General features: G+C 46.6%; 3 protein-coding genes and 2 long non-coding RNA genes across 8 annotated transcripts; all 5 read right to left on the reverse strand.

Moving 5' to 3' along the window:
• Positions 1 to 22,259: 22,259 nt before the first annotated feature.
• LOC120656234 lies at positions 22,260 to 28,162 on the reverse strand. 3 transcript variants are annotated; one of them, XR_005667846.1, is made up of 3 exons: positions 27,974 to 28,162; positions 27,631 to 27,857; positions 22,260 to 27,542 (listed from the first exon to the last, which is right to left on the reverse strand). It is a non-coding gene; the product is annotated as an uncharacterized LOC120656234 (long non-coding RNA). The 3 variants fall into 3 exon arrangements; XR_005667844.1 differs by having other exon boundaries at positions 27,631 to 27,884; positions 27,974 to 28,153; XR_005667845.1 differs by having other exon boundaries at positions 22,260 to 26,385; positions 27,631 to 27,884; positions 27,974 to 28,149.
• A 379-nt stretch (positions 28,163 to 28,541) lies between these two features.
• On the reverse strand, positions 28,542 to 33,463 carry LOC120656235. Of its 2 annotated transcripts, XR_005667848.1 has the most exons (4): positions 32,859 to 33,461; positions 31,249 to 31,371; positions 29,620 to 29,701; positions 28,545 to 28,794 (listed from the first exon to the last, which is right to left on the reverse strand). It is a non-coding gene; the product is annotated as an uncharacterized LOC120656235 (long non-coding RNA). The 2 variants fall into 2 exon arrangements; XR_005667847.1 differs by having other exon boundaries at positions 28,542 to 29,701; positions 32,859 to 33,463.
• Positions 33,464 to 39,278: 5,815 nt separating this feature from the next.
• Positions 39,279 to 41,350, reverse strand: LOC120656237 (zealexin A1 synthase-like). Its single transcript, XM_039934274.1, has 2 exons — positions 40,424 to 41,350; positions 39,279 to 40,342 (listed from the first exon to the last, which is right to left on the reverse strand). Exons 1-2 carry the CDS (start codon positions 41,321 to 41,323, stop codon positions 39,713 to 39,715), a joined length of 1,530 nt encoding a protein of 509 aa, XP_039790208.1. The 5' UTR covers positions 41,324 to 41,350; the 3' UTR covers positions 39,279 to 39,712.
• A 25,393-nt stretch (positions 41,351 to 66,743) lies between these two features.
• On the reverse strand, positions 66,744 to 67,908 carry LOC120656238. The gene is made up of 2 exons (XM_039934275.1): positions 67,586 to 67,908; positions 66,744 to 67,460 (listed from the first exon to the last, which is right to left on the reverse strand). The coding sequence occupies exons 1-2, from the start codon at positions 67,589 to 67,591 to the stop codon at positions 66,963 to 66,965; spliced, it is 504 nt and encodes a 167-aa protein (XP_039790209.1). The 5' UTR covers positions 67,592 to 67,908; the 3' UTR covers positions 66,744 to 66,962.
• Positions 67,909 to 70,202: 2,294 nt separating this feature from the next.
• On the reverse strand, positions 70,203 to 71,203 carry LOC120656239 (disease resistance protein Piks-1-like). The gene is made up of 2 exons (XM_039934276.1): positions 70,964 to 71,203; positions 70,203 to 70,814 (listed from the first exon to the last, which is right to left on the reverse strand). The coding sequence occupies exons 1-2, from the start codon at positions 70,967 to 70,969 to the stop codon at positions 70,404 to 70,406; spliced, it is 417 nt and encodes a 138-aa protein (XP_039790210.1). The 5' UTR covers positions 70,970 to 71,203; the 3' UTR covers positions 70,203 to 70,403.
• Positions 71,204 to 71,612: the final 409 nt, after the last annotated feature.

Below are 71,612 nucleotides of genomic sequence, written 5' to 3' on the forward strand. Positions count from 1 at the left end.
GCTTCCTCTGATAGTTTGTATTGTTTGAACTCCTCCCAGTATGGTTTAACCTGGGGAAGATCATCCCAGTTCGGCTCCTTATCCTTCTTGATGTAATTGGTGTACAACTTCTTCTTGAAAGTTGCAAAGGCAAGGGCCATCTTTCTCAAGGCACATTTCTTCACAAGTTCTTGGTCAAATCCTTCAGAAAGAGTGAACATATCCTTGAGTTCTGCCCATAGCATTTCCTTCTGATGTGCAGGCACGACGTGTTGCTGTTCTTCGGGTTTGGTCATTTTCCATAGTCTTGTGGTGATCGGAATTCTTGCCCGAACAATAACCCCACATTGGTTGACAAATTTTGTGCTAGTAGCCCTCTGGAGCACTTGGACAGCCCTCTGCGTCCACTTCTGTGACGACCTGTCTTCCCTCCATTTTCTTGGTTGGCCGGCGTCTCCCTTTTGACTGGCTCAACGAAGTCGATGCGGAGGTCGACTAAATTACAGAAAAGATATGTTAATCGCAAAACAAATCTACCGAAGTCACAATGCATATAGTTTTAAGATTCGTACTGGAACATGCTGCTGTTGATTGGGCGGTGGCACAAAGTCATTATCTTCTTCATCGGCATCTCCAGATATATTTAGGAACGAATCAGCTGTCCGAGCATCTTCTTCAGCGATTGGCTGGGTGGTGTTGGCCCTCGTATCTTCGTTTATTGCATCCAACATGTATTGCCCGGCGGCCTGCTCATCACCGAAGGGGTCCATCCTTAACTGAAACCATAAAAATGTGTTAGAGTATGTGTCCATCCTTAAATGAAGCAGGAGAATTCAATTCTTTGAACGAATATGCGTGTTTGAGAGAGATAGTGTGTGTGTGTATGTTAGATGGACAGAGAAAGAGAGAGAGAGTTAGTGAGTGTGTGTGTGTTAGTGTGAGTGTGTGTGTGTGTCTCGAGGGTCGATACTTTATACAATTGTGTTAGAGTGTGTTAGAGAGAGAGAGTGTGTGTGTGTGTTAGAGTGTATTAGACTGTGTGTGTGAGTGTGTGTGTGTGAGTGAGTGAGTGAGTGTGTACAAGTGTGAGTGAGTGTGTGTGTGTTAGTGAGTGAGTGTGTACAAGTGTGAGTGAGTGTGTGTGTGTGTGTGTGTGTTAGTAAGTGAGTGAGCAAGAGACCGAGCGTGTGTTTGCGTGTTAGCGCAATTTTGCGAGCTCGATCAGTAATATAAATGACACATTTGAATTAAGAATGAAGAATACATGTAATTAAAGCCTTTGGATGATATAATTAAATAATAAATACATGAGAGATACAAACACTTTATATATAAATACATGATTAAATACTTGATTAAATACATGATGAAATAAAGTCTTTGAATGACATAATTAAATAATAAATATATGATACATACAAGTCTTTATCTAATATATAATAAAGAAAACACTATATCCATAATTGAATTCTAAAAATATTTCTATAATCCAATTCAAGTTAATATATCTAATAATACAAACACTTTATAAATTTTGGTTAATATATCTAATTCTCACAAATTCTCATGAATTCTCTCTAATTCTTTACTGATTCTAGTGCATGCAATAAAAGTTGTAGATCTAGTTATAAGGAACCCATAACAGTTGAGTTTGCATTTTTCTGATTTTTCTACGATTTATTATCGATTTTACATTTTTATGTTTTTTGAAACAAAAAAAAGAAAACGAGACTTTGCAGTTAGGCCCCTAGAAAGAAATACAGTTCACGGTTAGGCCCCTGGCCGGAGACAGAGCAGGGGATGCGGCTCTGGCGGCCGGAATCCAGTGAGGAGGCTCGCCGGCGGCATGCGGCCCGTGGGTGAATCGCTAGAGGAGACCTAGGTCTACCTAGAGAGGGTCTTCGCGCATGCGGAGGTGGCCTGTGGAAGCGGATCCGCGGGTGCAGGCAGTCGGTGGCGAGGTCGAGCGGCGGTGGCAGTGCTCCGGTGACGGGCTCGGGCGGAGAGTGTGCCGGGGAGGTTTGCCTCGACCTGGTGAAGCTCTTTGGGGGGTCGTCTTGCACGGATTCGGCGCGGATGAAGGAGTTCACCGCACGGGTCTCGACGGCGGCGTTCGCGGCGGCGGCGAGCGGCATTCCCAGCGAGCTCCGAGCGACCTGCATGGGGAAAAGCGGTGTGTGAGCTTGAGGGAGGGAAGGCGAAGCTTGATAGGGGGTTGTCGTGGTCTGGGGGTGATCGGGGATGGGTGCTCCGCGGCAGGGTGGTGCTCGGCGGTGGCAATGGCGATGGCAGGCGGCGTTCCAGGGCGCAGGGAGGAGAGTGGGGGCTCGGATTGGGGTGGAATGGAGAGGGGAGGGGCCGGAACGTGTGCTGCGGAAGCGAAAGGTGGAGGAGAAGGGTTGGTAGGGGTTGGCCATGGCGGCGATGGGCGGTGTTCTGGGCGTAGGGGTTTGGGGGCTCGGCTCTGGGTGAAAGAAAGGATTGGAGGGGATGTACCTGTCGAGGCGACCGGGGAGAGCCGGACCGAGGTGGCGGCGCGAAGGGGAGGGGGTGCCGGCGTCGAAGCGGAGGCGGCGGCGGCGCACCAAGACGGGTCGGGCGGGGGTGGCCAGGCGTCCAGGCAGCGGCGTCGCGGCAGAAAGAGGTCCAAGCGTCGAGGCGGCGGCGGTGGACGATCGGGGGCGTCGAGAGGGCCGGCAGTGGAAGGAACAAGTGAGGAAGAAGGAAACAGGGCAGGAACTTATATATCCCAAAGGCCTTAGGTACCGGTTGGTAAGTCCAACTGGTGCCTAATAGGGCCTAAGGCACTGGTTTGTAACTCACCCGGTACCTAATGTAACCCATAGACATCGGGTGATAAGTCCACCCGGTACCTTAAGCCTACAACGGGCGGGAATTGAAAAGTGTCTAAGGCACCGGTTAGAAATAAAAAACCGGTGCCTAAGGCTTCTGAAATATTTGTACTTTAAGCCTTTTGCCGCCAGTGAGATCGATAACACCGTGTAACGCAGTGGTAACCCTAACTATTCTAATCGCCGAGGCCCGGGTTCGACTCCCGCGCGCCCGTTTTTTCGCCAAGTATTTGGTACCGGTTGTAGTTTTCAACCGGTACCAATAGGTTATTTACAAAATCAAATAATTGAATAGTAAATCATTTAATTGCATAATAAATCATTTTAATTGCATAATAAATCATTTAAATGCCTAATATATCTAATAATTGCATAATAAATCATTAAAGTGTATAATAAATCAGGTAATTGCATAATAAATCATTAAAGTGCATAATAAATCGGGTAAATGCATAATAAATCATTAAAGTGCCTAATAAATCTTATAATTGCATAATAAATCATTTAAATGCATATTAAATCTGATTATTGACTAATAAATTAGGTCATTGCATAATAAATCTGATAATGTTCACGGAAAATATTACAAGACATAATCATTCAACTAAGGGAATATTAACGATGTTCGCTTTACAATCGTCCCTTCATTATGATCATGACGTGCGTACGGAGCCTCCTCTTCGGCTAAAAGAATACTTGTGTCAACCTCCACTGCGAACGGAGTCATATCTTCAACCTTATTGTATTCTTCTTCATCTGTGACATCGTCGACTCCCACAATTTTTTTTCCTGCCAGAACAATATGACGCTTTGCCTCATCTCCGGCACCTACAAAACTTGATTTATTCCTGGACTTGTCCTTTCTCGGTTTGCTAGGACGAATGTCCTGCACATAGAAAACTTGAGTGACATCTTTAGCTAGGACGAATGGTTCGTCTCAATAGCCAAGCTTTTTGAGGTCTACTGTTGTCATTCCGTACTCGTCGATATCGACACCTTTTCCTGTGAGTTTAACCAATTGACAACGAAATAGAGGTATCTTCAACGGCCCATAGTCGAGTTCCCAGATCTCTTCAATGTAACCAAAATATGAGTTCGTTTGGCCACTAGAGTCGGTGGCATCTATACGGACACCACTATTTTGATTGGTGCTCTTGTTATCTTGGGCTCTTGTATAAAATGTGTAACCATTAATTTCATATCCTTGGTACATCAGGATTGAATTTGCCGGACCCCTGGCCAGCCAAGCTAGCTGCTCATGAATTTGATCGTTGGCCATGACTTCCTTCTGCAACCAGGTGACGAATGTATCGTTATGATGTTTTGTAATCCATGTCTCAGACTTCAAAGGGTATATGCATCGCACAATTTGCATGTGCTCCTCCATGTATGGAGCCACCAAGGCTGATTGTTGCAGAACTGTGAGATGTGCTTTACTCAACGTGGCATGATCTGTGGCATTTACTGATTTTCTTCCAAGTGTGCCCTTTCCAATCAGCCGCCCCTCATGACGTGATACTGAAATCCCAATTGAGCAGAGTTCTTCCACATAGTCAACACAAAATTCAATGACCTCCTCTGTGACGTAACCCTTCGCAATGCTTCCTTCTAGACGAGCCCGATTACGAACGTATTTCTTTAGGACTGCAAAGTATTGTTCAAAAGGGAACATATTATGAAGGAAAACAGGACCGAGAATACCAATCTCTTTGACCAGGTGAACTAGAAGATGCGTCATAATATTGAAGAATGATGGAGGAAATATCATTTCAAGACTGACTAAACTTTGGACAACATCCTCTTGTAGCCTGCTTAAACTCAATGGATCGATTGCCTTCTGAGAAATTGTGTTGAGAAATGCGCATAGCTTTATGATTGTTGCTCGAACATTAGCTGGTATAATACTTCTAAGTGCAACTGGAATCAATTGCGTCATCAACACGTGACAGTCATGGGACTTTATGTGTGTGAATTTCTTCTCTTTCAAGTTCAGTAGCCTCTTTATATTCGAAGAGTAGCCTGATGAGACCTTGATACTGTTCAAACAGTCGAACATACTTTGCTTCTCTTCCTTACTAAGAGTGTAGCACGCAGGACCTAGTTAATGACGTCCTTTATCCCTTTTTTCTGGATGTAGGGTGGCCCGTTGTTTCATACGTTGAAGATCTTGCCGCGCTTCCAATGTATCCTTTGGCTTACCGTAGACACCAAGGAATCCTAGAAGGTTCACACAAAAATTTTTTGTTAGGTGCATCACATCAATTGTGTGGCGGACGTCTAAGAATTCCCAATAAGGTAACTCCCAAAAAATACTCTTCTTCTTCCACATAGGTGCACGTCCGTCATCACTCTGCACTGATCTACTGTTGGGTCCTTTTCCGAATACTACTTTTATATCTTTGACCATTTCAAACACCATTTTCCCACAATGGTGCCTAGGCTTGGTACGATGATCTGCCTTTCCATCGTAGTGAGCATGCCTCCTCCTTAATGGGTGCTTGATCGGAAGAAATCGACGATGACCCATATACACGATCTTCCTACAGTGCTTGAGGTACATGCTGTCGGTTTCTTCTAAACAATGGGTGCATACCCTATAACCCTTATTGGATTGTCCGGAGAGGTTACTTAGTGCTGGCCAATCGTTGGGGGTTACGAAAAGTAATGCACGCAGGTTAAAATGATCCTCTGTGTGCGCATCCCACATACGAACACTCTCATCTTTCCACAACAATAGAAGATCCTCAATCAGTGGTTTCAGATACACATCTATATCGTTACCGGGTTGCTTCGGGCCGGGGATAAGCACGGGCATCATAATGAATTTCCGCTTCATACACAACCAGGGAGGAAGGTTGTATATACAGAGTGTCACAGGCCAAGTACTATGGCCACTGCTCTGCTCACCCAAAAGGATTCATGCCATCCGTACTTAAGCCGAACCTTATATTCCTCGCATTATTTGCAAATGTTGGGAATGTTCTGTCCACTTTTCTCCACTGCGACCCATCAGCGGGGTGTCTCAACATATTGTCTTGTTTACGTTCTTCTTTATGCCATCGCATCAATTTAGCATTCGTTTTGTTCATGAACAAATGTTTCAGACGTGGTATTAGAGGAAAATACCACATCACCTTGGCAGGCACCCTCTTCTTGACATGCATCTCCTCAACGTCGCCTGGATCATCTCGAGGGATCTTATACCGGCATGCGTTGCATACTGGGCATGAATCCAAATTTTCATACTCACCTCGATATAGGATGCAGTCATTAGGACAAGCATGTATCTTCTGTGCCTCTAATCCTAAAGGACAAACAACTTTTTTTGCCTCGTATGTTGTCTCCGGCAAGGTGTTACCCTCAGGGAGTAAGTTTTTTTATAAATTTCAGCAACTCCTTGAATCCCTTGTCAGACAAACCATTTGATGCCTTCCATTGCAATAATTCCAATGTGATACCCAACTTCTTTTGGTCTTGTTTGCAATCAGGGTACAACAATGTTCTGTAGTCCTCCAACATACGCTTCAGATCTCTCGATTCCTTTTCTGTTTCGCAACCTTCCTCAGCTTCGCGCAGCATCTTACCAAGATCATCTTCTACAATGTATCCTTCAGTATCTTCTTCAGGCTCACCCATTGCAGTGTCATTGAAAAAGGAATTATAATTGGCTGCAAAGTCAGGAATCATGTCCTCTTCTTCTACATTATTATCCAGCACAATTCCTCTTTCGCCATGCTTGGTCCAAACATAGTAGTTCGGCATGAAACCACTATTGAACAAGTGACTATGGATGGTTCTTGATGATGAGTAATCATTCTCATTCTTACAGAATTTGCATGGACAACGAACGAAACCGCCATACTTGTATTTCTCGGCCACTTCTATGAATTCATGCACGCCATCCATGAACTCCTTTGAACGCCGGTCGGCCATGTACATCCATTGCCGACTCATTTGGGTCCACAATACATTTATATACATCATTGTACTGTACAAATAGTTCATTCATACTATCAATTTATAACAATATATTTATATAATTGATAATGCATATAACTATAATAAATAGATACTATTCACTTATCAAATAAATTGAAAAAACATATAAATACAATAATTTGATAGTATTCAAATATCAAATAAATTGATAACGTATATAACTACAATCAGATGCTACAAATAAAAATAATTATCACATATATAAACTAAATCAAGTAATAACTGTTTCTAAAAATTAATTGCTAAGTTATAAAGAAAAATAACTAACTTTTTTTTCAAAAAAGCAAAAATTCGCCTCCCCTCACCCCACTCAGCTGCCATGAATAGTGAGTTCACGGCAGCTTGAGAGGGGGAGGGGCTGGGGTATTTATAGGCTCGGGCTAAAGGCACCGGTTGATTTCAATGACCCGGTGCTAAAATTAATTGAATAGCACCGGGTCAAGGAACTAACCGGTGCCTTAGGCCCGAGCTCCTGGCAGCTGCCACGTTTCATTATCATAGGAACCGGTTATTCCTATAAACCGGTGCCTTTAGCGCAGTCTTCATTTGGTACCGGGTGGTGGTTCTGACCGATTCCTATGGTGACGCATTGGAACCGGTTGGTACCACCACCCGGTGCCAATTTCCCTCCACTAGATCGTCGATGGCCAAAGGTACCAGCTGCTGTTGCAGCCGGTACCGATGGGTACCATCGGTACCGGCTGTAACAGTAGCTGGTACCTTTGGCCAGGATCGATGGCCCAGACGACCTCCGCCCTAAGTGCCAATGTCCGGTCACCATCTGTCGCCACACACATACGCATTAGGCAAGTGGCCACAGCGTTGAGGACAAGGTGCCACGGTTACCAAACCTGGGTCTTGGGATGCAGACGATCGAGTGCAGCCGTGCTTCAGCTGATGCAAAGCGTGCCGCTTGACGCTGTGGCGGGACAAGGGCCGGCGTCGAGTCTCCCGTCTCTCCGATTAGCATGCAACGGCTGTTTGCGCGACGAATGCAGGTGGTTGCTCTTTCGTTCGTCTCACCGTCCTTGCCTGCATGCTATGCACATATGCCTTTGTGTGATCCATGTCCCATAATTCCGCCATGTCTTGCACACGTGTGTGCAAGATTGATACGTGAAGGATGTACACACAATACATAAGAAGATAGAAGGGCGCTACATAGAAACCTCAAAGATACAAAATAACATTGTCAAAGATTCCACTATGCATCGAAGATTCAACAGCTCAAATATCTTCGGTGGCTATGTTGATGCTCTCAAGTTCAACAAGGTTATCTCATTGTCCTCCTTTTTATGCCTTGCTATATAAATTTCAATAAACAATTACAAATCAAGTAGTTTTTTTCCAAAAACGTCACGTAATACAGACCAGAACCAATTGCTGCACACAACACATATGGAATTAATGCCCAAATATTAGGATACCTACATCTTTCTACTACTGATCTAATGCAAAATTCAATCGAAAGTCATTGTCGTTACATCTATTTTGAACATGCAACATGCATTTGAAATTACTGGTCCGTTGGGCGCGAGGAAGGGCGGAGGAGGGGGCTCCGCGGCAGCCTAGGGGGCGGCGGCGGCCATGGTGGGCGGCGGCGGCCGTTCCCGGGCAAAGGGGCACACGGCTCGGCTCTCGAGCTCAGGAGGGGAGAAGGAGAGGGTGAAGACGTCTCTGAGCTCGCGGGAAAGGTCTAGGCCGTCCAGGGCGAGAGAAGGGGCGAGGCGTGGTCGGCCGGCTCGGCACAACGTCGCCGTGGTGCTTCGGCGGCCATCCTCGGCGTGTGCGCAGGGGGCGGCACCACGTGGCGAGGCCGAGTGGATTGGGGGGCGGTTTGGGAGAGCCCGGTGGCGAGCTGCACCAACGCAGCGACGCGTTGAGACGCTGGTGCAAAGAGCGGCGACGGCGCATGGCTCGGCCGGCGCAGAACAGGGGAGGGAGAGAGGAAAGAGAGAGTAGAGAGAGAAAGAGATTTTTCTGATTCAAATTTGAATTTTTCTCAAAATTTTCAATTAACACTCGAAAAGTTTTGAATACGAAAGCTTTTCCAATTTTCAAACCCTACCACTTTTATTTCAGGCTTATTTTCATTTGGGGCTCAGTTCAAAAGTTTAAATTTGAAATCCCGACAAAAGTACATTATTAGCCGATTCGAGTTTGAATTCAAATTTTCTTCAACTTTTGTATGGAAAATTAAAAATATTTGAACATGAAAGTTGTTCCACATTGAAAATGCTACAACTTTGGTTTTGGGCAAAATTTCGTTTGAGCTATATTTAAGAAATTATTTTCAAAACAGATTGGTTTGAAATTTGAAAGATAGTTTAAATCTTTGAATACTACGGTTCAAATGACCTGTCATTTTATGTTCAAAACTTTATTTTCTCTCTTTGACTTCAACAAGACTTTGGTTTAACATGACTTTAATGAGAAGCCTATTCAATGTCATATGTATACTTGCATTGGATTAAAAATTATTTAAGGTTTCTGATCTATGCACGTATACACATACACATATGTAAGAATACATGATTTCGAAACTTACTGACAATTATGCATGATGTTGTAATCATGACGTATACACATATTTCAGGTGTTGTAATCACCTAGGGTGTCACACGGACCCTGCTCGGATTAGTTATTTATGTTTTGAGTCTTGTTGTTGTTGTTTTTGAACCATCTGTTTTAGTGTTCGTTGTTGTTAAATTAACTAGCAAGTTAGCCCGCGCAAATAGCACGGGTAGCTAGTATTTTTTAAACTTTTTTATTTCTCTTAAAATTAATATTGTTTGATTACTCATTTATATTTTTATATTATTAGTCTTGAACAATATGTATTGTTTCTCTAACTTTACTTTTTAATTTTTTTATTATAATCTAGATATATATACAAACCACACATATAAAATATTGCATGAATCTATCTAAAGCATATAACCTGTTACAATTTGAAAAAGACAGAGTATTACATAGATTCTTATAAATATGTAACCACCGAAGCAGTATGTTTTGGTCCTTAAAATTTTTAATATACTTCTTCTATTTTCTCTTTAATAGCAAAATTAGCAATTCTACCATTAATTTTTCAAAAAATTTGGATTCAGACAAAGGCAAAGTGGATTATAATTTGGAATGTGAGAGTATTAAACAACCTTGAAAATCATATGGTTGCCCCACTTAGTCCACATGTTGTTTCCTTATCAGATTATCTAATCTACGTCCCAAAATTTAAGGGTTCTGGATCTCTTTTTTTTTCGGTCCACGTTCATATATATGGTGACGAATTTAGACACATATACAAGTACATACTTAGTATGAGCTATGTTACGTGGTTGTAAAGTTTTTCATTCCTCGGCGATTACTTATGCTCGTTGATATAAGAAACAGGTTTAATAAAATATATTTAAATCACTGCACCACGTTTTTCTTTGCAAGGATAAAGACCTGCATTCTTTAATGTTATTGGTATTTTCTGTTTTCTGTTCTAGGACAAAAAAGCATAGCTTTCGTATTCTATTACACTAGTCCATCAACCTGTGCTCTCGCACGGGTTCGAGTTTTATTAGGAGACATAGATTCAATCCTTATAATATTTATAATATTATAGATGGTTATTCTAATTCATCTCCTATAGTGGCGTTGTGGGTGATTTACGTGCATATTTAAAAATTATTTTAATTTATATTTCATTATACCATATTGGGTAATTTATATGCAGATTTAGGGTTGATTTTAATTCAGCTTTTCTAATGACATGGTGAGTAATTTATATGCAAATTTAGAGGGCTATTTAATCCATATTTTATATTGGCATGATGGGTAATTTCTATGCAAATTTAGAGGTTATTTTAATTCGTGTTTTATAATGGCATGGTGGGTAATTTTTATATAAACTTAGGGGGTTATTTTATTTCATCTTTCATAATGGCATGGTGGGTAATTTTTATATAAATTTAAGGGATTATTTTATTTCATCTTTTATAATGGTATGATGGGTAATTTTTTAGAAAGTATAATAGATCTAATTGCTATTATTAATAGAGCTACATGATGGACGACCGGATGTTTCGGATTTTTGGAGAATTTTTAGGGTTTATTTTTTTCTAGCTTTTGTGGTGAGGATTAACATGGAGGCTTCAAAGGATCAACCCGTGCGAGAGTTGGAGTTTAGGAGATACAAATTTAATCTTTAGTAATATAAGGCTTATTTTAATTCATCTTTTATAATGGCATGATAAGTAATTTATATGCATATTTAGATAGTTATTTATTTCATATTTTACAATGGCATAGTGGATAATTTTTATGCAAATTTATGCTTTATTTAAATCATATTTCATCATGGCACGATGACAATTTTGATACAAATTTAGGAATTATTTTATTTCATCTTTCATAATGTCATGGTGGATAATTTTTTAAAACTATAATAGATCTAATGATTACTATTATTAGAGCTACATGATGGATGGCGGGATGTTTCTAATTTTTGTGGTAATTTTAGAATTTCCCCTTTTCCTAGAAAACATATCTATTATTTGAGCTACATGATGGATGACAGAAAGTATGTTAATTACATAGAGAACAGACCTACTGGCTATATATTAAGATTTCAATCTGCAATCGATGATATGATGTTTCTGATTGTTGTGAGAATTTCTATGATTTTATCTTTTATTTAGCGCATCTTGTGAGGATTTATAAGAGGCCTCAAAATGAGTCTTCAATTAGCAAGAGCAAAATTTAACACAAAATATCTGTTTCATAGAAAGGTTTCTAGCATCTTTATGAAAAAAGTTACAGGATCATTTAGTAGTGTAAATTTGTAAATGGAAAAGTTTCACAAAAAAACTGATTATATTTGAAAATGGGGAAAATTTGCTGAAATAGAAGAAAATTGCTTTCGTTGGGAGCTGAACTCAAAACCATTTATAATTGCAGAGGTGGGTAATTACTTAGAAAATAAATTCAAAATATAAAAAATCTGCTAAAAAAGAAGAAATTTGCTTTCGTTGAGAGTTGAACTCACAACCTTTTATAATGACGGAGGTGGGTAATTACTTAGAAAATAAATTGAAAATAGAGAAAATCTGCCAAAAAATAAGAAATTTGCATTCATTAAGAGTTGAACTCAAAACCTTTCATAATGGTAGAGGTGGGTAATTATTTAGAACATAGATCTAATAGCTATTAATATACCAATCTGCCAATTGATGGTTAGATGTTTCTGATTTTTGTGAGAATTTCTACGATTTATCTTTTTTCTGTTGCGTTTCGTGAGGATTAACGTGGAGGCTCTAAAAGGAACCTCTAATTAGTAATAGTAAGATTGAAATGTTGCGACGGGACATTGGTTGATCATCATGGACATTTGGATTTAGACATGTATTGTCAACACAGCTCATGAGGACTAGATGCCTAGTTCATGCTCTTTGGTTGTACAAGTGTAAAACATTGTATATTTCCATATGGCAACAATGGGTTGCAGGCCAGTGTGCCTACTCTTGATTGGTCACTCTGTAATCCACAAACCTTGCCAAGGTTCATCGAATGAATAATGGCTCACATGCATTATCGATAAAAGCGAAATCCAAGGTACAGCATCTTGTACGTCATGAAAAACAAAGAGAGCCATCGTAGATTGTGAAGTCAACTTTGTTGCAATTAAGATAGATGCCATTTCTAGATCTAGTCTCATCTTTCAGTATTTTTAGAGGACCAAGTAGGACTTATGTAGACCCGTTTTGCCTTATAAAAAAAACACCGAATGGCCGGGTACACACAATCACCAGTACTCCGATCCAACATCTCTAGCTAATTGATATACCTCCACTTTTGATGATTTGATTTCCTCTTAATCATCGATATCACTGGTGGTAGCTAGGTAGGGAGCATGGCTTCTTCCCGTGCTCGTTCTCCCCTTATTATTAAGCGGGGCTTGGTCATCGCCGTGTGGGTGGTGCTGCTCCATTCCTCGAGCGGGCAGCAGCCGCCGGTGCCAGCGCCATCCACATCGTCACCGCCACCGCCACCGCCACCGCCGTTTGGCTGCTCCAACTGCTCCTCATACTGTGCACAGTTGTGCCAGATCATTGAAGAGGATCGTGTCCGCAGCTGCAACACCACGTATGATCCACTACCGGAAAACCCACGTATGCCGAGTGCCAGGTTCTTTGCCGAGTGCAGAATCACGAGCACTCGGCAAAGCTACTATTTGCCGAGTGCCAAACAACATGCACTCGGCGAACAACTGGCACTCGGCGGAATATCTCTTTGCCGAGTGCCGGCCAATTGGCACTCGGCAAAGACACACTTTGCTGAGTACCGGCCACTTGACACTCGGTAAATACCGTCACGTGCACTGCACCCACCCGCAGACGACTGTTACAGTGGGGGATGCTTTTGTTTGCCGAGTGCCTACAAGAGGACACTCGGCCAATAGATCTTTGCCGAGTGCCCCACAGTCGACACTCGGCAAACTCTGTCACGTGCCCTGCACACGCCGTTGCCACGAACGTTCCCATTTTTACACGGCCATTACCATTATTGTTTGCCGAGTGCCAGCTAGGTAACACTCGGCAAAAACATGCTTCGCCGAGTGTCAGCTTGGGGCACTCGGCAAATATATTGTAATGCCGAGTGCAATAGACCAGGCACTCGGCATTTACTAAACTTTGCCGAGTGTCTGCTTTGGCACTCGGCAAATAAATACAAAAACTTTCTCCAACACCCTCCAAACTTTTTCCTACGTTCTCATACTATGTGAAAGATATCATATTTAAATTTGGAAAATTATCCTTTATGTTTACTATATTTAGATTATTTATTTCATTACAAGAATATTTTGTGGATAATTCAAATTTAAACTGCAAAATGTTGTCAAAGGTGTGGATAATTAATGGAAAAATTATATTCATGTTATTGAGTCAAATTTGAGGGTTTGTACAAGAATTTAAAGAAAAAAAATCAAACATCTTATTCAGAAAACATAGCAACAAATTTGTGGCCGAATAGATTTTAAATTCTATAAAACACAAATGAAGTCAGAAAATTATGAAATTTGTAGTGAAATAATGATATCATAAGTCGAGACTGTGAAAAAAGTTTAAGAAGATTTCGAAAAAATTATCACATACGTTGGTTACAGGATGAGGAATCCCGAAGAAGTTCCAGAGACATTTGATGAGTCAGTTAAGTTTTTGAGTCCAACGGACCATCAAATTGAGATATGACTTCAAAACTTTTTGTGTAGGCAATGGTCATGACGGATAGGTTTATGGTAAATATTCATTATTTTTTGAGGCCATTTGATAATATTAAAGTTTTTTTAGTACTATGTAAATTGAATTTGAACTTCTACTGCATGAAATAATGGAATTGTTTTGGCTAAAGTATGTTAAATTTTTTATATACGCAATAGACCTCATAAATTGGTTTATGTTAAATTTTGGTTATTTTTTGAAATGTTTTCGTATTTTTTTAATTTTTTTTGTCAAATGTAGAGAATTAGTTCATACAAATTGAAATATAGCTAAAAGTGATTAAAATAATATAATTTTTTTCATTGAAGCATGATATATTTGTCTGAAATATAAGTTTAGTAATGAAATGTTGAATTATATTCAAACAAATATGTTTAAATAAATTTTGAATTGAAGAATTTTGAGATGAAATCCTAGCTTTGCCCAGTGCTTCCAGGTTGGCACTCGGCAAAGCGGTCGTGGCTTTGCCGAGTGCCCTGATCTGGCCCTCGGCAAAGTCTCTGCCCCCCTCCGGCCCCAGCACTTAGCCGTGCCGGCCACACACACACCTCACTCACGCACACACCCGTAGCCGTGCGCGCACGTCCGCCTCCGGCCGCCGCCTCCACTCCGCACCACCCCCTGAGCGCCGCTCCGCCCCCGGAGCACCGCCGCCTCCACACCACCGCCAAGCCGGAGGAGGAGGACGGTCCGCTATTGGAGAGCGGACAGTCCACCGTAGAGTCTAGGATTTTGTCTAGAGACGTTGTCGTCTCTGGTGGTTTGGCAGAGTGAACTGCGGACGGTCCGCCAAGGGGGCCGGACGGTCCGCCGTTAAGATTAGAAATTCGTCCAGAGACATCGTTCTCTCTGGTGGATTGGCGTAAGTGTGTTGCGGACAGTTCGCTAAGGGTGAGCGGACAGTCCGCAGTATAGATTTGAAATTTGACCAGAGAAGTAGTCGGTTCTGGTGGGATTGCAGAAGTGTGTTGCGGATAGTCCGCTACTGAGGCGCGGACAGTCCACCAGTCAGTCTAGAAATTCTCTAGAGACGATGGAGGTTCTGGTGGGTCTGTGAAGTTGAACTGCGGACGGTCCGCCCTTCGGTGGAGGACAGTCCGCAGAACATTTTATTTTGGGTATAGTGATTATGTAGTTTGGGTTGCACTCAATCATTTCATATGCATTCGTGTAGCATCCGCAGCTGAGGGCGCCATATTTGAGGTAATTGCGGCACCGTAGGAGCAGCCGGAGCAAGCCCAGGAAGAGAGGCGTGAGAACCAGGCCCAAGGCCCATCTGACCCCAGCTTTGAGCAGCAGCCCGAAGGCAAGCCCCGGTGCATGTCCTATTAATTTAAATTATGATACCTATATATGTATTTATTACTTATGCACTACGTTTAGTAGTTGTTTGAAACCCTAGTTGCATGAACCCTAGGTTTCCTTGAGTTATACTAGTATGTATAGAACGATAGAGATGCTATGCTAGATAGGATTCGGTAGAAGTCGAGTAACTTTTGGTTACTCGTGAGATATAGGATAGTTTTATGATTCCATATATGAGTTACTCATCTTGGGATGAAAGTCTTGGAATGATAGAAAGAATAGAATCTGAGACCGGGCGGGAGAGGTGTAGTTCCACCTGTGTCGGTTAAGGATCGTACCGTTGTCGGCCCTGCTGATCATGTTTCAACTGTACTAACTGCATGCCGGGGGTAGGAGGTAGTCGAAACAGGTAAGCCTAATACTGCCTTGTTTCGAAAGGACAGGACTCCATCTCACCTCCTGGGGTAGTCGAGTAGTCGTAGAGAAATGGGGATGCATGTATTACTTTTGGTGGTCTCATGTTGAGCTCGGCTGACCATATGATGGTGGGGCGGTCATGTAGTTCGAGGCGGGGAGGGGAAGGGTTGGTGCGTGTGGTCCGACGGGGCTTTTGCGTGCCATGTTGGTTAGGTCCACCTTGCAAGGTTAAATCGAATCGATTCGCCGTCAGTCGCTCTCGAACATGGGCACCTTGATCACCGAGTCACATCGTAGCAATATGAGTTGGAACATGGAGTCTATTATATATGTTGGTTCTATTTTGAATTGTAATTAATGTTCTACCATGTTTGTTCTAGATGGTCATGCAAATATTAGATTATGATTAATCCATATAGAATCTAGAGCAAAAATATTGAAATTAAGGATCCACTTTTAGACGTTTTTCTGCAAAATAAACCACCAGCCAAAAGCCTTGCATGTCTACATAGGTGGGCTACGTATACCCAATAGTCAGGTAAGTCTTGCTGAGTATTAGTTGCTCAGGGCTTTTATTGAAATATTATTTCAGGGCACACAGACGTAGACATCTGTCTCTGCTGCGTTAAATTCATCCGCTGGGACACAGATGGATGGGAGGTTGTGGACCCAGACGCTTTGTTAGGGACCTCCCTAGGGTACACTTGTGGTAGTTGTAGGCCTTTTTCTTCTGTTCGAACCCGAATTTCAGTAATGTAAAGTTTGTAAATTATGTATTTATTCAAACTTGGTTTGAAAAATTTATAGTAGAATATTGTGTATATTACTGTATTTTTAAATATGTGTCGTATTTGTACCATCTGCGCTCACCTTCGAGTTAGACTATTGGTGATGCTGCTCCGCTGCGGCGGCCCGCGGGAGCGCCGCGAGGCGGTCATGGCCCTCTACGAGCTCTTCAAGCTGCCGGCGAACCGCGGCGAGGGGCGCCAGCAGCTTTGCAAGATCCCCGGCATCGAGTCCGTGCTCTCGGGCGTCGCCGGAAGCGGCAACTCCCCTGCAATCGAGCAGGCTGTGATCGTCCTCAACTGGATTTGCTCGGAGAGCCACGAATTGGCATTGGAAGCGATAAAGCTGGGAGCTTTCAAGCTCTATGAGACCCTGGTGAATGACGACAACTGCAAGATCGCCAAGAACGCGGTCGAATTGGCCCGGACGCTCGAGACAGCGTGATTCAAATTGGGTTGTCCAGAGATGAAATTTGTGATAAATTTGATTTGGCACCTGCTCGATTGGGTGGCCTCATTGAACAGAGGTAGAAAAAGCAAAGGTGAAGATTTTCATCTTCTTCTCTCGTTCTGTTAATTTTCCCTTCTCTTTTAATGGTGTAGAATTCAGTTTGTGTCTATATGGTTAGAACAAAAAAAAAGAACATGGTTCCTGGTCTTATCAGCTAGAACTGCTTCCGTGTTTCGGAATGACCAGATCACCCTGTCTGAAATGTTGTCCACAAGTATGATACATCTGATGATATTCATGTACTCAGAAGTCATTTGATCCAGTATGGTTGCTAGTAGTTTGGTTTCTCCCTCCTTTGCTGTGTTCCATAGTTTTTCATGGTTACATGAGGAGAATTGGATTGTGTGTAGTGCCTATCATCTCCTTGTGACTTTTGATAAGAAATGAAATCCGCCACAAGTATATGTATATTTTTTTTAGAAAAAGGATTACGAATCCGGCCTATACATCCGTGGATGTACACAACCAATTATTATAAAGTTTACAAAGAAAGAAGAGCACAACTAGTCTCCAATTCAGACAAAGAATTACTGCAAACGATAATTTTGCTTCCACCCTTCTTTTACTAGCTCCATAGCAATAATTTCTATGTTTCTGCTCATCTCGGAGAGTGCGTTCTTAGCGTGCTCGTCACGCTGCAGCTGCGCCCAGAACCGTAGCCAGTACGCTCTCCTGAAGATAACCTGCAAAATCGAATTAACTTTGATTTTATTAAAAATAATATCGTTTCGGCATCTCCAAATGGCCCAGCAAACAGCAGCAACCCCAACCCAAATCAAGTTCCTAATCTTTTTAGATTGATTAGAAAGCCATGAATCAAACAAATCTTTTGTATACAGAGGCTGTTACTTCCTGTCCACTCAGAAAATCTTTTGTGCTTGCTATCTTGACATATACTACTTCATGACATATCGACCGCGAGGCTCGTGGCGGCAGGGCCACCACGGCCACTTCCACGTGCGCGGCAGCATCCCGGCGGAGTCCAGTGCGGGCGGCCCCGGCGGAGTCCCGCCGCGGCGGCGGCGGCGGCGGCTGGGGGGAAGAGGAACGACGCGCTCGGGTGAGATTTGGCGACGCTGCTGGGTGTAAACGGGATGAAAACGGAGGCTGCGGGTGAAAACGGAGGGCTAGGAGTGGGCCGGCGCAGCGGATCGTTCGATTCGTTTTGAAGGCTCCAGATGACCTTAATGTCTCACCGTAACATGCTATGGCAATGTCACCGAATTTGAGTCCCTCCCTCGCCCGCGCCTATCCTCGCATCCTCCGCCGGCGCACCCCTCCACCCTCGCCGGCCGCTACTTCTCTGTCGCGCCTTCCTCCTCCCCGCCATGCCACCCCACGGCACAGCCCGACGACGCGCGCAGGGGACGGAGCGGGCGGCGGGACGGCGCGCGCGGCGAGCAGGGTCCCCGCGCGGCTCGATCTCCCGGCCTCTCTCCGCCGCTTCGTTCCCTGCTCCCCGCGTGGAGCTGTGCAAGCCCCGGCCTGCGCTGTGGCCTACGCGAGCCCCGACGTGTAGTGGCCTGCGAGCGCGCGGCGGCAGGGCCATCCTACGAGAGCCCCGGCGTGCGGCGTCCTGCGTGAACCACGGCGAGTGGAAGCCGGCGCGGCCGGCCAGTGCGGCGACGCCGGGGCCGGCCTGCGAGCGCGCAGCGGCCCGGAGCCCCGGCGCGCGGAGGACGGCACGGCGGCGGCATGGCCGGCCTCCGAGCGCGCGGCGGAGTGTGGTGACGGAGCCATGGCACACGGAGGCCCGTGCGCGTGGAGGAGGGGCGGAGGCGGCCGGCGAGCTCGCGGCGGAGGGGCGGAGACGGTCGGCGAGCGCGCGGCGGCCGGAGGTGGGCTCTCCCGTGCTCGTGCTCTCCCGCCGCCCCTCCTGCTCCACGACGGCTGCGGCACGGAGGCGGCGACGTGGGCACGGGATGGCGGCGGTGTGCGCGGATCGGGACGGCGGCGCGCGCGGACTAGGACGAAAGCGGGGCGGCGGCGTCGTGCGGCGCGGGACGGCAGTGTCGCGAGCGCTCGAGATCGGCCGCCGGCGTCCCTCTTCCCTCCCCTATCCGCCTTCCCTCTTCCAGTCCCCTCCCTCGGCTTCTCGGCGGCGGCCCTCCTTCCTCCCCCTTCCTTGGCGGACCGGCTAGTGACTCCTTGCGGTGCGGCGCTCGGCGGCGGCATACGGGCCCTCCCCTCTCTCTCCCGGCGCGTGGTGGTTGGGTGTAGGGCTGGAAACGAGCCGAGCCGAGCCGGGCTCGGCTCGGCTCGCCGAGGCTCGGTGGACGAGCGAGCCGAGCTTGGCTCGGCTCGGTGTTTTCTCGAGCCCGTGGTAGAGGCTCGGCTCGGCTCGTACAAGGCTTGCGAGCCGGCTCGAGCCGGCTCGCGAGCCGTTACACGTAGCAGGGGAGGCAGGGGAGGCGGCCGTCGGGGGCCAGAGGGAGGCCGCCGTCGGGGGCCGGGACGCGCAGGCCAGGGGGTCCTCCACCGACCACCGCCGTCGTTCCCGCCGTCTTGTTCGCGTCGTCGGCCTCGCTCCGTCCTCGCCGCGGCCATCGCCAAGGTCCAGCCGGGGTCAGGCTGTTCCTCGCCGGCGCCAGACGTACCGGCCGCAAGCCCGCAACCCCTCGACGTGCCCGGGTCCAGCCGGGCCGCCTGGGATCCGGGGTGCCTCCCACGACGCTGACAGGGATCTGGGCTCCCGGCGGCCTCCGTTTGCCCCCGCAGCGCCTCCCGCCGAGGAACTCCAGCTTGCAGCTTGGATTCTCCGTGCGTCAGACGGCGGAAGCTTCCACGCATCGGTGGCCACGGCAGAAAGTCGCGAGCACTGAGCATTGCTCTCAAGTCTCAACTCTGCTTCTTGCACTGCAGAATCTTTAGGGTCTCGATCCTCCTCCGCCTTGCCACTTCCGCGCGCGCCGATGGCGCCATCGTGGTCGGAGCTGCCGTCGGAGGGGAGGCTGCCGTCGCCCGTCGGGGTCCGGGACACGCCACGCACCGGCCAGGAGGAGGCCACCGGCGAGTGCCCCGACGCCCATCTCGCGCGCCTGGCTGAGGGTGCTGGCCGTCGGGGGCCGGTGGTGCGACGACCTGAAGGAGGGCGCAAACACCTGAGGGAGGCGGCGCTTTGGGAGGCGGCGCGAGTGGAGTGGGAGGGAACCAGGGAGACGGCGCCTGAGATCTAAAAGGGTTAGGGTTATTTTCTTAGTGCTGGACTGCTGGATGCCTCACGGGCCATAATGGGCCTCTATTGGGCCGAGCTTCGAGCCGGCTCGCGAGCCGGAGCGGCTCGGCTCGGCTCGGCTCGCTGATTTTTCGAGCCCAGAAATGAGGCTCGGCTCGGCTCGTTTCAGGCTCGCGAGCCGCTCCGAGCCGAGCCGAGCTGCAACGAGTTCGAGCCGGCTCACGAGCTTCGAGCTATTTTTCCAGCCCTAGTTGGGTGGTGCGGGCCCGCACCATGCTGGTGGCGTAGCGGGAGGACGCTACCTCCGCTCGATTTGGCGGAGCGCTGCGGGTCCGCGACGATAGCGGACGCGATAGCGTTCGCCGCTGCAGCTCTTGTATACGCCAAAGCGTACTACAGGGAGGGATAGCATTTGCTATCCCATTCCCACTGCGCACAGCCTAAACACGCCTGTAAAGAGGCATGGCCCACATGGAAAGCGTTTTTTTACAGCTCAGTAAACAAAGAACGCTTCCTTCAATGGACCTCTATTTCAATCTCCACGGATGTCTTTTAAAAAAAATCTCCACTGGGGTGGAGGCCAGCGCCCGACGAGTTTGAGAGAGACGATAGCGGCGGATGCGGCATACTCCACTGATGGAGTTTCACTGTAGCAAAATGCAAGATAGGGTAGTGTATAGATGGCCAAACGTGCAACCTGACCCGGCCCGGCGCTAACACTATTTAGCACTGAAACTATTCGGCACTATACTACTCGGCACTAAGCCTTAGTCGTGTCGTGCCGTGCCGGTACTGCATGCTGGCCACTCGGCCCATGCACTGCACTATAGCCACTTAACCGTACCGTGTCATGTCGGCAGCACAGTTAGCATGCCATGTTAGTGCTGGCACAGGCACTACCACCAAAAAAACGCTCAAAACACTCATAATTCGAGTTTGGGGACGGATTCGAGGAGACCGGGGATGGGAGAGAAGGATGGGACTAAAAGGGGAAGAAGTCCCGCGGTAGTGCTGTGCTGGGTCTATGGTGGAGCGGGAGAGGCGAGCGCGAGGCGAGAGGTGAGCGCAAGAGGCAGCCGGACGAGGTGAGGGAGTGGAGTGAGTGAGGGTTAGGCTAAATTTGGAAGGGGCGAGAGGCATCGCCCGCGGCATATATACGCCGGCCGCTGTGACGTGTCTTAAGTGGGCTCCCGGTCTAGTAAGTCTGTAAGGCTAACGGCTAGAAGGTCACGTCTAATGGCTAATAGGTTAGGCCTAACGGCTAATATCAGATAGGTACTGTGCCAGGTCTGTTATCCGTGTCGTGCCCGTGCACGAGCACTGCATGCTGGGGTTACGGCCCCTCGCGCTACACTATGTCTGTGTGCTGGCACTGATACTAAACCCACTATGTCATTTCGTGTTCGTATCGTGTTTTTAGTACTATTTTTTTGTGCCGCCCACCTGACACAGCCCATAGGGGATAGAGGGCTGTGGGGCGGCTCCCCCGTCTCTAAATTTGCAGCTCAGGCTACTTTGGAGCTCTGCGGTGCGGATAGAATTCCTTTCCCCCAATGATACTTGAAATTTGCAAATTTTGTCCCTAGGTTTTGAAGTATACGGTGTTCAGAAAGGGGAATGATAACTTTTAGGAAATTCAGAAAAAGATAATGGACTTGGCTAATTTACGACCGGCCGTAAATTAGGCCGGCCGTACGGCCACCCTATTTTTGGAATTGCTGTAGTCCACCATAAGGCAACTTTCCTTTTTTAGCAAAAATCTATTGGCGCTATATTTTTGCCCACGCATAAAGTTGCACTAGACAGTGCACATGCTCGCAGATGGCCTACACATTTTTTTCTGATCTTAAATATGCAAGCTCTACTAATCTGAAATGGCACCTCTTCTTTGCTAAAAAAACAAAAGTGCCTGTTTCTGGATACCGCTGCTTGCTGGAAGAAAATGATGGTACACATACTGAACACTAAAGGAAGCAACAAATATTGCACAGATAATATATTGATTTGCCAAACCTAAAAATTGTTACATTTCTCTTATGAATGTATAGTGTCGCGCTGATGCTGCATTACAAGGTGATGAGGAAGGGCATGTAGAGCCTATTTTGAATCTTTGTAGTGAAACTAAAACATTGTGGATTCAGAATGGAATTTGGGACCAATTAGGCATCAATCTAGAGGATGCTACCCTACAAAACACACTGGCAGCTAAGTATAGCGTTATTTCAGTTCTTGTTCACCCATGAAGCTGCATCTTCTCCTCATTTTGTCAACTGCAGAGATACTAGTAGTTGTATGTAACATATTACTCAAGGCTGCCAATAAAAGAAAAATTATGAAATGCTCGATAAAAGATTACCTAATTAAGTACACTATTTTGCCTATCATGAACCATATTATTTCATAGTATCAAGATTGAGAACAGTTAAAAGTGGTGTGTTAGCTTTGATAAACTCCCATGATGAATGAATAGAATATTTTGCTCAACTATATGTTTTGATGATACTTTATAACAATAAGCATTCTTGCTTGTAGGCATATTATAATAAACTCAGGAGCAATTTAAAACAAACAAGCAGGCAAAAATAATGGATTATTCAATGAAGTTGTCTAATGTAATACATAAATTTGCTTTCTGCTGAAATAATTATTGCCTAATTCAGAAATCACATAATAGCATAACAGGGTAAACTGCTTTAGATGTAAAAAAGTATGATAAATTAAAGTTGTCTAATCAGATGCATGAATTTGCCTCTGCTAACAAGTATTATTGCCTAACGAAATATATAAATTTGCCTTCTGCTAAAGACCAACATGAAAATGCATGAAAATATTAGAAATGACTGGAACAGATTTGGTTTTCAGGGCATACTGCATGTGGATGCACGAGCTGCCTCGCGTCGCAGCGGCCCCACCATTTTGCAAAGCAAATACAAACTGACTTTTTTATAGAAATTAATCAGTACACCAAAATAGCAAAATTCAGCGACATATGAAAAGACTGCTAGAACCAGAATATAGAAGTGTTGAACTACAGTGGATAAATTGCTTATTGATGTAGCATAAGTTGCCTAATTTAGTAGTATATTTTTCCCAATGAATAATTAAACAAACGGCTGTTGTTTATGTTACTAGACCTAACTAAAATGAGTTCAGTATCCTATTGCACATACATATTAAACGAACTGTTGTTGTTCCTATTACTAGCGGCATTAAGAATCCGCATGTAACCTTTTATAAAAAAATACTTATTATAACACATATTGTTGCCTATCTGAAACAATATTATTACCTAATTCCTATATATATTATTACCTAATAAAAAACCAATAATGCTTGTATCATAAAAAATTATAGGATCTAGCACAAATACTGCCACAATAAGAGGAAAAGAGCCGAGTAGGCTAGCTGCATAATGTGTATAGAAAAAGAAAACAAGGCTGCATAGTCTAACAACTAGATTTTAGTTTTTTTAAAAAAAATTAGGAAGCGCCCTTGAAAAATAAAAATATGACATTGTGAATTAAATTTATCCATGCTGTCATGAATGTTTGCCAAAGAGCCTGATACCCCTACCCCCAATCCAATACAGAAAAAAGGAAGTACATGTCTAATGAAAAGAGCAACATATGCGCTGATGCTGCATTACTAGGTGATGAGGAAGGGCATGTAGAGCCCTTTTTGAATCTTTGTAGTGAAACTAAAACATTGTGGATTCAGAATCGAATTTGGGACCAATTAGGCATCAATCTAGAGGATGCTACCCTACAAAACACACTAGCAGCTAAGTATAGCGTTATTTCAGTTCTTGTTCACCCATGAAGCTGCATCTTCTCCTCATTTTGTCAACTGCAGAGATACTAGTAGTTGTATGTAACATATTACTCAAGGCTGCCAATAAAAGAAAAATTATGAAATGCTCGATAAAAGATTACCTAATTAAGTACACTATTTTGCCTATCATGAACCATATTATTTCATAGTATCAGGATAGAGAACAGTTAAAAGTGGTGTATTAGCATAGATAAACTCCCATAATGAATGAACAGAACATTTTGCTCAAATATATGTTTTGATGATACTTTATAACAATAAGCATTCTTGCTTGTAGGCATATTATGATAAACTCAGGAGCAATTTAAAACAAACAAGTAGGCAAAAATAATGGATTATTCAATGAAGTTGCCTAATGTAATACATAAATTTGCCTTCTGCTGAAATAATTATTGCCTAATTCAGAAATCACATAATAGCATAACAGGGTAAAATGCTTTAGATGTAAAAAAGTATGATAAATTAAAGTTGTCTAATCAGATGCATGAATTTGCCTCTGCTAACAAGTATTATTGCCTAACGAAATATATAAATTTGCCTTCTGCTAAAGACCAACATGAAAATGCATGAAAATATTAGAAATGACAGGAACATATTTGGTTTTCAGGGCATACTGCATGTGGATGCACGAGCTGCCTCGCGTCGCAGCGGCCCCACCATTTTGCAAAGCAAATACAAACTGACTTTTTTATAGAAATTAATCAGTACACCAAAATAGCAAAATTCAGCGACATATGAAAATACTGCTAGAACTAGAATATAGAAGTGTTGAACTACAGTGGATAAATTGCTTATTGATGTAGCATAAGTTGCCTAATTTAGTAGTATATTTTTCCCAATGAATAATTAAACAAACGGTTGTTGTTTCTGTTACTAGACCTAACTAAAATGAGTTCAGTATCCTATTGCACATACATATTAAACGAACTGTTGTTGTTCCTGTTACTAGCGGCATTAAGAATCCGCATGTAACCTTTTATCAAAAAAATACTTATTTTAACACATATTGTTGCCTATCTGAAACAATATTATTGCTAATTCCTATATATATTATTATCTAATAAAAAAACAATGATGCTTGTATCATAAAAAATTGTAGGATCTAGCACAAATACTGCCACAATAAGAGAAAAAGAGCCGAGTATGCTAGCTGCATAATGTGTATAGAAAAAGAAAACAAGGCTACATAGTCTAACAACTAGATTTTAGTTTTTTTAAAAAAATTAGGAAGCGCCCTTGAAAAATAAAAATATGACAGTGTGAATTAAATTTATCCATGCTGTCATGAATGTTTGCCATAGAGCCTGATACCCCTACCCCCAATCCAATACAGAAAAAAGGAAGTACATGTCTAATGAAAAGAGCAACATATGGGATCTAGTAGGAATGCTCCTATTTCTTTGTGATAATAGTTCAGATCATGCTTCAAAAACTGAACAATAGTTTTTGCTTTTAGATCTAGTGGGAATTCTGCAATCTCTATACAAAATACTGATAATTACATGTCCAATAACATTACCTAATGAAGTAAACTATATTACTTTTTTAGTGCCATATTATTGCCTAATTAAAAACCACATAACTGCCTATTATAGCCTAATGAATTTTGAATATATACTCTCAAGATGACTGCGCACATAGCATTAACTCCCATGTGGTCAGGCTAAGGAACTAGGTTCTATGTTAAATACCAGTGCTGATAGTTGTATATTACCTTGCACTTTAGACAACCAATGAAAATGAATTCTTAAATTCTAAATTAAACATTGCCCAATGAAGTAAACTATTTTGCGTTAAGAACCATATTATTGCCTAATCAGAACCATATTAATGCCTAATGAATTATATTTTTGGATAATGCAGAAGCATATTTATTTCTAAAGTTCCTATTTATTTTTATTTCCTAATGAAGTAAAATGCTATATACTAAAATGTATTGTCGCCTACTGAGAAAACAAGAAGCGGAGAAAAAAAAGAGAGGTTGATATACCACATTACTCTGTTTTTAGTTGATCTAAGAGCAGATTAATAATCAAGAGATGTCAGATGTGTTAGTGTCTGAATCTGCAATCACTAGACAGCTGCTGATTGCACAGACTCGTGCCCTCTTTAATTTCTTCTTCAAGTCAGCTCATATCTTTGTCAGAGCCAGAAGACAAGCCGCTGCTATCCACCTTGATAAACTCAGCTGATTGCAGCCACCCGGCGAAGCTGAATTCTTTCTGCACTGGCGCCGCCGCCGGGCGCACTCTGAACGCCAAGACCTCTGCAAAATCAACTGGATGTGAGTGTGAGTGTCCCACACCCAAAAGTTAGTCGACGAATCTGATGCAAAGGATTTTAGGTGCGCAGGGCATGAACCCATTGAAAAATCTATGCTTCAAGTTCCTCTCCTCCACATCGAAGACTAGCCCAAATCCAAATGCGGATGCTGATGACTTATGTGTTGATCATTAGTAAAAACATGGGGTGAATGAAAAAAATAATTGAACTATGAGGGCCAGCTCCTGATCTTAAATACCCGTTCTCTACTATATTTACAAGTCCTACTGCCTGTGCTGGTCAACTAGATCAACCTATCCACCAAAAAATGTAGGACTAAACTGAACTAAAAAAAATAACTGAATTACTGTAGTTTATTAGCATGTTTGCATGTTTACATGTGAAGCGTGTTATGGAAGTGAGCTGGCCCTTATGTTAGAATAGGTGAATACAGTAGAGAACTATAAGGGCTAGTTCTTGACCTTAATTACGTACTCTATACTGTATTTCGCTGCTGCTTGCATTGGTTCAACTAGATGAACTTATCGACCTAAAATGCAGAACTACTTGTAACTGAAATATATTAGTTCACTAGCTTGTTCATTAGCATGTTTAAATGTCAGAGGAAGTGCCACTGAAAATCAAGCACTGTTGGCTCATTAGCGTGGAGGCACATACTTGACCTACACATCCTAATATCTAGCAACTAGGTATACTGTTCCATGAACTGAAACTAAGTGAAGCAACAAAAAATCCCCCTAGTCGCTCATGGATTGTGGAATAAAAATGTGAATAAAATGCAAACAAAAACCGGTAAAAGTCCCTGCTAATTGATGCGAAAAAACCAACAGGATGTGAGCATGGGTGTGTTCCTGACACCCCAATGAACATGTATATGCTAAAAAAATCCTCTGCATCTGCACCCAGCCAATGCAGAGGATTGATGTGTGCTACGATTCCCAACGGTTAGTGCGCGAGCGTGAAATCCCTATCCCCTGACCTCCCCAAAAACCAGAACAAACCACGAAAATCCCCCAGAAATCAATGTGACGAGCTCGATGCAGAGCATTTGGGAGTGCACGGGGGAGGGAGGGGGGTACGTATGAACAGATCTGTCTAAATCAACCGTAGCGGATGCCCTCTCCGGATTCCACATGCGAACTGATGACCTCCACCCAACACAAAAATGCAGTCAAAATCGATGCGGAAACATGGATGTTCCAAGGAGCGAGGAGCGAGGAGCTCTCACCTGGGCCTAATCTGCGCCGCCGATCCCTATACAGCCGGGGGGGCGCAGCATCCGGGAGTGCACGCCGCCGGCGAGGGGGATGCGAGCGTTGCAGCTGAACGCGCGGAGAGAGAAAGGAGCCCTAGAGAGAGAGAGATAGCTCCCCGGCGTCGCCCCCTCCCGCATCACCCGCCCTCGCCGCCATGGCCGGTTGTCCGCCGTGAGCTCGGTATCGCGGCCGCGCGCTCCTGGAGCCAAGCCAAGCAGATCCAGAACTCCAACAGAACAAACCGCAAAAAAAATCAATCGAGGAGGCCAGGAGGGGGAGGGGGAAATGGATGCGGCGCAAGGGGGGAGCACTCACCTAGGTCTCTGATCTGGACTTGAACCCCCAAAAATGTCCTCCAGGAGACCAGATGTGCACGCCGGTGGTGGGGGGATTGAAGCAGATGCCCCTGACGGAGTGACGGAGGAGAGAGAACCCTTGAGAGAGGGTGAGCAGATAAAATGAATGGTCCACCGCTGGCTCTTCAATTCCTGATATGTGGGACCAGCCAGATAGCTGGCTCTTTATTGGATGTAGCCGGGATAAAAGACGGAGCGGCCGTGCGACTAGAATAAAATACGGCTAACCATATCAGAGTCATGGACTTGGCTAAATTACGGCCGGCCGTAATTTAGCTTTCCACTACAGGCGGTCCATTTTGGGAATAGCAAAACACAGTGTCATCAATTCTTTCCTTTTTAAGCAAAAACTACTACCCGCGACATACTCTCGGGGTGGGAGCGCAACTGTGGCAAGGATAAGAACAAAAAAAGATGATGTCGGCACATGCAAAATCAATCTCATGCTTTAAAAAGCTATAATTTTACAACGAAGCATCAAAATTAAAATCTGATTGCACCATTGCTTTGCCTGTAACAAAAAGATCAAAACAAGATATCACTTCAATATGTTTCGATTATATTTTTCTCGTACAGTTCCAAGAGCACTTTGGTTAAAAGTTGAAAGCATCTCATAATAAACTCCGAAGCAATTTAGAATAAATGTACAAGCCAATAAAACAGATTCACAATAATATTGTTTCATCAGTCATCACGTAAACACTAGATACACCCTGCTTATACTTGACTTTAGCTTGTTGTAACAGAGTCTTTACCTAACTTATGAGCACCTTCCATGACCTGTCATATAATGGGAAAAATAGGAATACATCAGATAGTATGTAGCACATAAAGTAAGTTGGATAAGCTGAAGAACTACCTATTGTATCCTAATTATCAACAGAGGCATTTGAAAAATAAAATGTTATAAAAATTGCCTACATGCATATGCATTTGCTTGTTCCGTAGCCAAAAAATTGTACAACTAAAAGTATTACTTTGCCTAACTAATAATCATGAATTTCCTAGACAGAATAAGCATTGTTTTGGAACCATATAAGCAAAGTTCTAAGAAAGTGCGAGAAAATTAGAGCATGGACAAAAGATTCAATTGAATTTTACAAAACCATATACAAAATATGAAAAATGACATTTCAATAATGAGAAGTTGCAAACAAATATGCTACTACCAAGCTGCTTAACTCAATCAGAAAACAAACCTAAAAGATTGTCAGGCCTGCATGAATACTAGGGATCAAAAGAACTGCACATACAAGCTTATGAGTTTTAAAAATTGCTCTGAGGAGCTAGGGTAGTTGGTCTTAACGACGTTCAGTTCTTGGAGAGGGAGTCCTAACAAATACCTCTAGTATATATTTCATCAAGTTCACCTCCATGACATATAAATTGCTACAATTATTGGAGAAATGCAACAGTCCCAAGCTATAATTGCATAATACAATATATTGGTCTAAAAGTTGCTAAAGAGCCACTAGTTTTGACTATCACATCATTGTACGAGCTCATTCATATCTTGCCTGCAGCAAAAATACTTTTCTTGGAGCTTGAGTGTGGACAAGCAAAGAAATGATTCTTTTTGAAATCTAAGAGTGAATCAAGTCTTACTGCATATGTATCTTCTTGCAGAGTAATGTAAACCATAGTTCGTCCTTTGGATATTCACAAATTATTTGGGCAACCTCCTTCTCTGTAGATGAAACAATAGAAGCACCTCTATTAGGACATTTGTGCACATATGCACAGAATTAGAGAATCTATAAACAATACAAGTGCTTTATTTCAGTCAATAAATACAATTGCTCAATTAAGCAGGGAAGAATAGCTAAGCACTGTTTAAATGCTTGGTCTGACCATTTTAAATTTGGTTACCAAATATTATTAACTTACTACCTCAATATTACTTAAATACAAGTTCAATATTATCAAACTACTTTGTTACTGCATAAGAATATGACCATGACCTCTAAAATTATCCAGAAAATATGTAATGCCAGTGTGAACTAGTAGCTGCAGTTTTACAGGGGAGTGATATGCATAAAAAGAGCCGAGTATGCTGGTTGCATAATGTGTATAGAAAAGAAAAATAAGGCTGCATAGTCTAACAACCATATATTAGTTTTTGTATACAAATTAGAAAGCGCTTGTTTATAGTGTGAATAAAATTTATCCATGTTGTCATGAATGTTTGCCAAAAGAGCCTGCTACCCCTCCATCTCCTCACAACAACAACAACAACAACAACAACAACAACAACAACAACAACAACAACATAGCTTTTTTCCCAAGCAAGTTGGGGTAGGCTAGAGATGAAACCCGAAAGAAATAAGTTCAAGGTTCAGGCACATTGATAGCTAGTCTCCAAGCGCTCCTATCCAAAGCTATCTCTTTAGAGATATTCCAATCCTTAAGGTCTCTCTTAACCGACTCATCCCATGTCAGTTTAGGTCTACCTCTACCCCTCTTTACATTGTCGACCCGCTCAAGAACCTCATTACGCACCGGCGCCTCAGGAGGCCTTCGTTGGACATGTCCAAACCATCTACCCCTCCATCTCCTCAATACAGAAAAAAAGGAAGTACATGTCTAATCAAAAGAGCAACAAACGGGATCTAGTAGGAATGCTACTATTTCTTTGTGACAATAGTTTAGATCATGCTTCAAAAACTGAACAATAGTTCTAAAGAACTTTCTCTAAGATCTAGTGGGAATGCTACCATATCTATACAACATAATAAAAATGACATGTCTAATAACATTGCGTAATCAACTAAACTATATTACCTTTTGGGTGCCATATTATTGCCTAATTAATAACCATATAACTGCCCAAATTAGTCCATATTATGGCCTAATGAATTTTGAATATGTACTCTCAAGATGACTGCAAGCATAGCATTAACTCCCATGTGGTCAGGCTAAATTCTGTGTTAAATACCAGTGCTGATAGTAGTATATTACCTTGTACTTTAGGCAACCTATGAAAATGAATTCTAAAATTCTAAATTAAACATTGCCTAATGAAGTAAACTATTTTGCCTGGTTAAGAACCACATTATTGCCTAATCAGAACCATATTCATGCCTAATGAAGTATATTATTTTGGATAATCCAGAACCATATTTATTTCTAAAGTTCCTGTTCATTTGTATTTCCTAACGAAGTAAAATGCCATTTACTAAAAAATATCATTGCCTACTGAGAAAACAAGAAGCAAAAAAATAAAGGTTAATATACCACATTAGATGAGGCAGCACGACCTTGCTGCTGCTTCTTCCCTCTTGTCATTGTAACTTGGTATGGTTATTTGAACAACACTAACCAGGTTCTCTGGTGAATCATGAATGTGTTGTCTGCACCCTGCAGATATACACAATTAAAAAAGGAAAACTATGTGATTCTGCATAGGCAATATATCCAAGTGTTTTAGAAAAAAAGGCAGCTATCAAATCTCTGCTAGAATGTCCTACCCCAGCAGAAACACAGTTAAGATAATACATTTCAATGGTAAAAAAGCTAAAGGAATAACAAAAGAGCATTATGTTATCTAGCTCTGGTGGCTTGGGCTATCATTCAATTAAGCTACCCATTTCTCCTGATGAAAAAAGACTAACCTAAAAGTAAAGACACTAGCTCTTAAGCTCCTGATTTAAGTTGTCTATCCTATACTGTATTTAGAATCTAACCCAGAAAACTGGGTGGGATATATAATGGTACTGTGTAGAAACCCCTTTCCTTTGCAGTCATCTAGAGACAGTTCAAAAAACCATGGTCGCACTATACTTTTGCTTCTAGACTTAACAAAAAGGATTTGAGAAGCTTCCAGCATGTTGATCGATTGATCGAAGATAAACTAGCCCTGCTTATGCAAAAAAGAACTATAAGTAAAACAGCTAAATATATATCTTCATTAGTAGAGAAACACATTCAATTCCAATGCAGAATAGAGCCTTTTTGAGATATTACTTTGCCTAATTAATAACAAATTATTGCTTATCTGAAATCAGATTAATGCATGTTTGTAACAAAAAAGTTGCTTAGTGCAGTGATGTAGTTGGGGAATCAATGTATTCAACTGCAAAAAACCTAACGATATTACTACACTGAGCAAAGTCCGTAAGCTATGTGTCATATGCATTGTTCAGGGATAATCAGCTATGTGCTCTAGCTGATTACTTCGTTATCGACAACGAACCAAGCTCCTTTTTAAGTCAGGAAAATGCAATAGTCCCTGAGAACCATATTAGCTAGTTAAACATGAAACCATGATAACAGATTAGATTGAATCCATCAGCTCATTCCAATCAAATAAGCTCACAAGTAAAGGTGGAGTTTATCTGAATTGGACCAGATAACAGGATGTGTGATCACTGTGACAAATATAATTCCCAATTCGCAGCATTTGATGAAGAGTATAAAAGCAATTAGCCCATGCCGAAGCATTCGGACTGCCCATGTACTGAGTGCTCCTTGATTACCTGGGCTTAAAATGTAATGGTAACGGACCATTTGATCTCTAAATAAATAGCATTCAAGAACAAACCAGAAACTAGAGCACACTCCGCTGGCTTAACAAACAAAGTTGTTTCCCAACAGCTTGCAAGCAAAGATGCTCATGAATCGATAGATACTTGTGCATGCATGACCGTACGACGTGACCTAGTCACTCACACCACTAGTCCACTACCAATCAAAGCAATGTAAAATCAAGCAATGGCAGGAGTAGTAGAGATTTTACCAAATCCGATAGTCCCATTCCCCTTACCCTGAATCAAAAATTCGGCCCCAAAACCGCATAGAGAAAGCAGCTAAACAAGGGGAGGTGACGGGAGCAGAGGGTGTCATACTAGGACAAAATCGTTGGCGCAGCCGGGAATTTCGGGTCCTCGTCGTCCTGGTGGACGATGTTCCTGGCAGCGACCACGCCCGCGAGCGCCGCAAGCAGGAGCAGAACCGCCAGCGAGCTGCGGGCCATGAACAGAAGAGTGGGGGCACGATTGGAGAGTGTCCAGATCTGCGCTTCGGCACCTTGCCCCCGATAGACGCCGTGGAATCCCCAGCGGATGAGCGCGATGATGAAATCCACAAAAACAGGAGCACACCAGGAAATGGCGTGGAAAAAACCACGAGGAGGGGGGACTTTTGGGCGCGCGGCGATGGAGGAAATCACTCACCTCGTCAGAGATGCCGTTGATCACCACCGGATCTAGCTGAGTTGCTGGTGTGTGGGTAATTCAAGAGGTTGGATGTGAAAAATCGCAAAATCGATGCGAGCGAGGAGAGAGGAGAGCGAATAACCCTAGAGAGAGAAAATGGGGAACGAAATGAATAGGTGCGCTGACCCGCCGCTCTCTCTCCCCTTCTATCTGAAAATGCGGAACCGCCGAGCTGCACGTGGTGTACGCGGAGCCTAGATGGAGGACACACGGTGGATGGAAGTGGCCGTACAGCTTCACAAATTTACGGTCGGCTTGTTCTAAATATTATATCTCTACTACTTAGTAAAAGCTGCGGCATCCCTAGCCGCGCGGCTTGTTTCTTGACCAGATGTGCTGCGGGGCCGTTCGAGATGGAAACAGCTCGGAAAATATCTTGTAACTTGCGGTCTTTCCCCGTATAGATAGTCTCCACATTATTCCAATCTATAGTAACCTCCCCAGCTTGTCCTCTTTGTTGCCTACTCGTCCGTCATCGTCGCAAGCTCCACCCTTGCCATCGTCGTCGGTGCCTGCTCCTCCGGTCCTCCCTCGCCTGTCCTCGGCCCTGCTTGGGAGATCAACCTCTATGTCCCGTCGCATGAACAATATGTCGCCGCCGCCTCCTTTTTCTGACCACCATGCCGATCCGCACTGTGCTGCCGCCGCCCTCGATGACCAGCCATATTGCGGACCACTCTACCACCCACTCCGTAGCTACGTGGGTCTCCATTGACTCTCCAACTTGGATGACTGCCACTGTCCTCCGCCAGGCTGCCTGCTTTCAAATCACCTTCGAACATCATCTGCCGTGTTGCTAGCTGCCTAGCTGATCCAAGTGACTACCTGTGTCCATTTGAAAAGTTTCTGGCTGTGTCGTGGGATTTCTAGGGTACCCACAGCCGGGTGGCGGAACGCACCCGTCTATTCCCAGAAAGGGAGTGCTCGGGAAGGTACTAGCCGATTGGGCTAATCTAGCTCTGAGATAGGCACACAAGAACACACGATAGAGTGGTTCGGGCCGCCGGAGCGTAATACCCTACGTCCACTGGAAGAGGTTTTGATCTCTATTGTATATGAATCTATCCTCTGCCGGGTCTTGGCTCTTACCCAGCCTGAGTTTTTCTTCTAGCGGGCGCCCCCTTTTATAGACCAAGGGGTGCGGATACATAGTACGTTGGGGCCCCGACAAGTGGGCCCAATGTGACTGTGCAGCATACTGCACAGAGTAGTCAAATGGCTACAGTGACTACGAATCTTTCCTCCGATACGCTTCCATGCCCTGCTAGCCCTCTGACGAAGGGTGGTCTTCTCTTGTCCTGTCAGCAAGGTGCCCGTTGGGGGAACGTAGCTTGCGGCGTGACTTGTTGAGGCTATTGTGTAGGCGTCATAATGGGTGAAGCCGAGCCGTCGTATCCACCTGTTATAGCAGACTGACAGGCGCGGCGTGGGCGGCGCCAGCAGCCCCACTATGCATCTTGGTAATACGCGATCAATAGTGCCCCCTGGTCAAAGAATCGCCTCGGCTTCCGCTACATCAATGCGGACGTCCTCCTACCGTAATGAATACAGCGGTAGGTGAACTTTAATATGGAGACCAAGCAGCTTTATATTCGAGTTCTGCGCTTGCAGACACGTGGCGGCCCCGGACCACCCCGAGGCAGGGTGTCGATTCCTTCCCGCTTGGCGAGGGGTCCGGTTACTATACCGGGGGTCCGAGACCCCAAAGGGGGTCCGGGATTCCTCGGGGACCCGGACCTCCACGGGAGGTCCGGAGCCTCCGGCTGTTCGGGCTGAGCGTCTGCTTCTTCCGAACACGTGGTGCTCCCGGACCTTTTCCAACCAGAGGAGGGGTCCGGGACCGTTGACGAGTGAACAGGGCTTCCGGACCGCAGTGGTTCGGCTGCTGGACATAGTTAAGGATAACTACAAAGCTCTTCTTGCCTTGACACAGCAAGAGGGGGTACCCCAGTCCTGGGGTACCGACAGTGGCCCCCGGGCCCACCTCGGGAGAGGTACGAACCCGCGGGTGGGGCCTACTATCGTGATGTGTTTCCACGCAAACTTGATTGCGTCGATGTGCTCATGTCAAGAGCGGGTGCTCCGGCCCCCTTGGAGGCCGGAACGCCGGTTGCCAGGTCCAGGTATTAGAGTGCTCTTCACAGGGCGTCGAAGGTGTAGGCTTAGGGTACGGAACCAAGCTAAGCAGCTACACAGACTTCGGATCGCTCAGGGAGCAAGCACCATCTCCCGGACCTTGAGTCGTTGCTGACGATCCGATGAAATATATCACCGGATCTGAGAGTAAGGTGCGAGAAACCAAGCCTTATACTAGAAGGGAGCTCGGGACCTCTAAAGACAGCAGTTCTCGGATACTAGAGTACTAGTAACAGGGTAGTGAAGTACGTAAACTTAGGGTACATTACCAGGCTAAGCTACGCGGAGCTTCTCTACCCCAGGATACGAGTACAACTTCTCCGGACCAGATCCTTAGGGGTCCGAACTGCCTTCTAGCATAAGGGGGTGTCCCTACCTGGCCACAAGCCAGCAACTTATCTTAGATTGTTAGCAATAATAGGAAGATTCCGTTTCAGAGGAAAGAAAAGCTAAACCAAGGCGAATAAATGTAATTAAGGTGGAGCCTAGATAAAACTGAGAAAGAAAATCTCCTTTATTATTGTGGTAGTCACGGTATACATCAGAGGTCGGGATTACGAGGTCGGACCTCTACCGCTCCGGACCGTAGCTTGCCTGTTTGTGCGATAGGGCCAGAGGTCGGGTTTACAAGGTCAGGCCTTGACCACTCTGGACTCACACGTAGGCGCCACGTTATCACAAAGGAGGAATTTTCTCAGTCCTATTTTAGGAGTAACCTTCGGCTGCATTCTATACAGCATGTCCTTCTCTGATTGGAAGTGGTACCACTACTCCTGGGTTCTTCATGGTTGTCGGAGGTGAAGGCGCCCTGGATGTGCCTGAACTGCATCATCCAGCATCACCTCGGGAGCTCGGGGGGGCTACTCCTTGCCTAAGAGCTGTCATATGCTTAGGTAGTATGAGACAAATTCTTTGGCTTTGAATGGTAGAGGCCCCCCCTGCCGTCGTCGTCTGCCGATGGAAGCCGGACGCCCTTGCGCAGCAGAAGGACCGGTGCGAGGCGTGGAGAGGTGCGGTCGTTCGCCGGCTTGTCCTTGGTGCTAGCGCCAGGGGCCCCCGCGCCTGGCGGCGGGGCCCTGTCTGCAGCAGCACCAAGCTCCTCGGGCGGTGCTGGCGACGGCAGGACGACACGGTCAACTTCCTCCGGGATGGCCGTCGGCTCCAGGCTCCATGTTGAGAGAAAGTCTTGAGCTGACGTCATGCCGCTGGAGAGGAAGCATGGCCGTTGCTTGAGAGAAAACCTTGAGCCGACGTAGGGGCGGCAGTGCCCAGCGGCGCCTCCGCTGTGCGTTGCCGCGCCGGCTCTGAGGTGTCGCCGTGGCGACGCACAACAAATGCCGCTGCCGTGCGCCGCCGTACCGTGGGCGTTGGCGCCCCAGTGCCATGGCATGTGGCGTGGGTGATGCCCTGCCTTCCTTCATCTTCTCGTTCGCCTTTGCAGAGGATGAACACAGCCCTAGAAGCCTGAAGATCCAGCCAGCGCCTGACCCTCCCCACGGACGGCGCCAAATGTCGTGGGATTTCTAGGGTACCCACAGCCGGGTGGCGGAACGCACCCGCCTATTCCCAGAGAGGGAGTGCTCGGGAAGGTACTAGGCGATTGGGCTAATCTAGCTCTGAGATAGGCACACAAGAACACACGATCTAGAGTGGTTCGGGCCGCCGGAGCGTAATACCCTACGTCCACTGGAAGATGTTTTGATCTTTGTTGTGTATGAATCTATCCTCTGCCGGGTCTTGGCTCTTACCCAGCCTGAGTTTTTCTTCTAGCGGGCGCCCCCTTTTATAGACCAAGGGGTGCGGATACATAGTACGTTGGGGCCCCGACAAGTGGGCCCAATGTGACTGTGCAGCATACTGCACAGAGTAGTCAAATGGCTACAGTGCTACGAATCTTTCCTCCGATACGCTTCCATGCCCTGCTAGCCCTCTGACGAAGGGTGGTCTTCTCTTGTCCTGTCAGCAAGGTGCCCGTTGGGGGAACGTAGCTTGCGGCGTGACCTGTTGAGGCTATTGTGTAGGCGTCATAATGGGTGAAGCCGAGCCGTCGTATCCACCTGTTATAGCAGACTGACAGGCGCGGCGTGGGCGGCGCCAGCAGCCCCACTATGCATCTTGGTAATACGCGATCAATAGTGCCCCCTGGTCAAAGAATCGCCTCGGCTTCCGCTACATCAATGCGGACGTCCTCCTACCGTAATGAATACAGCGGTAGGTGAACCTTAATATGGAGACCAAGCAGCTTTATATTCGAGTTCTGCGCTTGCAGACACGTGGCGGCCCCGGACCACCCCGAGGCAGGGTGTCGATTCCTTCCCGCTTGGCGAGGGGTCCAGTTACTATACCGGGGGTCCGAGACCCCAAAGGGGGTCCGGGATTCCTCGGGGACCCGGACCTCCACGGGAGGTCCGGAGCCTCTGGCTGTTCGGGCTGAGCGTCTGCTTCTTCCGAACACGTGGTGCTCCCGGACCTTTTCCAACCAGAGGAGGGGTCCGGGACCGTTGACGAGTGAACAGGGCTTCCGGACCGCAGTGGTTCGGCTGCTGGACATAGTTAAGGATAACTACAAAGCTCTTCTTGCCTTGACACAGCAAGATGGGGTACCCTAGTCCTGGGGTACCGACAGGTTTCCAGCAGCAGCAAGTTTGTTCTGGCATGGCAGTGTTATGCCTATGACTTTGGAGAGCCATGACTGTTAAAAATGATTACTCAAAATCTAAGCAAAAGTTCCATCCGTCAGAGGGCTACAAAAGGTATGCTAGCATCCAATTTTATAGCCAATCAATCCGATGCACTAAAAAATTCCTGCGGTTCTCCTGGCCGATCCACTTTTTCTGGTATGCATATACATGCAGACATTTCTGGATAAACTTTATGGCCAATCTAATTGAGATGGTGTGCATTCTTTCAAAAGTTTTTGGTTAAATCTTTCTGCAGCACCTAATTCACATGAAGCGACTCCACCACTGTTCCGTGCTAAACATTGAAATTGTTATAGATCAAAGCGCCTTGCTACATATTCATGTAATTGATTGCATAGGTATACTCCTTTTAGTCATCCTAATTGGGTTTGGTCATCTTATTGGGCAGTGTCTGGCAATGGCTTTGGCACAGCGACTGACACTGGGCCGAGCTGCACCGACCTGAGCCCCCTTTCCATCTGCCGGTGATCAATGTTGGTCTGCGGGTTTAACCTGGACAGATCAGTTGTCAACAAGTTGTTCGGTTCAGTGCATCCAACCAGACGAATTTCCAGCTAGGACACACATCATAACCACGTAATAATCTCCAATATGAAACTACTTCAATCCTTTTTGAAACTTCAGGACTTAGTTATCAAGTTGACACATGCTATTGTAGCAGCACTGTGCAGTGAAAGAAAAGGCTCATGGAATCGTCAGAAAGAAAAAAAATCATGTGGTGAATGATTACATACTTTTCCATGCTGTCTCTGTTTCTAGAGTTTGAAGTTTGAATTGCTTATTTATTGCCATGGATTGATTTCCTCTACTGTTATAGGGCATAAATTCAGGTACTCAGGAATTTAGAGCGTGGTGAATAAACTCTGTGCCAGCTTTGTACAGATCATACAAAATTGTTTGGGTTATTAAGTTCAACTAAACTCTAATAGGTTTATTTAACCAAAATTTTGTATGCCAAACATACCTCAACTGTAACTGGTATAGATAGAGTTATATTCGTCAACAAAAATTAGGCATGTTGTATTACTTGTAAGATGAAAGAAGTTATCATGGAGGCAGTTGATCAAAAAAAGTTATCATATTGTGTCAACAGGAAGGCATGATGGGTCATGGCTTCATCCTTGGCAGCTCTGATGCTGTTGCAGTTGGGTGGGCAAAATAAGATAGTAATATATTTGATAATAAAAGAGAGATGAATGTGTGTAAATAAATCAATTTTTGGAAATCCCACCTAGCTTTGTTATGTCTTCATTTTCTTCACACATAGGATATTTGCATCCAGGATACATGAAAGTCTTGCGTGTTTTCAATTGATCTACTGATATAAGCAGCAGAGAAGCATGTTTGGTCCAAGTGGCCTGCTAGGTATACACAGGAGGAATCTTGTGTTTGAAACATTGTATGATCGAGTAAACGCGCTTTCCTTATATATTTGCATTGTACATGTATAGCCCTTTTCTAAGGTATGCTTCTTCAGTCGATCTATCAATAAATCTAATACCTTCATATTCTTTTTCTTTTCTTTAGTAGTGACTGAGAAGTCCAAATATGTACTATAGATCTAACACTTAACATAGACTGTGTGCATGCATGATTCTTACCGTACTTGTCCGATCCACACACCATTTTATGCATGAGTACCTTAGTTTACGCCACCGCTGGAGGAATGAAAGTAACTGGGTGCACAGTAAGGCTAGTTTCCTTACTTGCAACCATTCCTACAACCTCCCTCATGTCGACATCCTTAGGCTCCATGCCCTTAGGAAGTTTCCAATCAAAGTGGTAGAGAAGGCTTGCTAGTGCGAGCTCTATGTTGGCCAGCCCAAGGTTAATACCTGGACACATACGACGGCCAGCACCAAATGGGATGAACTCAAAATTTGTCCCTCGAAAATCTAGGTTATTAGTCTCAAACCGTTCTGGTTTAAAGTCTTCGGCATCCTCCCAGTACGAAGGGTCCCTACCAATTGCCCATACGTTCACAAACACGGCCGTACCCTTGGGGATATCGTAACCCATGACCTGGCAGGTCTCTCGACACTGACGTGGGATAAGGAGTGGTGAAGTAGGATGCAGCCTTAGGGTTTCTTTGAACACTAGCTTGAGGTAGCTGATCCCTGACTTGGCGATGTCATCATCGGTGATGATGCTCTTCCCTTTGAAGGCTTGTCGCACCTCAGCCTGTGCCCTGGCCATCGCAGTTGGCGACCGGATCAGCTCTGTCATGGCCCAGTTCAGTATGGTCGAGGAGGTGTCGCTGCCCGCAGCTAACATGTCCTAGAAGAAACATTTGTAGCTTGATTAGTTCCGGCTGGATGAGGAAGGGAAGGTGGCGATAGAGTGATAAATAAAACTTACAAACATGAGAGCAATGATGGTTTCGTTTGTGAGCGGGATGGGCATGCTTCCGTCCTTCTGGAGCCTGAGCAGCAGGCTAACGAAGCTCTCATGGGCTGTCTTGTCGTCGCACTCCATGGCTTCCTTGGCCTCCTGGATGATCTGCCTGAGTATGCGATCGATCCTTTGGCGGCACGCGAGACCCTTGCGTGGCGCCGTGCCGAGCATCTGCATGATCCTGGAAGACGGGTAGAGGTCGGCGATGGTTATCCCCGACGCCAGTTGAGACGCCGTGTGGACGGCATCGAGGAACTCGTCCTGGTACTTGCACCGGCTGCCGACGCACTCCCTCAGGAAGGTGTCATTGACGAGCTTGGAGACAGCCGTGGAGAAGTCCACCGCGGTGCCGTTGGCGGCGGCCGCGGCCATGCCCTGCAGAAACCGCTTCACCTCCTCCTGGCGGATGTGCTTGAAGGACTGCACCCGGGTGGTGGTGAGCATCTCCTGCACGACGATCTTGCGGAGCTGGCGCCACCGCTCGCCGTAGGGCGAGAGTATCAGGTTGGTGGCCCCGTAGGTGATCGTCGCGCTGGTGGCCGGGGCGAACCGGTCGGCGAAGCGGGTGTCATTCACCTTCAGGATCGCCTGCGCGGCCTCCATCGACGATGCCACCAGCGCGGGCACCTCGCCGAAACGGAGCGTCATGAGGGGGCCGTGCTTCTTGGCGAGCCCGCGCAGGACCCGGAAGAGCAGCGGGCTGCTGACGAGGTGGTGGAGGCTGCCAATCACCGGCAGCATCCACGGGCCGGGAGGCAGGTTGAGCTTCGGCTTGGCGGCGAGGGAAGGCCTGATGATGAGCCTCCAGGAGAGGACGGCGAGCACCACGGCGGCGGCGACGGCGAGGAGCAGCTTGTCCTCCATGGTGCCGGCTTTCTAGTACTGGTGGTGTTCGACATGCATGGCGCCGGTATTGGCTTGATTTATAGGAAATCTAAGTATCAGATAAGCCAATTGTTACAGGTGTTTTGGAGAGTAGTTTGTTTTTTTTTCCTCACACATGCTTTGACGCGCAGTGCCCTCGCGCTCACGGAGCTCAGTTTTCAGCACATGTGCTTGTACGTCCTCCAAGGACTGGCGACCTTCCCGGCTTCCCGCAGCCAAACCAAATACGTCCACCTCTAGAGATGTGAATTATTAGTGCAACAATTCGACCCTTCCGTCCCCCACCCCAGGTGCCGCTGCCGCTGTCTGCTAATTACCGCCACTACGACGAAAAAACGGTTTCTGGAGGCGGTTCAAAACCTATTTCAGGAGCGGGTGCAGTATTCACCCGCTGCGCCCGTATCGCAGCTAGAAATAACTGTTTTGCAGGGGCGGATAATAGTATTTGCAGGAGTGAATTAGAGCATGACCTGCCTCTGGAACATCCATCCCGCCAAATATTTGAATGGTTTGATTTGAATTTTTGGAATCTCTTTCTTGCCATTTTTTAAATGTTTTTTATTCCTATCAATTTGGATCTAACAAACTATAGTGCACAATCGAATGTTATAGTGATCAACATAGAACCTGTTTTATAAATATAAATAAATAAATATACAAAATTAAATCATATAAAAATAGAAGATATATATATATTATTAAAGTGCATTATTAGAGTGCATCATTAAAAATGTTGTTTGAATACAAGTTTTTTTCTATTTACCAACACTACTAGAGGTGGCACGGTGTTAATGATTCTCCCACCTAGCTCTGCAAATGAGTTGGGTTGAAATATGATTAATGGGTTGGGTTTTGATATGGAGTGTGTTGGGTGCGGCGGAGCGGGTTTTATGTAAAGGGATATTTGGTTGGGAGCCACTGACTGCCACAGGCAGACTATTTTCGCCACGCTACAGTGTTTACTGTGGTAGTGAAAACGACCGCCACAGGTCTGTGGCGAGCCACGCCATGGCGTGGCGCGTTGTGGCCACTAACCAACAACCCCTAAATGCGGGTTGGAGTGGCCTGAAATGGATATTTTGTACAAAATATTATAGTTATATATAAATGTTGATCCCGTATTAATCAAAATCATGTCATATACTAGTTCACGTTAAGGATGGCTAACGTGCACCCTGTCAGTATTCATGGTTAGTGAAATTTGCATATTGCTTCCTGCATCGCTAACCGTCATGTTGAAAAGAAAGCTAACTGTAGGCATAGCATGCATGCAATCTCCTCGCACTCACATGCTTGTAGACTATGCCCTTTTTAGATGCATAAAATTTTTGGTGTAAAGTACTGTAGCACTTTTGTATGTATTTGATAATTATTATCCGATCATGGGTTAACTAGGCTCAAAAGATTTGTCTCGCAAATTACAGACAAACTGTGTAATTAATTATTTTGTTTAACTATATTTAATACTTCATATATGCGTTCAAAGATTCGATGTGATGGGAAATGGCAACTAAACAAAGGCTATCTATATATATAATCAAATAAATGTGTACTTACATAATTTGGGTCATGTAACATATAGGTCCCGGGTTCACTGAATGAGCTTGGTCAAAACTAATTTTCTACTTCACGACCAGACTGGCGTCACGAAAATAAATTAAAATATATACCAATCATCTTGCATACAATAGAGTCATTTACTGTTCAGTGTCTCTCTTACACCAAATCAGCATCAGCCACCAACCAGCGGTACTTTTTTCCTACAGCAAATCAGCACCAACTACCGGCCACAACAAGCCGAACAGAGCGAATGACTTAAAATATGATGAAAAACTTCCCATATCACATATTACAAATGTCATCGTGCATGAGGAAATTTCTCTCTTGCATGCATCTCATGTGCGGCCGAATGATAAGACAAATCAAACATGGACATATATATTCCTAATAATTTACATGGTTCTCTAGACTGCATCATCCATTCTCAAATAGTAGTCTGGTAGTCTAAATAAAATGCGTAGGCATATACGTGCACCTAGTCCTGCATCGTACCCATGCCCAGCACATGGTCATGCATGTCCTGCGACTAAATTAGATTATTGAATCAGGAAAAAAACTATCATATGCTTTCTAAAACTATTAAATAAGTCAACATTGACATCATATAGCCTCAATACATGGTTTATCCCTGTTGATCATCACAGTTTAAACATTGACATATCCTGGTGGAGTTAAACTTAAGAAACAGCGCCACGGCAAGTCCGGCGCTGAATATCGAATCACAGCATGGCTAATCTTGCTGAAATGAACGGAGAGTAGTAAAGTGTATACTCTTTTGCATATAGTTCAAATCATACAATGCATGATGTTCTAGTAATATAAACTCATGCATGATGCTAGATATGCCAGTTAGAGACTACTAGTCTCTCAAGGTCCACTACGACATACATGATGTAATGATTTGCTGAATATTAAACAAGCTTAGTTTATTTTGGGTTGCACGTACAGAACCCAATATGCATACACATCTTGCATGCATGCATCGATCGGCATCATGAGGTTCCGAAAGAAATAAGTTCATACTATATCCGAAAGAAAATGGAACACAACATGGTGTTCATCACTACGACAGGAGGACTGAAGACTTTTCTTTGATAGCTATGTAATAGGCAGCCATATGATTGTCAGATCGGTCTGGTGAATTTGTTCAAAATGCAAAATAGACTTTACCATAGCGTAGATCTCGTCGAGATGATCAAAATGCATATATGGAACGTCCAATTTGGACTCCGGATGAGAGAGATATGGCTTTGGGAAGTTCTGCACTCCAGGCAGACCGGTCAGACCGGTTTGGAGAAACGGTCAGACCGGTCCGGACTGCCCAATCTAGGTTAGGGGTTGGTTTTTGACACGAAATTAATTAGGGTTTCGACTCCTAATGGGTTAAAACCATTCCTCCCTATAAATATAAAGGGTCATGGCCGATTGAGGATATCCAATCGATCAAAACATATCAATCTACTACTACTCTTATTACTATCCGCCGTGGAGAGGGAGCCGTGAGAGGACTCGGACGCTCGCCGATCGACACGTGCCGGGGAGAGGACGACCGACGCAGGGATGTGGATTGGTCGCACGGGCATCGCGGCGCGCATCACCCTCTGCGTGTGGGCCTCGTGCTGCCACACCGCCTTCGTTGCGCCATGGCCACTCCGACCTCTTTTCGCTCTCTACGTGTGCGAGATCCGCGCGCGGCGGGTGTAACACCCATGTGTTAATCGTCTCGCTAATCATGAGTTAACTCGCTAATCGTGGACTCGAATTCGTCGTTAACGCTAATCGCGTTCGCGTAGTAAACAGCTACTTAGTTGTGTTCGATCTCGTTTTTGCCCTTGATCCGAGCTCCAAATCAACTTTCACCCAAAACGAAAGTTGTAGATCTTCTTTTTCTCTACAACTTTTATTTTGGCCAAATTTCATGTTCCCATATAGAATTTTGAGTTTCAACTTGTCAAACTCGGGCTAAAATCATTAAACGAGCAAACAGTGCCCCTCCTGTGCTCGGCACTGTGCCCCGACGCCCATACCGCCGCCGTGGTCGCCGGCGAGCGCGTCCACGCGTCGGCCATCGCGTTGAGCGCCGCTCTTCACCTCGCGGACGACCTCGAAGCTTCTGGTGCCGTCCCCATCCTCCTTTCTCCTCCTCAATGCACGACGAGCCAAGCTCGAGCGAGCAGCACCGAGCAACCGCCGCCGCTCGTCGCACCGGCAAGTCCTCGCCGCCGCAACTCGATTCGTCGCGCTCCGAACCACTACACCTCGCCCCGAAGCTCCTCCATCCCTCCACGAGCCCGGCCGTGCCCTACCCCGGCCGAATCGGCCTAGCATCGAGCTCAGACCGCCGCTTGCCATCGCCGTTTCCGCCGAGCACCGCCCCTCTCCGTCGACGACCCTCTCCCGGCCATCTTCCGCCCCAAATCGACCCACGGTGAGCTCAATCGCGGCCCCCTCCTACTCCCCGACCCTATCCTCGCCGGAATCCGTCACCACCGCCCTCGCAGTGCCGCCGCGCCGCCGTGGAACGCGCCGCCCGCCACCTGCTCACGCCGCCGGCTCCCCCTGCTCCAGCCCGTGCGCTGCCTCCGCGCGCCCTAGGGCCGCCGAGACCCGCTGGACGCGGTGCCGCCCACCTCCGCCGCCGGCCGGCCTTTGCCGGACCGGAACACCACGCGCCGCCGCCGCCTTGGCCTTGCGCCGTCCCATGCCGCCGCCGCCCTTGGCCCTGCGCCTCCCCGCGAGCCGTCCGCCGCCCGCAGCCCCGGCCGCCCTAGGCCTCGGCTCGGCGCCGCCGCAGCGCCGCCGGTCGGCCCCGCCGGCGGGGAGCGCCGCCGTGAGCCACCCGGCCGCGCCCCGCGCGTGCGGGTGCGAAGCAGAGGAAGGGGGGCGGGCCGGGTCGCTGACGGGTGGACCCCGGCTGTCAGCCCCCCCCTTAAAAGATGTTTTCCATTTTCTTATTTTAGCTGAAACTTTAAAAATCCATGTAAATTCACAGAAAAATGCGAAAAATGCCAAACCAGTTTTGTTAGGTTTCTAAAATCTTGATCTTCAGAGGAAAAATGCTTGAGCATGCACTTTGTCACTGTTACCCCTGTTAATTTTTGTTTTGTGCTTGAGCTAGTTTAATTATTACCGCTTATTCTATAGCTCTAAAAATTATGAAAAATTTGCAGTGGCTTACTCTTGGTATGTGTAATCCACTGTAAAAATTTCAGGTGCTAGTGATGTGCACTTTTGGGTAGATCTATTTATGTTCTTTTTCCTTGCTAGGGTTAGTTAATTGCTTTGATAGCAGTAGCTTTTGTTGGAAAATTTTGGGTGGCATGCTTACTGCTTCCGCATTAATCCGGTTAAATTTTGTTGCTAGGTCAGGTATGCAAGTTAGGGTTTTTGCTTATAGTTTGCCTAACCACGCACTTTTCTTTATAGAAAGGTTGTTAGTAGTTGTTTTTGGAAGGAAACACTTCAGGCTAATTCGAGTTAATCGTTTCATCGCATTATGTGCTTATGCTTTGCGCTATGTTCTAATTGTTGCATGACATATTTTATTCGTGTAGACGCCACGAACGAAGCTGTCCACGAGCTGATCGTTGAGCCGGTCCAGGAGCCACGAGCAGAGGAGCAGCAGCAGGTCGCCGTTGAGCACGCTCCAGCAGACCTAGTTAACCCCGCTGACCTGCAAGGCAAGCCCCGGAGCATAACCATAATTTAAATTATTCAATGTTTATTTAAGTATTGTGCATTTATGTTCTAGGAGTTGAATGGAACCATAGTATGCATGTTTTCCCTAGGTACTGTGGGCCTATACTAGTATGCAGGTGTCGATAGAAATGCTTTGCTAAATAGGATTTCGGTAGAAGTCGAGTGATTGCTATCACTCGCGAGTTTAGGATCTTGATCCCTTAGCTTTGGCTTGAAATGAATTGTTGAGTAAAGAGAAATAGAGACCGGGCGGAAATGAGTTGGTTTTGGTATGGGATGGATGGAAAGTTAGCTCCGCCTGTGTCGATTGAGGACCGTTCCGTTGTTGGCAGTGCTGATCGAGGATTGAACAGTACTAACCACATACCGGAAGTAGGAGGTAGTCGAAACCGGTAAGCTGTGTACCACCTTACAGCGGTAATTTGAATTCCGCCATGCTACGCTGGGCGTGGGAGTTGGCGGGTGTTGGATAGGATGCCGCCTCCGGGTTCTCCGGGAGTTCACTGCGAGGGGCCCATCACCTGGGTTTTAGCAGGCGTAGTTCAGATGCCGTGGTAATGTGGAAACAGTTGACGCGAGTGGCCCGACGGGGCTTGCATGTGTCGTGTGAGTTAGGTCCACCTTGCAAGGTTAAATCGGATCGATTCGCCGTGACTCGCGGTTATGAGAGCCTTGATCTCTTTGTCACATCGTAGTAAGAAAGTGGAATGAAAACGGAATGGAAAAGACTGGTTTGGAAGTTGTTAAAAGATAATCTGTTCCACCATGTGTGTTTTAGATGAATAGGCGAACTTAGTAATACTTGGTATACTAAATGGAGCTAAAATATTGAAAGTAAGGATTCACTTCTAGCAGCTTTTCAGCAAAAGAACTCCAGAGCCAAAAAGCTTTGCATGTCTAGGTAATGGGCTAAGTATACCCAGAGTCGGGTAAGCCTTGCTGAGTATTAGTATACTCAGGGTTGTTGTTGTAACCCCTCTGAGCAGGTTGTGTCCCGGCGGACTTCGAGGAGATCTGTGCGTCCTGGATTGGACAGCCGCTTCCTCAAGGATGGACCGTCGAGTGGGCCCCGTCTTCCCCGTGAAGATTGGGCAGGTTGGCGTCACACCGGTGGGCAGGTTGTGGAGCTCACATTTTATCGTTGTCGTAGCTATCGTATTGTATTTCGAACTCAATTTTAAACTTCCGCTGTGCGTTGAACTCTGTTGTTTGTATTTAAGACTTTTATGTAAAACTGGTGTTGTAAATTAATTTGAAGATTTCCTTATGCGGGTAACACCTGTGCTCGTCTTCGTACGGGTCTAAGTGCAATTGTGATCCTGGAGTACAGTAGTTTAATCGGGATTTTACCCGACAGCCTGTCAGGTTACACCGTTTTAAGTGCACAGTAACTGGAATAAGTATTAAGATGATGGTTAGTGCATTTAAGCCGGTTTAATTTGGACGGTGCTGCTACAGCTGGCATCAGAGCTCTAAATTGCACTGGGGTGACTACCTTGCAACGATTTCGGGTTTTCGAAAAGTTGACGCTAGATGCGCTAAGGAATAGAATAGATAGTTCGTATGCCCTAATTATGTTTTATATAAGTTAGGTGGCAACTAAGTATCTATTTTATTCCAGCACTTCCAGCTTTTACTTTTTGTTAAACCTTATTTCGGTAACGACGCACCTACGCTGAGGTAAGCAAGGTAAGCATTCTGGTAGTCCTTAGAATAGCCCACGTGTTTCATACGTGCGCGGGTCCCGTATGTTGAGCATACGAGGAGGTGATAAGGCTCGATTCAAACGAGCCTGTCGCTATCTGCCGCCTGATATGGAGTGCGGATTTCATGTCGTGTGATTGTGATCACGGCCATTTCGTAAGGCAATGTTACGAGATGTAAACCTGTCATGCGGTTGGCCATGACCGTGACCCTTGGGACACGTCTACCCTTGGATGTCCCGTAAGGCGAGTGTACGGGAAGTGAATACGTTGTTATGACGTATGTAGCGCTGCCCATTCAGCGTCGAACGTCTGGGTGCCATCTCTATAGTGGATGGTAATGTATGTGTGAATATGTGGGAAACTGCATATGCGTTACCCGTGTGGCGTAGGACACATGGGGGCCGTTCGTGTGTGCTGGCACGAAGGGTCCAGAAATGGATATTATATCTGTCTCTGTGTTCTTCTGCAGGAAACTAACCACGTTAAGCGCGTTATAAACTCCTTGATCGTAGGAACGACTAGTCTATATATAGGGAGAGTACGTAATTGTGCCACCGATTGTTCTCGTATACCATATTTTGGTACTTGTTTGAGTGAGAAACGCTAGAACGTGGCATGCATCTTGCATCTTGCATTCCTGAGTTGTTGTTTATTTTGTTACCTTCGGTTGCGCTTCACAAAAATTTATTTGGATCACCATATTTTTACTATGTGTTCTTAAAAATTTATTTGTGTTGCGTTGCCAAGTTTAAACCTGTTTCTTTTGAAAACTGTCACTTACGTCAGCGCTATGTGTTCTTACAGATGGCTAGCTTCACGCACGTGATCGTGGACGCTGAGGGTTGGGCGCACTCCAGTGCCCTCCACACCGGCCACTTTCCTCGTCTGCTGTGGCAGATGCTCAGGGCGTTTGACTACACTGAGCCCCCACAGTACTCCGGTCACGAGTCTAGCTTGCTGGGCACCGAGCGCTGTCAGATGATTGTGAAGATTCCTGCTTGCCCCGCTCGCTTGGACTGGGACTCGTGGCAGCTCACTGTCTATGGTAGGAAGCTAGCAGACTCCTGGGAGATTGCAGCTAGGAAGGCTATTGAGGAGTTCTCAGAGAAGCATAATGCAGAGGTGATAGATACTCCTTACAGTGTGTTTCCTCTGAGGGATGAGACTACTCAGGCCTATACAGATCGGGTGAACCGCAACCTGAACATCATGATGCCCGACTATAGCGTCAGGACAGCACTCTCGTTCAGCTACTCCTCAGCTTTGAGCAACATGTATGAGCAGCTTCGTGAGGAGAATGCGATATGCAGGAGCAAGGCTCGAGAGGCTCACCTCCATGAGCAGCACATGATTGGTACCCAGGACAAGATCAAGACCCTGAAGGCCAAGTCTAGAGCAAGGAAGATCAGGATTCAGGAGTTGCAGGAGGAGCTGGAGAACAGGACTCAGATGGTGCAGCACCTTGAGGGGCAGCTTCAGCAGGCCCAGGAGTGGATTGAGGACGCCCAGGCTCAGGTGCAGGCAGCAGCAGAGATGGAGGCTGATGCAGCAGAGGAGGAGCCAGAAGAAGAAGAAGAGGAAGAAGACCCTGAGGAGATCGAGGGAGTGTCTGGAGTCGAGTCGGGACCTGGGACTCCGTGAGGACGTGGATGGATAGTGTTGATTCTCCCCTTGCAGTGTAGCCTTACTGTAGGATAGTTGGGTAGGATGACCAACATAGATCTTTAGGCTAACCTTGGGTTGAGAATTCTTTTGTGGCTCAGTAGTTCGAGTCATGTAGGATAACCCTCCTAGTGTGGTGTGTAGCCGGGTCGTGTAAGACCCCGTAGTGGTGTGTTGTAGGGTCGTTTGTGAACCCTTCTCCCATGTTAGTTTGTTGCCGTAGCACGGCTTGGGTTGTACTGAACCTTGTTCCAGCTTAAGCAGCGTGGCTGCTTAATGTAAATTTCACTACCATGATGATCTTTTCTGTCAGTGTGTGAAATTTCAGAATTGAGTTGTGTTTTGATCGTCTTCGGATCTGAAACATTTTTTGAGCGAGGTTTAGTTTTGCATACGTTAGAGCTACTCTGGACGAAAACTTGTTGTGTTGATACATTTTTTCAACCAAAGCAAACTAGTTTATCTTCCCTCGGTGAACCATATCGTGAGGGGAAGGATTCATGCTGTGTGTTCATATTATATATGCACATTCTTTATATTGCATGAATTAGTCCTGATAGCGAAATGGCTAACCAGGGGAATGATTATTTTGCAGATGGGTGATAATCATGACAATGACAATCACGAGGCACTGCCCCAGCAACCTCCCTCTTTGGCTCAAGCTGTTGCAGCTCTTATCGCAGACCGCAACGAGCAGACGGAGTTGATAAGGCAACTGGTGCAAGCCCAGGTCAATGCCGGCACAGGTCGACATGCTCCCCCGCTAGCACCAGCAGAAACTGACTATGTCGGTTTTCTGGCCACCCAGCCACCTCTGTTCCATAAGGCCGATGATCCCCTTGAGGCTGATGCCTGGATTCGCACCATTGAGGATAAGTTCAGCATCCTCAATTGCACAGAGATGGACAAAGCCGCCTTTGCAGCGCAACAGCTGCGAGGACCTGCGAAAATATGGTGGGTCAATCATAAGGCTCTACTTCCCGCTGGTACACGTCTCACTTGGGATGAGTTTGTGGCAGCGTTTAAAGCTCACCATATCTCTACGAGCTTAATGAGGCGAAAGATGGCAGAGTTCCTAGCCCTGAAACAAGGGACTAACACCGTGCTGCAATATGCTCAAACCTTCAATCAGCTATCTCAGTACGGCGGTTTTCATGTGGATACTGATGAGAAGAAGCAGGATTGCTTCAGAAGGGGACTCAGCACAAAACTTCAGGACAAACTAGCTCTCACCACGTGCAACAACTTTACCGATCTGGTTAATAAAGCTATCACGCAGGAAGATGCCACGCTGGCACACAAAGCTGACAAGAAGAGAAAGGCACCTGCTGGATCCTCCAGCAATGCACCCCAGAGATACAAGCTGATTCAGACAGGGAATCAGCAGGCTTCAAACCGTCCTCCACAGCAGGGCCGTTGGGTCGCTAGGCCACCCCAGCAACAGCAGCCGTGGGTACCTCGTTTCCCGACACAGCAGCAGAGGCCCCTAATGCTACAAGCTCCACGCCCCACCAACTACCCTTGTTACAATTGTGGTAACCTGGGGCACTTTGCACGAGACTGCCGTCTGCCACCTCGGCAGAATATCTACAAGACTCCAGCACTGAGTCAAGGTTCCAGCCAGAAGGATCAGAAAAAGAAGGTTGTACCTGCCAAGACTGGTCGTGTGAACTACACCACTCTGGAGGAAGTTCCGGAGGGCACCCAAGTGATGGCGGGTACGTTCTCCGTTAATCACTGCCCTGTTACTGTGCTATTTGATTCTGGAGCATCTCATAATTTTATCAGTGAAGCATGTGTGGCACGACTTCACTTACAAGTAACATGCTTAGAGAGACCATACATTATTCAGACACCTGGCACCCGATTAAATGCTGGCCAAGTAGTTCGAAATGTTCCCCTTAGCTTGGGTGGGAAAAATTTTCCACTCACTCCCATTGTCCTTCCAAGCCAGGGGATAGATATCATACTTGGAATGAATTGGATGAAGAAGCATGGCGTTATCATCAATACCTCTTCTCGTATCCTTCAGTTCAACTCTTCCATGTATGGTTCTATGGACATTCATCTTTCCCAGCATGCAATTCCAGCCACTGTCATATACCATCTGGAGGGAAAAATTCTAGAAGTAATTCCGGTGATTTGTGAATACCCCGATGTGTTTCCTGAGGACTTGCCAGGTATGCCTCCCGATCGGGATATTGAGTTTGTCATTGAATTACAGCCTGGCACAGCGCCCATATCTCGAAGGCCATATAGAATGACTCCCAGTGAGTTAGCTGAATTAAAAATCCAGTTACAAGAGTTGCTGGATAAAGGCTATATCCGACCGAGCACCTCACCTTGGGGTTGCCCGGCTCTGTTCGTAAAGAAGAAAGATCACGGACTGAGGCTATGTGTGGATTATCGACCGCTGAATGCAGTCACCATCAAAAACAAATATCCACTTCCTCGTATTGATATTCTTTTTGATCAACTAGCCGGAGCTAAGGTATTCTCAAAAATAGATCTGCGATCTGGCTATCATCAGATAAAAATCAGACCGGTGGACATACCAAAAACAGCTTTCTCTACTCGTTATGGTTTATATGAGTATTTGGTGATGTCTTTCGGATTAACCAATGCTCCCGCTTATTTCATGTACCTCATGAATTCGGTATTCATGCCGGAGTTAGACAAGTTCGTCGTGGTCTTCATTGATGACATCTTGATCTACTCCAAGAATGAGGAAGAACATGCCCAGCATCTTCATATAGTACTTCAGCGTCTGAGAGAGCACCAGCTTTATGCCAAATTCAGCAAGTGTGACTTCTGGCTGAAGGAAGTACCATTCCTCGGTCACGTCATATCTACTGAGGGCATCTCTGTGGATCCCAGTAAAGTACAGGATGTACTCGATTGGGAAGCCCCCACTTCAGTTCCTGAAATCCGCAGTTTCTTGGGCTTAGCTGGGTATTATCGCCGATTCATCCCAGAGTTCTCCAGAATTGCGAAGCCAATGACTGAACTTCTTAAGAAGGGTGTCAAATTCTATTGGAGTGCTCAATGTGAGGAAGCTTTCCAGAAATTGAAAACACTTCTCACTTCTGCTCCAATCTTGGCCCAACCAGATACTACAAAACCATTCGATGTCTACTGTGATGCCTCGGGCACAGGACTTGGCTGTGTTCTGATGCAGGAGAACCGAGTGATTGCTTATGCATCTCGATCACTCAAGCGTCATGAAGAAAACTATCCCACTCATGATCTTGAATTAGCAGCTGTGGTCCATTCACTGAAGATCTGGCGACACTATCTTTTAGGTTCATTGTGCAACATCTATACCGATCACAAGAGTCTCAAATATCTGTTCACTCAAGCTGATTTGAACATGCGTCAAAGAAGATGGCTTGAGTTGATTAAAGATTATGAGCTCGAAGTGCATTATCATCCTGGCAAGGCAAATGTAGTTGCCGATGCGCTGAGTCGCAAAGCTCACTGTCATTGCATCTCAGCTATACCATTAAGCGAATCTCTTTGCTTTGAAATGGAAAAGCTGAATTTAAGTATTGTACCACATGGCACATTGGCTCATTTAGAGCTTACTCCTACTCTTCGTGATCTCATCATAGCGGCACAAAAGCAAGATAAGGGGGTGAAGGAAATTCAGAGAAGACTATCAGAAGGAGACCCTAAAGTGAATTGCTTCCACCGGGATAATGAGAATGTGTTATGGTTCAAGAACCGATTAGTGGTCCCTAAGAATCTTGAGCTTAGAAAACAGATCCTTGATGAAGCTCATACGTCACGATTATCAATTCATCTGGGTAGCAACAAGATGTACCAAGACCTGAAGCAACGATTCTGGTGGACTCGGATGAAAAGAGAAATTGCCAAGTTTGTGTCAGAGTGTGATATCTGTCGGAGGGTTAAAGCCAGTCATCTCAGACCAGCTGGGACTCTTCAACCCTTGAGTATTCCTGAATGGAAATGGGAAGACATTAGTATGGACTTTATAGTTGGCCTGCCTCGAACTCAAAAGGGATACGATTCTATTTGGGTTGTGGTCGACAGGCTAACCAAGTCAGCACATTTTCTTCCAGTCAGTACTCGTTATTCCACAAAAAGATATGCTGAGTTATATGTTGAGCGTATCTTATGCCTGCATGGTATACCCAAGACTATCGTCTCTGATCGTGGTAGCCAATTCACTGCTCGCTTTTGGGAACAATTGCATACTTGCTTAGGAACTCGGGTGATTCGCAGTTCTGCTTACCACCCTCAAACAGATGGCCAAACAGAGAGAATTAATCAGATTCTGGAAGATATGCTTCGTGCATGTGTCTTGACCTATCCACAGAAATGGGATCAATGTTTGCCATTAGCTGAATTTTCTTATAACAATAGTTATCAAGAAAGCATCAAAATGGCTCCATTTGAAGCCTTATACGGTCGTCGATGCCGTACACCTCTGAATTGGTCTGAAACCGGGGAAAGAACAATCTTTGGGCCCGACATGGTTCAAGAGGCCGAAGAACAAGTCCGCCTTATCCAAGCCAACTTAAAGATTGCACAGTCTCGACAGAAGAGCTATGCAGATAAAAGAAGAGATCCACTCGTCTTTAAAGTCGGTGATCACGTCTATCTGAAAGTATCACCATGGAAAGGCGTGCAAAGGTTTTGAATAAAAGGAAAGCTAGCTCCCCGCTACATCGGTCCATATCCAATTGTGGAACGATGCGGTCCTGTGGCTTATCGGTTGGAACTTCCAGCAAATCTTTCTGCAGTTCATAACATCTTCCATGTATCGCAACTCAAAATGTGCCTTAGAGTTCCGACTGAAGCTGTGGCAAGTGACTCGATTCAATTAGAATCTGATCTCACTTATTCTGAGCATCCTATCAAGATTATTGATCGCAAGGATCGAGTTACTCGTCGCACAACCAACCGATTCTACAAAGTTCAATGGAGTAATCACTCCGAAGATGAAGCGACTTGGGAGAAGGAGGAATTTCTGAAATCCAAGTATCCGGAGTTCTTAAACGCTCATCCAGGTACTACATCTTCGAACCCTTTCCGCATGTTTGAATTCTCTCATGCTTGAATCTCGGGACGAGATTCTTTTAAGGGGGGAAGGCTGTAACACCCCTGTGTTAATCGTCTCGCTAATCATGAGTTAACTCGCTAATCGTGGACTCGAATTCGTCGTTAACGCTAATCGTGTTCGCGTAGTAAACAGCTACTTAGCTGTGTTCGATCTCGTTTTTGCCCTTGATCCGAGCTCCAAATCAACTTTCACCCAAAACGAAAGTTGTAGATCTTCTTTTTCTCTACAACTTTTATTTTGGCCAAATTTCATGTTCCCATATAGAATTTTGAGTTTCAACTTGTCAAACTCGGGCTAAAATCATTAAACGAGCAAACAGTGCCCCTCCTGTGCTCGGCACTGTGCCCCGACGCCCATACCGCCGCCGTGGTCGCCGGCGAGCGCGTCCACGCGTCGGCCATCGCGTTGAGCGCCGCTCTTCACCTCGCGGACGACCTCGAAGCTTCTGGTGCCGTCCCCATCCTCCTTTCTCCTCCTCAATGCACGACGAGCCAAGCTCGAGCGAGCAGCACCGAGCAACCGCCGCCGCTCGTCGCACCGGCAAGTCCTCGCCGCCGCAACTCGATTCGTCGCGCTCCGAACCACTACACCTCGCCCCGAAGCTCCTCCATCCCTCCACGAGCCCGGCCGTGCCCTACCCCGGCCGAATCGGCCTAGCATCGAGCTCAGACCGCCGCTTGCCATCGCCGTTTCCGCCGAGCACCGCCCCTCTCCGTCGACGACCCTCTCCCGGCCATCTTCCGCCCCAAATCGACCCACGGTGAGCTCAATCGCGGCCCCCTCCTACTCCCCGACCCTATCCTCGCCGGAATCCGTCACCACCGCCCTCGCAGTGCCGCCGCGCCGCCGTGGAACGCGCCGCCCGCCACCTGCTCACGCCGCCGGCTCCCCCTGCTCCAGCCCGTGCGCTGCCTCCGCGCGCCCTAGGGCCGCCGAGACCCGCTGGACGCGGTGCCGCCCACCTCCGCCGCCGGCCGGCCTTTGCCGGACCGGAACACCACGCGCCGCCGCCGCCTTGGCCTTGCGCCGTCCCATGCCGCCGCCGCCCTTGGCCCTGCGCCTCCCCGCGAGCCGTCCGCCGCCCGCAGCCCCGGCCGCCCTAGGCCTCGGCTCGGCGCCGCCGCAGCGCCGCCGGTCGGCCCCGCCGGCGGGGAGTGCCGCCGCGAGCCACCCGGCCGCGCCCCGCGCGTGCGGGTGCGAAGCAGAGGAAGGGGGGCGGGCCGGGTCGCTGACGGGTGGACCCCGGCTGTCAGCCCCCCCCCTTAAAAGATGTTTTCCATTTTCTTATTTTAGCTGAAACTTTAAAAATCCATGTAAATTCACAGAAAAATGCGAAAAATGCCAAACCAGTTTTGTTAGGTTTCTAAAATCTTGATCTTCAGAGGAAAAATGCTTGAGCATGCACTTTGTCACTGTTACCCCTGTTAATTTTTGTTTTGTGCTTGAGCTAGTTTAATTATTACCGCTTATTCTATAGCTCTAAAAATTATGAAAAATTTGCAGTGGCTTACTCTTGGTATGTGTAATCCACTGTAAAAATTTCAGGTGCTAGTGATGTGCACTTTTGGGTAGATCTATTTATGTTCTTTTTCCTTGCTAGGGTTAGTTAATTGCTTTGATAGCAGTAGCTTTTGTTGGAAAATTTTGGGTGGCATGCTTACTGCTTCCGCATTAATCCGGTTAAATTTTGTTGCTAGGTCAGGTATGCAAGTTAGGGTTTTTGCTTATAGTTTGCCTAACCACGCACTTTTCTTTATAGAAAGGTTGTTAGTAGTTGTTTTTGGAAGGAAACACTTCAGGCTAATTCGAGTTAATCGTTTCATCGCATTATGTGCTTATGCTTTGCGCTATGTTCTAATTGTTGCATGACATATTTTATTCGTGTAGACGCCACGAACGAAGCTGTCCACGAGCTGATCGTTGAGCCGGTCCAGGAGCCACGAGCAGAGGAGCAGCAGCAGGTCGCCGTTGAGCACGCTCCAGCAGACCTAGTTAACCCCGCTGACCTGCAAGGCAAGCCCCGGAGCATAACCATAATTTAAATTATTCAATGTTTATTTAAGTATTGTGCATTTATGTTCTAGGAGTTGAATGGAACCATAGTATGCATGTTTTCCCTAGGTACTGTGGGCCTATACTAGTATGCAGGTGTCGATAGAAATGCTTTGCTAAATAGGATTTCGGTAGAAGTCGAGTGATTGCTGTCACTCGCGAGTTTAGGATCTTGATCCCTTAGCTTTGGCTTGAAATGAATTGTTGAGTAAAGAGAAATAGAGACCGGGCGGAAATGAGTTGGTTTTGGTATGGGATGGATGGAAAGTTAGCTCCGCCTGTGTCGATTGAGGACCGTTCCGTTGTTGGCAGTGCTGATCGAGGATTGAACAGTACTAACCACATACCGGAAGTAGGAGGTAGTCGAAACCGGTAAGCTGTGTACCACCTTACAGCGGTAATTTGAATTCCGCCATGCTACGCTGGGCGTGGGAGTTGGCGGGTGTTGGATAGGATGCCGCCTCCGGGTTCTCCGGGAGTTCACTGCGAGGGGCCCATCACCTGGGTTTTAGCAGGCGTAGTTCAGATGCCGTGGTAATGTGGAAACAGTTGACGCGAGTGGCCCGACGGGGCTTGCATGTGTCGTGTGAGTTAGGTCCACCTTGCAAGGTTAAATCGGATCGATTCGCCGTGACTCACGGTTATGAGAGCCTTGATCTCTTTGTCACATCGTAGTAAGAAAGTGGAATGAAAACGGAATGGAAAAGACTGGTTTGGAAGTTGTTAAAAGATAATCTGTTCCACCATGTGTGTTTTAGATGAATAGGCGAACTTAGTAATACTTGGTATACTAAATGGAGCTAAAATATTGAAAGTAAGGATTCACTTCTAGCAGCTTTTCAGCAAAAGAACTCCAGAGCCAAAAAGCTTTGCATGTCTAGGTAATGGGCTAAGTATACCCAGAGTCGGGTAAGCCTTGCTGAGTATTAGTATACTCAGGGTTGTTGTTGTAACCCCTCTGAGCAGGTTGTGTCCCGGCGGACTTCGAGGAGATCTGTGCGTCCTGGATTGGACAGCCGCTTCCTCAAGGATGGACCGTCGAGTGGGCCCCGTCTTCCCCGTGAAGATTGGGCAGGTTGGCGTCACACCGGTGGGCAGGTTGTGGAGCTCACCTTTTATCGTCGTCGTAGCTATCGTATTGTATTTCGAACTCAGTTTTAAACTTCCGCTGTGCGTTGAACTCTGTTGTTTGTATTTAAGACTTTTATGTAAAACTGGTGTTGTAAATTAATTTGAAGATTTCCTTATGCGGGTAACACCTGTGCTCGTCTTCGTACGGGTCTAAGTGCAATTGTGATCCTGGAGTACAGTAGTTTAATCGGGATTTTACCCGACAGCCTGTCAGGTTACACCGTTTTAAGTGCACAGTAACTGGAATAAGTATTAAGATGATGGTTAGTGCATTTAAGCCGGTTTAATTTGGACGGTGCTGCTACAGCGGGGCTCTGCCCCGCCGGCTGGATCCGGCACGGCGCGGCGAAGCGGCCCCCGCGTGGTGCCCAGCTCCCTCCTCCTCCTCCTCTCCGGCGAGCTCGAGCTCGGCTTCTCCGGTGGGGAGGCGGCCATGGCACGGCGGAGGACCCCGGCGCGCGCCCTCCTCTCTCCGGCGGGGAGGCAGTGCGGCCGCCCTCTCCCTTCCCTCGGCGTTCGCGCAGTCTGGCCCTCTCCGGCGACGGATCGGGAGCTCTAGCTCCGCGGCGGCTCGACAGTGAAGCGTCCCCTCATAAGAGGTTACTCAAATGTGATACAAATATCAGTCCCAGAAGGCTGATAACATATTTATTACATCAGATGGCACATCACCGTACAACTCTACGCGGTAATGGGCAATGAAGCACCACTATCGCGAGGATGAAAACTAAAATCCAAACAAGAACGTTAACTACGAAGAGGTCATCAGAGTCTTGTGCCATACGAAGCTTCCTGCGGGTGAACCTAACCACAGGCAAGGTTGGGTGCAGAACGGAATCCCTACTCAACGCCCTCGGGAATAAACTCTGGATCTTCCTCTATAAAAATTGAGCAAGGGTGAGTACAAACGTACTCAGCAAGTCCAACCACACCCACGGAGGGGGTATAAATAGAATACATGCACAGGATAAATCAAGGATAAGGATAGAGTTTAATTTTGCGGAAAGCTAATTTTAACTCATGCGAGGGTTTATTTTGGAAACCGTGTTTTTCTTAAAACAATACTTTTATAACCGGGGGGTTGATCCACACAGGATCCAAGATTTTAAAAGTTGCTACCGGACTCCTCATCCGCCATAGCACACGGCACAGCTGTCGGACACTTTTCCAAAACAACTCACGCCATCCCAACCATCCCCAGAAGAAACGCTAGTTATGTGACCAAACCATAACTCGCCCAGTACCGTGGGCACGGCTATTTGAATAGATTTTATACTCTGCAGCGGTGTGCAACTTTACCCACAAGCGGGGTACCACATCACGATCACCTTACTGTCGGTGCAAATCCCAACAAAGCCATTTTCCACCTTAGCTAGACCTGGCTAGCCAACACGGGATCTACCAAGGGGCCATTAACCTATCACTAAGGTTTAACCGGGGCATAAGTCACATAGAGCTTATCCCTTCTTCTTGATCACCCGTTGCCCTCAGCTTTCCTGATGGCTATCAGACTAACTAGTGGGGTTTATGCTAAGCCATTGCCACATACAACGGTCGAGTGGTTTGCACGATAGTTGAGTTAGGCAAGATGACACATCAACTCGGTCCTAAATGGTGACAAGATGGATATCTCCCAACCTTGCTCGACCACACAGGTATGAGCACACCTTTTGGCAATTCACACAGAAATGCCATCCATCTCATCGAGACACATCTTTCATTTATTTTCAACAAATCCACCTTTTCCCTTCCCACACACGCACACATTTTCCTTTATAAATAATCATATTTGATGTATAGTAGAACGAGTATAAGATCCTAAGCAATTCTAGCGGTGATTAACATCCACATAGAACGAATCGTATGTAGACATCAATCTAGGTGGTCAAGGAATGATCATAACAAGTCAAGGGGTGGCTATCCAACCATGTCTTAGCAGTAAAAGCATATGCAGTTTCGTAAAACAGGCCAATAGCTTGTGTTTATAAAACTGGGACAAAATATGTATCAAAGGATGAGATTGAACTTGCCGTTCGCAAAGCCTTCCGGGAAGTCCGGATCGAGGTACTGTCCTTCGGGTTTGGGGTCGCGGTACTGGTCCTCGCACACTTGCTTGTGGTACTACTCGTCGATGGGTTCTCCCTCGTTCACACCGTGATCTACGGCACACACAAACAAGCACACAATAAAGAAAAAGAAATAAAGGTTTTACCGTTGAGCTCGGATCGGGAAAAATTAAGATATGAAGATAGGAGTAATATTTTTAGTTGGTTTTCTAATGGCACGGCTGAAATTATGTTAGAAATGGCATGGTAAAGTTTTGGGGCAAATGGAGGATTTTTGGCGCATGAAATGACGAGTCGAAGGTGTGGTTAGGGGCTAAACGGAGGTTCAAGGGCTTCCTTGTAATTATTTTTGAGATGGCGAGAGCTCGATTGGAATTTTAGAAAATATCTGGGCTACTCTAAAAATAGGTAGGGGTTCATTTAGAATTAATTCTATGTGGGGGAGGGTTTATTTGTGAAAAGGAAAAATAGGAAGGGCTTCTTTAGAAAAGAACCTAGAGAAGGGGAGGGCTCTTAATAGAAAATGAGAAAGGATAAGGGGTTTTGGGCAAAACCGCCCTCTCCTTCTTCTACCTCGGGAGGGAGGGGGGCGGCCATGGGCCGGCGGCCCTGGGGGCTCGGCGGCGGCCGGGGAGAGGGGGAAAAGGGAGAGGGGAGCCAGGGGGTTCGATTCCCCTAGTTATTTCGAGCGGAGGCGACCTGTGGAGGTGGCGCGACGGCGGCGGGCGGCGGCCGGCTCTAGCTTGCGCAGCGGCGGTGCTGTGGGTGAGGGGAGTGGGCGAGCGGTGGCGGGAGTGGTTGTGGTGGTGGTGGACGACGTCGAGGGCCCAATTATAGGCAGGGAGGGGCGCGGGGCAGGGGGGCGCCGGTGGCCGGTGGCCGGCAAGCTTTGCAGGGCTTTAATGGTGGCGGGGCCGGCGGTGGCGCTTGAGGTGACGTTGGGCGGTGGCGCGTAGCGTGGTGAGGCGACGGGCGGCGCAGCGGGCAGGCGCAAGTGGCGCAAGTGGAGGTGGGGGTCGGGCTGCTCGGCGTGCCGAGCTTGACGTGGAGCGGCCGGCCGCGGCGAGCACGAGGGACGAGGCGGCCAAGGGGGTACGATGCGCGCAGAGGGCGGGATGGGCGAGCAGCGGCCGCAAGCGGGGGAGGCGGCGCCCAGGGAAGGTGCTCAGCGTCCAGGGGAAGGGGGACGGCGTGGGGGCGCTCGGCGTCGAGCAGATAACCCGGCGTGCAGCGCGTGGAGGAAGAAGGGAGAGAGAAGGAAGAAAGAAGGAGGGGAAAAAGAAAAAGGGAAAAAGAAAAAGAGAAGAGAGGGGAAAAAGAGAGAGAGAGAGACGCGGCGGGATTCGCGGCGGCGACCGCGGGGTCGGTCGAGCACGCGCGGCGGTAGGGCGGTACGCAGAGCGACACACGAAACGAGGAAAAGGGGCGGCGATTGATTTTGGTGTCGGACGGCGAAAATGCCGGGAAGGATTTCGAGGAATTGGGATCTCGGACAGAAGAAGAATTTGAAATGATTCTAGCTCAGCGTCGAAAAGATTTTGAAAAAAAAATTAGCGAGTAATTTATTTGGTTGAATTTTCGGCATGTTACAGACAGTGATGGCGAGCTTCCCCTGCCTCCCTCCTCCCTCTTCCGTCCTCCTCACGGCGCCTGGGTTCCGCCGGGGTCCCCTCGCCCAGTCTCCACGGGAGGCCGCCCGTTCCCACCCTGCTCGGCCTCCCGCGCAGGAGGCCTCCACCGGAGTGGTGACGTGGCCATGGCGGGCCGGAGCGGTGACGGCGCGAGCTCCTCCCTCCTCCGGCGCGGCTCCTCCTCCAGCGCGGCAGGCGGAGCTCGGCTGTGGCTCCCGTGGGCGGAGCTCAGCCGTGCCTAGCTTCGTCCCCGCGCGCCTCTCCTCCTTGCGGCTCAAGGAGTCATCCCCATGGGAGAGGAGGCCGACGACCATGGCGGCGCCCAGAAGCGGCGGCGGCGGCAGCGGCGGGCCCGATCCGGCGGCGCCACCTCCCGCCACATCCGCGCGGCGGGGCGGAGATGGACGTGCGGAGCTGGCCGCGGCGAACGCGCGGCGGGCCGGCGGGGTGGAGGCGTGGCGGACGCGGGACAGGACTGCGGGATAGAGGCGCCCGTGCTCTCCTCGGCCTCGCGGGGCGGCACTCTTCGTCCTCAATCCTGGCCGGCGCGGCGTAGCGCGCGGTCCGCCTAGTTTTCATTACTTTGCATTACTTTTTATCTTCCTCAAACTCTATCTCTTCCAACCACCATATTTGTTGTTCTTCCTTCGTCTCCGCGACGTCTGAAGGCGTTCTAGGTGGCCTGCCGATCCTAGAACAACCATGCGCGCGCTTTCCCTGACGGGGTCCCTCCCGGGAGAGCGTTCGTCGGTCGTCGCCGATCTTCACCGGCGACCGGTCTGACCTGTCTCATTGACCGGTCTGACTGCCCTGTGTAGGAGAGCTGCATCGAGCTTCTCCTCGCGCTGCGAGTTCGAGCGCAATCATGTGTTGGCCCTGATTTGGCGTCAACAATGATATTATTTTATTTTATTATACCCATGTTGGAACTCTTTATCAAGGGTTTTCTCTACGAAGATGTAATTAACATAATTTTTATGTAAATATAAGAATTATGAAAGTATGGGCTCGTATTTTAATACTATCCAACTAGCATTTAAAATATTCACATGAAGCAATTTAGAGAAGCTTATGCCTTTTGCCGATTAGTACACAAGCATTGCATGCAACTTATGCTAAATCAACTAGCATTTTGGTAGAACTTATAAGCATTTATAGGTTGGAATTAGGCAACAATATAATTATAGATGGGCAATAATATGGTTCTCAATATGCATTTTCCCTATATGTAACAACAAAAATATGAACACTATGTAAGTATTTAGGTAATTTATATGTAGGAATTAGGTAACAATATGGTTCCCGATAAGCATTTCCCTCCGGTTCATTGTTTGTGTCTGGTTTGCTGGTTAGTTGTACAAATAGGCATGAACAGGCTCACACAAGGTTTGAATTGGGGGATTTGCTAGTTACTAATAATGATTCAATTCCTTGTTTTGCTGGTTAGCTATCCTCACCAATTTTGGCAATTTGAGGTTATTAATACTGATTCAATTTTTTGTTTTGGTACCATAGCATGCTCACACAAATCTGATGATGGTGCCGGTCCATAATTGTTTTTGTGCTAGAGAATGAGCCTTTTAATTTTCTTAGAGTTCTTCATAAATTTGGTTAGTTGGTCTCAAAAAGTTGATTAATGTAACCATTGAGTTGAATGGTAGTATTAGTGAAGTAGAAATAACGTAATGCGAGCAGATTAGGAGGTTATGGTTGTAATTCTAGTAGAAAATTTGCTCCTGATCATACTTTTTTTATGTACTAACTCGAGTGACTTCCTAATATGGAAAGTAGCTTTTTTATTCTATTTATCTTTCCTACTAATCAGGGGTCCAAAAAAATAAACAGGGTTGCAAGGAGGGAGTACCATTTTTTCATGGTGCTTTTGATTCGACAAATACAACCACAAAGCAGAGTAAGTTAGACCCTGTTTGTTTTCACCAGCTTGTTTTTAGCCCTTGTCACATCAAAATGAATCTTACCATTTAGAAGTATGAAATAAAATTTATCTATAAAACCTTTTTGATTGATGGTGCTAATTTGTGAGACAAATCTAATGAGCCTAATTAATTCATAATTTGCTACAGTGATACTACAGTAACCATTTGCTAATTATATATTAATATACTTCATTAGATTTGTCTCGCAGTTTAGCCCTAGGTATCATCAATATATTCAAATTCTATCATCAATATAGCTAATTAATATCGGTACACATTAATGCTATGTGCCTAGGTATCAATTACTTTCTTTTTTTTCCTTTTCCTTTCTAAATGTTTTCCTTTCATTCTGCGATACCTAGTATTTGCTTTCTTTTTCTTTTTTTCAGTCTTTGTTTACCTCCTTTATGTTGCGTTTCCGAGATGTTCTTTGTATAAAGCATCCTAACAAGTTATATCGAGAACTTATACTTTTTAAAGACATATGCTGAACTTATGGATCAAAGTTGTGTGATAAATTTTTCTGATAACATTTACATAGAAGTTATAGTCTGAAAGAGTTATGAGAAAAAGTTTGTACGTGACATGAAAGTTATGTTGAAAAGTTATCCTATACAAATTTGTTTGGAAAAAATTATAGGTAAAAGTTATGCATGTCGAAGAAAATGTGCTAGGAAATTAATATTTGTGAAGTTATGCTATAAAAATATCATCTGATAGTTATGCGAAGGGAATGAGTTATGGTAAAGGCTTATTTTAGGCCGGCCGTAAATTAAATCGGTCGTACGGCCGCCCATCTGTGCTTGCACGTGAGGGCAACCAGATAAAGCAAAGGCACATCTGTGGGAATGATTTCAAAATAGAAAAGATCATAGTTTCAAAACCGAGCATCGAAATCAAAATCCGATTGCACAAGTGCGTTTGGTTCAATAAAAGCTTCAAAACAAGATCTCACACCACTATGTTTTAATGACATTTTTTTTGAGTGAAAGTACTTTTTTCGTGTATTCTAATTTTCCTATGATGTTTGCAAAAATTGCTTATGGGTTTTAATCATGTTGCTTTTGCATGCCCGAGTTCAGTTAAGTGGATATTGATGTTCATATTATGAAGATAGAATGCTTAGTGTCAATAGTGGATAAGGGTAAATAACTTTGTTAGGTAGGTGAATGTTGATCGCATGATCAATAATAGACAACTTTAGCAAATCGATTGAGCATTTTGACTAATCGATTTTGGCATTTTTTTCATTGTACATAAAGCAATTTATGTGTTTCGAAAAATATCGTTGAAATATATTCAAGTGAGGCCTTGTTTTGAAGATCTCCTCGAAAGAGATACAAGTGTGCAATCGGATTTTGATTTTGATGGGTGGTTTAAGAACTACAACTTTTTTAAGTTCTAAAATTGCTTGCACGTGCCACTGCCCGCACGTTGATTCATAATCATTGTATTTCTAAAACGGTGCGGCTGTACGAACAACTAAATTTACGGGCGGCCGTATTTTAGCTGTGTCCGTTAGTTATACACGCACATAAGCTGTAACTTTCTTTAAATGATCATGGAGAAACAAACTTTCTAGAAAAGAAAACCACATGCTGTGGAGCGCTCATAATCCTCCCGGCAGGCGTGCGCTGATTAGCAGAGCTGGCTCGGAACCACGATTGTGCGCGCATACACCGAAAGAAGTGAGTGGCCTGTCCGTGCGCGGGTGATTAAAAAGGAAACTAATATTTGTCGGAAATCGTCCGCTGGTTTTCGTCGTGGCGCGCGCCCGTGAATTAGCAGACCCCTTATTCGTGGTCCAGGTAAAAAAAAAGTATGTATAGTCGGCCGGCCTTCGGTTTTAGCATCTGAAACGGCGGGAACGCCTCCCGCACGAAGCGTACGGGGATCGCCGCCCCGTCCTCCCAGAGTTGTACTTGCGCGGAAGGAGTCAGGTCTGAAAATTATACAGGACAGAGGTTGCGCACCGTCCGCTTGCAGCTTTAGGTTTCCTCCTTGGTTGGCCAAGGATCCGCCTGCGCAACCCACCCACACAGGGCACGGCAAGTGTGCCGCCGGTCGGCCGCGGCGTTGCTTCGGCGGGGAGCGCAACGTGTACGCCGACGCCGGTGGTCGTCGGCCATCGGTCGGACCATCGCCCCCGCCCCGGCGTGGCGGGCGCGCACGCGCCGGCGCGCGTCACGTACGGGAGCCACGCGGTTTATCCACCGTTTCCGCGAGCGCCGGCGCGCCGTTGCAATCCCTCCACGCACGTCGGTGGGGTGTTTTATTCAAAAAGAAAAACAAAAAAAAAGACGAAGAAGAGCCTCCAGATTCTCTGGAAATCAGCCTGCAGGCCACCGGCCGGCCAGAAGCACCTCGACAGCACGATACGGTAAAGCATTTACTTTGATATTTCTCGCGCGTACGATGTGACACCAGCCGGATCGAGCTACTAGTGCGGTTGATTGATGGTTCAACGACCCGAGCTCCGTCGCGGTCTCCACGCCTGCTTTCGCTCTGTCTCCGTGGGCACCTGAGCATCTTTCGGGAATTCAGGTGTGCATGCCCGGCGTGAAAATGATGGGCGTCCAAGCGCCCGCACTGAATTTCGGCCCCGTCCTTCCATCCTATCGCCTGCTGGAAGAAGTTCGAAGAGGAACATGGGTGCAACAACTTGAGCATAATTTTCGCAGCAGGATCACCGATTCCGCGGCGTGTCACGTGTGTACGTGGGACGCAGACACGTCGTGCGGCAGTCGATTCCCCAGCAAGAACTCACGTCTGTTGATTATTATTATTATTATTATTATTATTATTATTATTATTATTATTATTATTATTATTATTATTATTATTATGCGAGGGAACTAGCGTTTACATCTCACTAGCTTCACAAATCCACAAAGCACGCGGCCACACAAATGAATGAAACGGGGCAGCAGGGGCACAACTAAAACGAGCCCCTGTTTCGAGTAAGAAAACTCAAACTAACACAGCATCGTCACCATCTTCGTCAACACATAGAAGAGAGGCAAGCAAGCACATCCTAATGACCTAGGCCTACCGCCTACACAATGTACAACTGCCGTATCGATTCCTACTACATGATGGAGCAGCCGTTGGGGTCGGTCGAGGGCGGGTAGTACTCGTGGTGCACCACGGTGGGCGCCGCCGGCGGGTAGTACCCGTACCCGTACGACGCCGGCTGCTGCTGCTGGTGGTGGCCGTAGTAGTGCTCCGGCGCGGAGCCGCCGGCCGTCGTCGCGGGATAGGAGTAGGACCCGCCGCCGTAGCTGCTGCTGCTGCTACCGCCCCAGTATCCGGAATCGACTCGCGAGAGGCCGGCGCGGGAGCCGTAGTAGCCGGCGGCGGCGTGGAGGGTGCGGAGCTCGACGAGGTCGGCGCGGCCCACCTTGCGGCGCAGGCGCGTGGTGAGGTCGTTGCAGTCGACGCCGTCGCCGACCACCCGCAGCAGGCTCCTGTCCTTCCCAGCCAGCGCCACCGACTCCACCCCGGCCGCCGCCGCCGCCACCTTCATCGCCCTGGCGCCCTGCTGGCCCTTGTCCGAGCCGCCCTGCATCCGGATCACCATCTCCGTCTGCAGCAGCAAACAAAGAAACAACAACAAGAAGAACGTCAAAGCCTTGATCAAATCGAAGCCCATGGAAGTTATGGAACTGTCAGGAAGATGTACAGGATGGGCGTGTCTGTGTGTGAGCGTACCCTCATGCTGTGGTGCTGCTGCTGTTCTTGTCGAATGTCTAGTGATGGGCGAATTGAACGTGCTGCTGCTGCTGCTATTGCTGTCAGGTGTCGAACAGGTTTGTTGGGAGCAGGGTGCCTGCCTCGCCGTATATATAGAACACGCGTAGGGGTAAGTTTCAGGGCAATTGCCGTGGCAGCGCGCGGCTCCTTCTCCGGCACCGGATCCTTTCCCTTTGCGCCGAAGCAGAGTGCCGCCCACGAATCCAATTGGCAGAAAAAAGAACACGGCGTTTCAGACCGGCCGTGGGTGGACAGCCGCACTTGGGATCTTGGATACGAGGAGGTGGGAAGGCTTGGAGGTTTTCACCAGCCGGTACGCGGTGTTGCGAGAATATACGCCGGCCTGGCGACGGACAGCTCGGTGGCAAGGAAGGGGAGCTTTGGCTTGCAGGCTGCGGCAAACCGTGTGGAGTGTTCGGGGCCACCTCGGGACTCGGCCACACGATGCGGGAGGTCGGTTGGGTGGACGGCCGGGATCGAGCGAGGGACCGGGGCAGCGCAAGTCAAAGAGTGTTGGTAACCCCGGCTGATCGAACGGCTCAGCAAATCCATTGGCGGTTGGGAACGGTCGCCAGGGTGCCTGCAGGTCAAGCCAGCTTCACCGGTCATCGGATCACCTGCGAAAGAAACAATTCGCCAATGGGCAATCATCGAGGCGCGATGTGATGACGGTGTCCAGCTGGTTCTTTCGCTTTCGGGCTGTGTTTAACTCGCGAAAAAGTTTTAAGTTTAGGTATTATAGCATATTTTATTATTATTTGACAATTAATATTCAATCATGAACTAATTAGGCTTAAAAAATTCATCTCGTATGAAACAGTTAAACTGTGTAATTAATTATTTTTTCAATTACATTTAATGCTCCATGGATATTTATGAAGATTTGATGTGATGTGTATTCTAGAAAAAATTTTTGGAACTAAACATAGTCTCATTTTCAACTATAGCGGCGTTTGTTCCTGATGCGGAGTAAATCAGGAGGTCTGAATTTATTATTTTTCTATTTTTGTTTGCTGGTGATCGACGGCATCTTTTTGGCAGCTCCTTTGTGGAACCGACGTACTCTCTCCGTTCCAAATTATAAGTTATTCCAAGAATTTTGGAGAGTCAAACCATCTCAAAATTTAACCAAAATTATAAAAAGAAATACAAAAATTTATAACATCAAATAGGTATACTATGAAAATATAGCTAATAAAGAATCTAATGATACTCAATTGGTATCATAAATATTATTATTTTGTTATATAAATTTGGTTAAATTTGAAAAACTTTAACTCTCTAAAATTCTTGGAATGACTTATAATTTGAAACGGAGAGAGTAGTACTTCTTCCTTACTATCACCATCGGAAGAAGCATCGACCTGACTCGGCAGCGCTCTGCGATTTTCGACTTCGTCCACGTTACACCAGGGACATTTAACACTCCCTTTGGTCTTCCAAGATTCTCGTGAAAATTGCTGCGGTTGAATTTGTCTTCAACACGAAAATTTTCTTCTCCAGGAAAATTGTGACAGGGATGCTAACAGAAATGGGCCGAGATACAAACACGGGTTGGGCCCATCAAGCCCCTGCTGGGAAACAGTCAAGCCCATGAAAAGGAGGAGTTTTATGAAAAGAAAAAAAAGTCTTTTTTTTTTGCCTCCCTCAACTTTGAGTCGAATTTGTTTTTCCTTCCTGAACCACAAAACCGTCCGTCCAGCCTCCTCAGACTCACAAAACCGTTCAAATAACCTCCCTGAGCGGTTTGACGGTGAGGTGGCAGCGGTTTTTCTATTTTTCTTTTATTTTTTATTTTGATTAAATCTTTGAAAAATCACAGTAAATCACCAAAAAATTATAAAAGGGAAAATCTAATTTTGTTCAACTCCACGTAAGTAGATCTACGCATTGAACATATTATATGATATATTTTAGTGCAAATTTTTTATATAGTTTTAGATATATGTTTTTCTGTAATTAATTTATAGTTATAGTCTCCATCATCAAATTACGATGAAAATTTTATGGTGGGCTAATCATTATATGTTTGAGCTATAGTAAAAATTTTACAATTATCGGATCATGTTTGACTGAGCTATTGATTTATCTAGGTTTAATTATAGATTAGTCTAGATTTAATTAAACCTAGATAAATCTATAGCTCAGTCAAACATGATCCGATAATTATAAATTTTTTACTATAGCTCAATCATATAATGATTAGCCCACCATAAAATTTTCATCGTAATTTGATAATAGAGACTATAACTATAAATTAATTACATAAAATCATATATCTAAAACTATAGAAAAAAATTTGTACTAAAGTATATCATATAATATGTTCAATGCGTAGATCTACTTACGTGAAGTTCAACAAAATTGGATTTTTCCTTTTATGATTTTTTTTGTGATTTACTGTGATTTTTCAAAGATTTAGTCAAAATAAAAAATAAAAGAAAAATAGAAAAACCGCTGCCACCTCACCCTAAAACCGCTCAGTGAGGTTATGTGAACGGTTTTGTGATTCTGAGGAGGCTGAACGTGTGGTCTAGGGAGGAAAAATAGATTCAGCTCAAAGTTGAGGGAGACAAAAATGATTTTTTCCTTTATGAAAAACAAAGATAGATCAACATTTAACAAAGCCCAAACAAGCCTACATTCCTCTCAAAAAAAAAAGTCTACACCGTTTCGATCTTTTTTCCCTCCAGAAATACTCTACTAGCCACGTCGAACCACCCGTCGACCGTCGTCGGCCGTCGCTTCAAAACAGAGGAATCCGTACTTAGGCTCTCTACATGATGGAGCAGCTTTCGTCGTCGGCCCGCGCCTGGTACCCATACGCGTAACCGGCGGCGGGGGGCTCGCACACGACGCTCACCGGCGGCGGCGGCGGGTGCTGGTAGTACCACGCGGTCGGCGCGTACTGGGCCGGCACGCCGGCGGGGACGGGGGCGGCGTCCTTCTTGTCGCCGCCTTCGTCCTTGGCCTGGGAGGCGAGCTGCACGATCTCCGCGGGCCCGACCTTCCTGCGCAGCGCGCTGGCGAGCCTGACGGGGTCGACGCCGTCGCCGACGACGACGACCTGGTCCCGGGCGTCGCCGGCGAGCGCCACGGAGTGGACCCCGCCCGTGGCGGCCACCAGGGACAGCGCCTTGGAGCGGCACCGGTCGCACGGCATCTCCACCTTGATGACGATCTTTTGCTGCGGCCGGCGGGAGGAGGAGGATGGCAAGACACAAGAATGGTCAGGATCTCCGTGCCATCAGTGTTGAATGGATTCGCTCCAAATCAGAACCGGGCGGCGGGGGAGCGGGGCAACAAAGTTGAGGAAGAGAAGGGAGATTCGTGCACCTTCATTGCCGATTCTTCCACCGGGCCGGGCGAGGCGCTCTGCAAGCTTCAGAATCGAAACGCCGCCTGGATGGGGTGGACCAAGGAGGCGAGCCGGAAGACTGGAAGGAAGCAGAGGGATGCAGTGGTGGGAGGAAGAGGCCCTCGGCGGAGCTAAATACTGCACACTGCAGAGGTGGAGCAGTAGCTGCATGCCTGCATGTGCACGAACTGCAGTCCAAGTCATGGCGAAGACTTGGGGTTGTTACCACGCGATTTAGAAAAAAAAGGAAAGAGATTAAAGAAGCAGAGTGATGAGCGAGTGATGAGGCCTTTACTCTTTAGTTTACGACTTACAGCCTTGGGTCGCTTTGTCTAATTGCCGCCAACGCGCAGCGGCGCTGGGGGAAGCCGCGTTTCAGATTCAGAGCGCACCCTACAGCGGGGGGCGTGCAAGTCAGCGGCATGCATGTGACTTGCATGTCAGCGTGCAGCGTCAGCTGCGGGTCGATCGATGGGGTTGGTCCGCATTTCAGCAACGAGCCCGCCACAGGCGCGCCAGGATTCTGTTCCGCCGGGCACGGTGCCGCCCGGAATCTGGACGGTGCTGATGGCTTCAAGATCGATGAACGAGGGGCCTGTTGTTGTTGATGTATTTAGGTACAGTTGA

The sequence above is a fragment of the Panicum virgatum genome, chromosome 1N, assembly GCF_016808335.1.
Source record: "Panicum virgatum strain AP13 chromosome 1N, P.virgatum_v5, whole genome shotgun sequence".
NCBI lineage: Eukaryota > Viridiplantae > Streptophyta > Magnoliopsida > Poales > Poaceae > Panicum > Panicum virgatum.

Excerpts from the sequence above, each read along its gene's own strand:
- LOC120656237 (XM_039934274.1), bottom strand. The coding sequence starts at position 41,323 with ATGGAGGACAAGCTGCTCCTCGCCGTCGCCGCCGCCGTGGTGCTCGCC. Across the intron at positions 40,343-40,423 it reads CCATCATTGCTCTCATGTTT|GACATGTTAGCTGCGGGCAG; the intron begins GTAAGTTTTATT and ends TGTTTCTTCTAG.